At 37.4% G+C, this 72,089-nt stretch overlaps 1 protein-coding gene across 4 annotated transcripts; it reads left to right on the forward strand.

Annotated features, from left to right (window-relative positions):
• Window positions 1–3,828: 3,828 nt before the first annotated feature.
• Window positions 3,829–41,392, forward strand: LOC103177736 (ribosomal protein S6 kinase alpha-6). Of its 4 annotated transcripts, none has more exons than XM_007892051.2 (21): window positions 3,829–4,046; window positions 22,632–22,748; window positions 24,309–24,390; window positions 25,309–25,389; window positions 26,653–26,732; window positions 27,090–27,196; window positions 27,553–27,590; window positions 28,555–28,697; window positions 28,879–28,949; window positions 29,243–29,331; window positions 29,714–29,778; window positions 30,285–30,387; window positions 32,257–32,381; window positions 32,575–32,697; window positions 34,025–34,114; window positions 35,151–35,309; window positions 35,947–36,108; window positions 36,717–36,793; window positions 38,084–38,201; window positions 39,239–39,379; window positions 40,206–41,392. In XM_007892051.2, exons 1-21 carry the CDS (start codon window positions 3,987–3,989, stop codon window positions 40,329–40,331), a joined length of 2,157 nt encoding a protein of 718 aa, XP_007890242.1. In that variant the 5' UTR covers window positions 3,829–3,986; the 3' UTR covers window positions 40,332–41,392. The 4 variants fall into 4 exon arrangements, with proteins under 4 accessions (XP_007890242.1, XP_007890250.1, XP_007890255.1 ...); XM_007892059.2 differs by lacking the exon at window positions 40,206–41,392 and adding an exon at window positions 39,543–39,830; XM_007892064.2 differs by lacking the exon at window positions 32,575–32,697.
• The last annotated feature ends 30,697 nt before the right edge of the window (window positions 41,393–72,089 follow it).

The raw sequence follows: 72,089 nt of genomic DNA on the forward strand, positions 1-72,089 counted from the left end.
AAGTTTCCTTACTCCACACGTCTAATAATAATCCCTCCAAAACAAAACAATAATAAATTGGTCATTTTCAATCCACGACTGTTTGTGGGACATTGCTGTGCGCAATTGGCTGCCGCGTTTCGCCCACAAATATATGGTCAATTCACTTTACAGTCTATTCTGTGAAGCGCTTTGAGACGTCGAGAAGACATGAAAAGCTCTGTATCAAATGCAAGGATTATTATTATTGTTATAACACTTTTTCTCCATGTAAAATCTAGTCTATTGTAAACGACCTTATGTAAAACATAACTCAACGAACTCAAGAAAAATTCACCAGAAATACTTTCTAACCTGCAAATCCAATCAAATGAAACTGCAGAAATCCTCATTATCCCCACAACTTTGTTATTGAATTTAGAAAGATGACATTCTTCGATCCAAGCAGCACATAACAATTGTATTTCCTGTACTATTCATTTATCTGTTTTTATCCCAAAATATTCAATCCCATTCTTAACTGGAGATACAAGCTGTTTAGTTTCTTTTGAACGGGTAAATGGACACGTTCCATAGCTGCTTCTGAGGGGAATTGATTATGTGCCTACATTCTCCAATTCAGTTCATAATAATAATAATATTCTTGCATTTGATATAGCGCTTTTCATGTCTTCTAGACGTCTCATAGACCAAAACATACCTCAAGACTAATGATCTCTGGGCTTATCAATAACTTTTTTCCACTTATATTAAATATCATCAAGATATATACTTTACTAATAATGTTGAAGACATGACACATTCAATGAATGGCTATTTTTTAAAAATATATAGTTAAACCATTTCTAATGAGTACTTAGTTTGCACATAAGGTTTCATACATACTGGGATATTGTTTTATATATACTTTACACCCACTCACATCAACATTCACCTGCTTTTTCTGAGACCATTCAATTGATTTAAATGCTTTTGAAGGCTTTAATTTTAATGTGAGCAGAATCTGAATTTTTGTTGTTGAAAAAATATTTTGGAAACGGATCAAGACATCACATTCCGTTTGCTGATTGTTCATAATAGAATATATATTCTTGTACAATTGCATTTATTGTGCTTCATTCACTTCTGTAACCTTATGCTCTGCAAGTATAAAGAACATTTGGATGTTACTCTGTGTGGCTATAAGGTAAGATCATTTTGACTGTGTAATTATGAATAAGTCTCAAAAAATCGTGAACAACTTCCACTTAAATGGTACCTTTCTACACGGGGTAATGTCTTGAAGCACTTTACAAAGAATGGTGAAGTGAGAAATACAGTATATCATCAAAATGTCCTAAATTACTGCCGTATCGAGCATTCTCCCTCATTCTCTTTCAATGGAGACGGATGTTTATATAAACTGCTATATTTACATTAGATTACTATTTAGCTAATTACATTTAACTAGTCATGCAAAGATCCTTTGCTTATTTTCCACATAGCTTGGACAAATTATATCTTGTAATTTGGAAGATTAAATTGATCCTTATCAATTTAAGAAAGTTTTTAATTATATTAATCATCCGTTTGATAGAACACATAATAACAAAGTGTTTCATAACTAATTGCTGTCAAGTCCATTGATTGTGTTTGTTGGTAATGTTGATGGAAGTGTGGAAAGATCACTAGCAAAAGATGGTCAGACTATTCAACTCCCTATTTATGGTTATTAATTTTATGTTAAGGTGCAGATCTATAGTATTTTATTAAAAGCAAAGTACTGTTAAGTATTGTTCAGTCAGAAAAATGAGACAGTCTTAATTAACATTGGATTGTCCAGTGATACACACCCCATTGGGTGGAATTTGTTCTATATTTTGTATGTAGTTCAATTTAAACAAATGCTTTTCCGACATTCTTCATTCCTTTAGATTTGGACACAATTTGTTTTTCATTTTTAGACTGATTCTACGGCATCTCTTTGTCTTTCTGGACTGTAATTAGAAAAAGCTATTCAGCACTACATTCAAGATATTTTTTACATACATATATATTTTTAAACCCAGATTGTAAATATTACTGCATTGTGTAAGTAAAAGACAAGACTTATTTGAAGAGCTAAAATTAACATTGTGCATTTTTTTTTACTGTTTATTGTAGCTTTTTTTAAAATAAAACTTTTTTTTTGTCTTTTCTACATAACAAAAATGCAGAAGAAAGTTTGGGTCACAATCCCTTTAAAAATATAGCATCTGTTTTGGTCAATTGTCATATGTTCTCTCACAGAGAAGCTGCACATGTATATATTATTCAACAATGTTCAATTTAGAAAGAGATTCTAATTCCAAGGCATGGGGAAGCAATTAATAGTATGCAGGGTTAGATGTTGTTCCCTTAGGAAAAAAACAGGAACTCAATGTGGTTAATTTCTAAGAAAACAACCCTGAGATTGACAATAATAAAAGCATATTCAGATCGAGCAAACACAGTTTGTAATTCAATAATGTTTTTTTAGTTGTTTAGGGAACAACTATGTTGTAAGTATGTGAAAATCAATATTTACAGAAAAGTAATTATTCAATAGTTTGGGACAAACAAAAAAGTTGTAAATTAAAGAATAAAACAAAGCATATTGGTCTAAATATTGTTTGCTGCATTCATAATATAATTTATTTTAAACATTTTGCTCAAAATAGCAACAATCGTCGTCAATATATTTTTTGAGAATGGAGAGTGGGTAGACACATGCCCCAATATCAACACCTTAAGACTCTCTCATGATGGACCTCCATCTGATGCCATATCTCATATTCTCTGATGTTGTATCGAACTCTCTCATGTTTTCTCTCTTTCGGATGCTGTCTGTATCTCTCACTCTTTGATTCTGTCTGTACCTCTCCTTCTCTGATGCTGTCCGTATCCCTCACTCTCTGAGGCTGGTATACCCTCACCCTCTGAGGCTGGTATACCCCTCACCCTCTGAGGCTGGTATATCCTCACCCTCTGAGGCTGGTATACCCCTCACCCTCTGAGGCTGGTATCCCTCACCCTCTGAGGCTGGTATCCCTCACCCTCTGAGGCTGGTATCCCTCACCCTCTGAGGCTGGTATCCCTCACCCTCTGAGGCTGGTATCCCTCACCCTCTGAGGCTGGTACCCCTCACCCTCTGAGGCTGGTATCCCTCACCCTCTGAGGCTGTATACCCCTCACCCTCTGAGGCTGGTATATCCCTCACCCTCTGAGGCTGGTATCCCTCACTCTCTGAGGCTGGTATCCCTCACCCTCTGAGGCTGGTATCCCTCACCCTCTGAGGCTGGTACCCCTCACCCTCTGAGGCTGTATACCCCTCACCCTCTGAGGCTGGTATCCCTCACTCTCTGAGGCTGGAATACCCCTCACCCTCTGAGGCTGGTATATCCCTCACTCTCTGAGGCTGGTATATCCCTCACCCTCTGAGGCTGGAATACCCCTCACCCTCTGAGGCTGTATACCCCTCACCCTCTGAGGCTGGTATCCCTCACCCTCTGAGGCTGGTATCCTTCACCCTCTGAAGCTGGTACCCCTCACCCTCTGAGGCTGGTACCTCTGAGGCTGGTACCTCTCAACCTCTGAGGCTGGTATCCCTCACTCTCTGAGGCTGGTATATCCCTCACCCTCTGAGGCTGGAATACCCCTCACCCTCTGAGGCTGGTACCCCTCACCCTCTGAGGCTGGTATCCCTCACTCTCTGAGGCTGGTATCCCTCACCCTCTGATGTCAGTGGGTGGGCGGGGCGTGTGGTGACGTCAGCCGCCGGCCCAGCCTGGCTGCGGGTGGCGGCCGCCATGTTGCGCGGGGGCGGGCGGAGCGCGGGGCCGGCGCGGCCTGTGAGCGAGGGAGGGAGGGAGTGAGTGAAGGGGGAGTGAGGGAGGAGGCGGAGGCAGGTCTCACGAGCAGCAGTTCCCCGCGCTACGTCGGACCGAAAGCAAAACGCCGCCGCCGCCGCCATCACACCATGAGGGGCAGCCGAGGAGCCGGAGCCTGAGATGCCATTTGTGCAGCTCCGTGACCCTGGGCAGAAAATGGAGGTGCGGAGTGTGAGCGAGGTGAGCAGCCGAGCCCCTGAGCGGCCGCGTCCTCGTCCGGCCCCGGCTGACACACCCTCGGGAAAGGAATAGGAGGAGGAGGAGGGGGGGGGGGCGCGTCCAGCCTCGGCTGCTCTCCTCTTCACTCCCCTCCTTCCCCCCTCTCTCTCTCTTTCTCTCCCTCTCCTCTCTCTCTCTCTCTGTCTCTCTCTCTCTGTCTCTGTCCCCACTTTGGGAGAAGCTTTTCCACGCGATTCCCACAGACACGTTAATCCAACAACAACAACAACAACATGAACGTGAGGAGGAGGAGGATGATGGTGATGGAGGAGGACGAGGAAGAGGAAGAGGATGAGCCAAGCCAAACACCGGCTCAACTTGCAACTCACACTTTACAGCCCTTTAAATACTCTTGTGTATCGTGGGTGGAAGCTTTTTCTTTCTTCCTCTCCTCCCTCCCTCGCCTTTTTTTCCCCCTCTCTCAATGTGGGCAGTTTGATGCCGATTAGACGTTGAGGGAGGAGGAAGAGGAAGAGTGGTGATGATGATGGTGGTGTCTGATCTCAGCCTTTGGTTTCACCCACTGGGACGTTATTCTCTTGTCTGTTGACATGGTGATTCGGTGGGGGTTTGCTTCGCTGTCGATGGTCTTGTCTGCCCGGCTGCGAAAATGGTATCTTTCACTTCCTGGTTTAAGCGGCCACTGCTTTTCTTTCGTGTGTGTGTGTGTGTGCAGTGTTAGAAACGACCAGACGCAGGTTAACTGGAGCTTTAAATGGCTCAGTTTCAATGCAACTCCCCACCAGTCTTGAGAGGTACCTGTAAAGCTACCCCGATGTTTGGCAGAAGGACAGGACAACACGTACCTTTTTTTTTAAAAAAAAAAGAAAAAAAAGTGGGAACGCTGAATAACAAGGGGTGAGACTTGTTGCAGCACTTGTTACCGTATTCCTTCTTATTAGTATCACTCATCTCATTCCCGTTCTGTGCAACTGCTGGATAAGCAGGAAGCCGAACATAATCTTTTAAAATTGTTCGATTCGTGAGCTGAACGCTAATGAATAGCCAGCTGGCAATAAGCTGCAGGCTGTAACTGCTACAAGGGAGTTTGCTCATATTGATCAACTGCTCTGATAGGTTTTGTGTTTTTTTTGCAATAATTTGCATCGTACAGTCAAATTGATGTAACTAATGCCGATTATCTTGTGCTATTGTACACACACACACACATATATATGTATGTATATATAATCTCCCATTATTGTAGTTTCTTTGATTCTCCGGCATATACTTAGCCCATAGATTTCTTTGGTTCTCTGGCCACATTTGTACGAGGGTGGGCAGCATAAATGTACTGCAGTGCTGACATCCAGGCCATACGCCGTTCAGTGTTCAAACATTCTTGACGTGCTCAGTCGGTTCTGCTGTTCAGCTGTCAAGAGCTCTGTGGCTTTGCAGACCTGCTCTCTTGAGTCCTATCGTACGTTTGGTAGCGAATCGTTGCGATTTTAACAGGAATTCACACCGTATATGCAGAATAAACGGTTTCTCGGGACCCAGAAGTGTTTCAGGTGTGATGCGATCTGGTAGATTTGCAGAGTATAAACATGATTTCAGATTGCACAGTTTTATCCAAACTCCGAGAAGAGTCTTTTGACTGGAGCAATTTTAAAATGAATGCTGGCTTTGCCTGTGTGCAAATCCACAGCCTGCCAACCTGTACGTTTATAAAAAATTGGTCCTTCTTTGTGCCGCGCCACTTCGATTGTATGATAATTCAGTGTTTCGACTGGAATACTTTCCTTTAAAAAGGAGAAATACCTACAGTTTATCTGGCTTTCAAATTGTTAAAACTAATCTGAGGACAGATTGTTCAGGTACACTGTTAGGCGGATTACATGGAGTGCTTTTGGAGTGTGCTCCGATCTGAAGCCAGAAAGAGATCAGAGAGAGAGAGAAAAAAAATCCAGTGCCTTTTGGAACAGTGTGTCCTGGACTTTCTTAGCTGCAGGAGAACAATGTGGCTACTGGAAGGTTAGAAGGTGATTCAGATTGACGATTTAATTTTAGTTTTTTTTCTTTGTTGGTAATAGGTGCTGTGCTGGTCATTTTCACTGTTTTTTTTACTTGTGCCAATTCTTTAGTTCAAATACTCCTTGGGTTCCCTGAGCGTATTCTTTTCCCTTTATGGCAGTTCACTGGCTGTATTGCAATACAGTACTTACAAGTTCAGTGTGTTTGCCAACCCTTTCTTTGTTTCAAAACACCAGCAGTGTTTTGTTTTCCTCCAAAATACCAATCAGTCAACTCAACTCTTTTTTCTTTGGTTTTCAAATTTTACACCAGATTTAATTTGATATTCATATATTAGAAATGTGGCAATTTCAATATGTCGTTAATAGTATACCGGGATTGGGCTAGATAGTGCGTTCTGCATATGGATATATAATTTGGCTTCCAGCTTTTCAGTTGTAGTTTAGTATTTTTGATAACCTGCAACAAAACAAACTGCATTGTAAACGTTTAAGTGAATCAGCAGCAGCTCATTTTCAGGATAGCTTAATAAAAAATACACTTCTGCATAGCAGGTGAATAAACTTTTGAAACAGAAGGAGTAACAATGTTTTTTATACCCATCTTCTCTTTCCGATGTGGGCTGACCTCCTTTATATTTCCAGTGTTTGTTTTTTATTGCTAGGTTTGTTTGAATTTAACTTTGGAAGTTTAAGTAAACCATATCATTGAAGTGATCAGCTGTACGCTGACTGGGTCTCTACAGGTATATTAAGTACAGAAAAACATATTGTTTATACCTGACTATTGATTCTGTCAGGCTGCAGTCCTATTATATGTTTTAACTTGTGATATGATTCTCCCCACAGTGTGCTACTTCAGCTGTTTGTTAGTACCTCACATACCACATGTGGAGCCGCACAGTTCCCATGGTGAGCTGTTTGCTTTGGGCATTTACGTAACTGCTGTTCACTGGCAACAGTATGCGTATGTATAAAGTCCCACAGGTCTACTCAGCTCCAGTTTGTTGACATTTTAATTTGTTTTCATTGAGCATTAATTTCTTGCTGTCAGTGTAGGTAACTTGACAGTTTTTGTTTTTTCTCCACTTTTACTCGCACTGATTCCATTCTCTCAGCTTATCTTCAGTAATGCCCTCTTTTTCACCTTACTGTTTTTTTGGCCATCTTGACTGTCTGTAATTACTCCCCTTATAAGAAAACGAGAGCAGTGGGTTGATTGTTCTCTAGGGTTAGGTGTTAGCCATGGTATGGTGGAGAGGTGTGAGCAGAGGCTGAATTTTCTGACATGAAGATTGTCACCTCATTCTCCACCACTACCAAATGTTTGGGATCAGAGTGGCAATGAGTGGTAAATGCTTGGGAATAAGTTATGTTTGTGTTGCACATTGTATTTTCTAAAAACAAACTATTGACACATACATAATGATGGAGGCACTCATCGTTGCTGCATGTTAGAAGTTGGGAAGCTGAAACATATTGTTTCTTTACTTATTAGCCTGCATTTCTAGTATCCCTGCAATTTATGTCTTTGGTACAGTAGTACGGGTATTGATAACTGAGGCTAAGTGAAGAAACGTCTTGTGAATATCTAGCTCCAGGAATCGCCATAATTGTCAAAATTCATTTGGGAAGCCAGAAATCTTGCCCTGCATTTGAAATAAAAAAATTCTTGTAGAATTATTTTCAAAAATAATGTTATTTTGATGAGTTTGCTATGTCTTTTGTCACTGTCAATATTTCAAAAGCCCTGGGACTTTGGGTAGTCTTAGGTATTCTTTATACTTATACCTTGTTATAAGTGTAATGAATTTTAATAGACTTGACTCAACCAGTTATTTTGGTAACTGTTCACTGTATTCTGTCAATAGAAATACATGAAATAACTACAGGGTCTAGTTAGATAATAATCCTTGCATTTGGTACAGCGCCTCATTATGTTGGAATGACGTCTCAAAGCTCTTCACAGGAATTACTGTAAAGTGGATTTGACAGTATTTTGTGGCCGAAATGTGATAAGTGTTAAAATATTTTGTATATAAACATGTTCTTATCACATCATAGGTACTGGGGTTGTCTCAAATCCTTTTTTTAAGTGGCTCATCTTCCATCTGTTTGAATAGTCAAGCAGTTATTTCATGAATAAATAAAGGATAAAGGAATGGGCGTAATGCACTGATTATTAGAGGAAAGAAGCAGGATTAACTGATGTGTGAATGATGTAGTTTTGCCTCAGAAGCATGGTGTATTAACTCCTGATTACATCAAGAATGCTGTTTTACTACTGGTGTTTGGTAAAGTGTGTTTCAAAAAGGTGAATTGTGTGTGTGCTGAGTCTTGCATAGAATTGTGGGGGAGTGACGAATCAGGAGTGACGAATTGAGGCTATGGCTATTGGATTATATTGCTAAGGGCACTGAAGAGGTCTAATGCAAGGTTGTAAAAGAATGTGTGGGTGAGGTAAGAAAGACAGTTTATTGTTAAGGTCTTGGAATACATTTCGAAATAAAAGCTCTATTGCCTTCACATTTTTTTTGAGCAATATCATTTGAACTCTGTGTAGGCTTGGTAAAATAGTTAACCTAGATGTGAAATTTTTGGGTGGGAGGATTTGTACTGGAGCATGGTTTAATCTGCATTATGGGACAATTGAGAGTAGTTGTATTGGAATACCTCTGGCATTTAAAAATCAATTGCCAGATTTTCTGAATGTAAAAGTATTGGTCTCAATGTTATTCTGTGATACATTTCACAGAATTATTTGAAAGCACCATTTGTATAGAGTAGGTACATTTCTGAATGAGGAAGGCCTAATAATCCTATATACAATACACTTGGTAGTCATCTATTTGATATAATGTATTGCTCATATGCAGATATAAATATTTTGTTTGAAATATAATTGTTGATACATTTTTTAAAAAGTTTGTTCTTTTATTGGATGTTGTTTGAAGCAAGAAGAGCCCTTTAATACTCAAATGTGAATGGCTTCTCACTGCTTCTTGGAAACGACTGGCAGCATTTAGAAATTTGCCTTACTAATGCGACTCCTAATTATACAGTTGGAACTACGCTTGATACTGCTTTCACCAGTGTACCAGAATGAAAATATGAATATTTAGCTCAATAAGTGCCATGTGGAAAAAAAAATGTTGGTTATTGAGTGAAACATAACTTTAATCAATGAGAACAGCAGCATAGAAGTATAAATATGGTGTGTATGTATGACGACATTCGGAATTTTTCCTTTTCTTCCTTGTATCAGAATAAGGTAACCAATGCAGGGTGGGAAGTCTCGGGGTTCCATGCAGTTTTGGCTTCCATGTTTGCCTGCAACTACACAGTGGCCACACGAGCGATTACCTGTGAAACCTTTTGAGATGTTTTGATGTTATTGGCACTATATAAAATGCAATATTGGTATATTAATATACTGCACCTGCAAACGTATTGCCCTCCTCTCCTGAAGGGACTAACCAGCTGGTGCTTCGCTCAAGTGGCTGTTCTTCAATTTGAATGCAGCCAGTAAGTATCGGTGGCTTATTTAATCGTGGGGTTACATTCTAAGCACCGCACGTCTATTTTCTAGCACTTGCAATCAAGAAAAGGAACCTTTGCTTTTCTTTTTGCATCCTCAGTGTTGGGGTACCAAAGCTAACAGTATCACCGCAGCTTCTGCCCGGTTGTGATCAACTCAAGAATTGAATCCGGAACCTTCCCAGTCTGTGTTTCTTAGTTTTGTGCTGGGCAGTGAATTTTATAAACTGAGTCATTGGGTGGAGCACTTACTATTCCTTTCCTGTATAACTGCTTGGGTATAGTGGAACAGTGTAATTTATTTCCACACAAATGATATTGCGAGTCAGGTGGCTGACAAAAACAAGATCCTTGAATTTGTATAGTCCCTTTCACGTAAGATGAAGATCTCAAGGAACTTCACAGAAATGATGGGACGTACAGTATTTATTTTCAGATTGTGGATTTAAGAACTCCACATATTTTAACTTGCGAGTGTAGAGGATTCTGTTTAAGATTCTCCAGTATTATTCACTCTTCTGACAGTTTCCAGAATCCATTCGTACATTGTATCAGGGAGAAAAGAAAATTAGTGGGTTCTCTAAATTTGAAACTGTTGCTTACTGTGCATCTAGCAGAGTCTGAAAAGAGAGAGAATGCAATTAAAATGTGCCTTTTGAGGGGAGGAGTTGTACACAACATTTTGTACTGTTGAAAGTAGGAGGGCAATTCTGGTTATTTTTTTTTACCGTTGGCCATTGCATTCTGACTTCAACCATCTTGGATGTAACCTGTTACAGCTGTCACTCTGTCAAGCATACATTGATACAACTATTGTTCACTAGTAATAAATATCACTCCAGTGATTATCATGAGTTCTCAAATGTTGGTATCATTGAGCTTTAGTGTATTTACATTATACTGCTTTATTGCTAAATATTGTGAAATATCCCTCAAGAAAAAATAATCATAAAATTGTTTACTTCAGTCCCATTTGTGGGACACTGCTGTGTGCAATTGGCTGCCTCGTTTCGCCCACAAATATACAGTCAATTCACTTTACAGTATATTCTGTGAAGCGCTTTGAAATGTCTAGAAGATGTGAAAAGTGCAATATCAAATGCAAGGATTTTATTATTTATTATTGTTACATTCTATCAAGCATTCAGCTAGGGGAAAGTACAGTTAGCTTCAAATATCTTTAATGCCCATGGTTTATATGGTGTATTGTGCTTCATTTTCATCTCCCCCTAATAACCATATGGGTATTTTTGCAGTGTTCTTTTGAAACAAGAAAAACAACTCTTTGTCTAACGAAGATTGTGCAGTATTCAATGTCGTCAAGTCACGTCCCTTCCACTGATATTTGAATTGTAAAAATCTGCATTTACTTTTTGAAGACTAAAGAAAGGTTAATAAAGTTAAATGAACATAAAAAGATTTTAGTATTTGGACAAATGCAAAGAAAATTGTTTTTCACATTATTCTGATTCTGCACTTCATAATATTGAATCAAAAATGTTGCTGCTGATTTCCAGATTTTTTCCTAATTTTTAGTACACTTCTGCCCTGCATTCCACACTGTTTTCTGGTTATGAGAGACTAGATTGCTCTTTGACTTCAGATAGTTGAATATCATGAGGGATTTATCAGATAGTTATTGATACATTTTGTGTTTTTAGAAATAATTTTTCAAGCTCCCTTCCCTCAGAGAAAGTGGATAACCTTAGCACTAATGCAATAAACAGCTTTTTATACAAATGTTCTTTATGATTTAAAAAAAATGACAAATTCCAAACAGTCTTTCAAGGACTAACGATGTTATAACCTATCGCAGAATATATTTCAATAAAACATGCAGTAATGACGTCAGTAATTAATCGTCTTCGGTTAACGTCACCCTGCATCAAAGACACGAAGCAGACTGCATCAGTCCTAATAGTTGTCTCTGGCATGAATTGAAAGCAAAATGAGCATTTTAACATAGCGCAATTTCTTTTTTGTACTGACATGGAGGGTCGTGTATATCAGGATTGCAGGGGTTGATGTGTCCTTTGAACCTCTTCTTAGATTTTTGTTTTGTCTATGTTCTGAAGTCTAATTTATTTACAAAGATGGAAGAGTTTAATCAACATGCTTGGTTGCTTTTATAAGTTTGAGCATAGCCTAGTAATGCTAATATTTTCTCTGTAGACTTTTACCCTCTCTTTTTACCTGCATCCAGAAATTTTCCAACTACTCCTTTTTCCATCGTTTCTCTCCCGTTCATCATGATCCAGTGATTTTAAACAACATTTTTTACTCTTCTTCCTTGCAATGTAAAATTTAGAAAAGCTACTGTTTTTTTCATCCTTTCTGCATTTTTCACACTTGTACATCTTCAGAGTAGAAACTATGCAGAAAACGTGGAATGTACGTTGAGTTCCTTTTCTGCCAGGACAAAAAGAAAATGCTGTGCACCGTGAATATGAGAACTGCAAAGTGCTACCTTTTGATTGTGCACTATTTGGGAGGTGCAGAATTCAATGTACCTGTGGTGCAAAATTAATTTTGGTAAGCAAGAAATAGGATATTTATGGGACCTGTTAAAATGACTGATAAACGCTATTCAGTTAAATTTGAACATCCAGCCAAGATTATAACTTTAACAAAAAAAATATAGTTGTAGTTTGTGTTCTTTGCAAAAATCACAATGTTACAAATTTCTGAAATGCACGATTGTTATTGTCTGATATTTTGAGTCTTCCATTGCTACATATCCCTATACTTTCTCAAACGCTCAACTATTTGGAAAAAAATATGGTTCACCCAGTTCAATTTAGAGAGAATAATGTGTTACTTGCAGTATTTTTTAAGCCTTTAGAATAGCCAGCCATTCATTAATTTCTGACAGAGCCCTATTATCCAGGCATGACCGCACGGTTGACTGATTAATGCCAAAAGTTAAATGGAATTGAGTAATCCTGACATTGTTGTGCAATCTCTCTCTCTCTATATATGCTAAGGTTGGTTGAGTTCTTTCCCAAACTAAATTTAATTTCAAGAGTATGCTAGGATTTAAATTGTATTGTCCGTTGTTCATTCCTTCTGTGTTTGTCGCGTCCCAGCTCCGCTCCTTTCTCCCTTTTTGAACCCCTCCAATCCAGCTTCCGCGCTGTGCACAGCATCGAAACAGCCCCCGTCAAAGTCACTAATGACATTCTGAACATCTGTGATTAGGGCTCCCTCTGCCTCCTTGTCCTCCTCGACCTCTCTTCCGCCTTCGACACTGTCGACCACTCCATCCTCATACATTGCCTCTCTGCTTTACTCATTCTTCACGGATCTGCCCTTGCCTGGTTCGATTCCTATCTCTCTCACCGTCTCCGCTTCGTTGCCTCTAATGGTTTCTCCTCCAGCCCCCGCACTGTCCCATCTGGTGTCCCCCAGGGCTCTGTCCTTGGCCCTCTCCTCTTTAATATCTACATGCTCCCTCTTGGTGACATGATCCACAGACATGAAATTTCCTACAGTTGAATGTGAACAAGACTGAGGCCCTCCTGATTGGCTCTCGCCAGCGCCTCAGCACCTCAGGCTCCGGCAACATCAACTTCCATGGTTGTACACTACAACTCACCAGCCAGTCAGGAGCCTGGGTGTCTTGTTTGACCCTCAACTGTCTTTTCTCCCCCACATTCAAGCCATGACGCGCTCTGCCTTCCCTCACCTCTGTAACATCGCCCGACTCCGCCACTACTCACCTTTCAGGCCACTGAAACTCGTGTTCACGCCTTCATCACCTCCAGGCTCGACTATGCAAACTAGTTGGCCTTCCCAACTCCTCCCTCCACAGACTGCAGATAATCCAGAACTCTGCAGCCCGTGTCCTCTCCCGCACCAAACTCCGTGACCCCATCTCCCCCATTCTCACCCGACTCCATTGGCTCCCTATCCTTCAGAGGATCCAGTTCAAGATCCTGGTCCTCACATACAAAGCCCTCCATGGCCTCGCCCCAGCCTACCTCTGTGACCTCTTAACCCCCCACCAACCCGCCTGCTTCCTCCGCTCAACCAGCTCTGGCCTGCTCCACGTCCCCGACCCACCCGCCCCACCATTGGCGGGAGAGCCTTCAGCCACTCTGTCCCCAACCTCTGGAATTCCAACCCCAGCTCGGGTCTGAAATGCTGTACTCTGTCCAGCGCCTTGGGACGTCCTCCCGACGTGAAAGGCGCTATACAAGGTAATTGTTGTTACAATGTTGTTGTTGTTTGTTCAGTTAAGGAAGACCGTGAGCTTCTAAAAAGCTACGAGAACAACTTGCATTTATTTAACTTTATCACATAAGGAACATTTCAAAACTCTTGACTTACATAGTGCTGCACATCAAAATGAGAGATTTTAAAAATGTTGACCAAATGCACAGATTTCTTTTCAGAAGGATTTTGGAAAGTTAGGAAAGACAAGGTAAAATGGTTTTGGAAGTGAATTGCAGAAAACAAAGACTTGGTGACTGAAAACACTCTTTCATATTCACATAAACTTCCATCAAAATATTTTAATATATATTTGTATGTATTAATGTTCAATCTCTGAATTAGCTTCGTACAGTATCATGCTCTATCCAAAGTGGACAAATTGTAGTGTATAAGGCTTAATACAGCATAATGAATTGAGGTGAGGGGTATTTTGCAAATCAGATGTCTGCATTTTTATCATTGACTGAATTGAGATTCCAGTTTAAAACCACAGGCTTTATTAGAAAGATGTTCCTTAATTGGTGGTGTTGGCAGCAGAATTGCTAATATTGCGAATCGGCCTCCAGGAGCCTACTGATTAAAATTAATTACAAGTGGAGTAACACTCCTCCTCTGTCAGCACTGATACGTAAATTGTGCATAGACTGAGATGTCTGTTAGTTGTTTGTTTGTGTAAACCTGTAGTCTCTAGTATTGTAAGTTCACTATACCAAATGATTATTGAAATCCCCTTTTCTATTCCTGTAAATATAACTGGGGGGATGATGCTGTATTATTCCATAATGAAAGATCTGCCATACTGGAGCTTTAAAGGCTCAGAAAATATTGGATTACAAATCAATGTCTTAGCATGTTTGCAAACTTGCACACTTTCATTAGTTTGCAAAGAGTGTTGGAATTTGCTGCCAATAGCCATGTTGTGTGAGTACTTGTCTCATTTGGGGATCTTTCTGGAAGCTATATCAACTATGGGATTTATGAATGAGAAGGGGAATGGATCGTGCATACATTATTTCTACTCGGTTGCATCACTGTGCAGTTTGCAATGGGCATATATTTATAGGATTTGTGAATGGGTTTGAAATCCTCTTTCAAACCAGTCCAGTACATACATAGAATGAATTTGTGATTCCTAAGGCATTATTTCTTCAGGGGCATCTTTATACCCAGGCAAGGAGTATAGAAGAATTTGAGTTAGCTTGCTCAAATATTTTCAGATTTTTTTTTAAAACTGCTATAGGTCCATTAATTCATGTCCCTCCAAATCGGCTGGGGTGCCAGAACTGATAATTAGCTTACCATCTCTTGCCATTCTCCCACATGCTGTCTACAGTTTGCGTGCACATGGAAGGGAATGTGAGGCTGTAATCTGCCCAACCCACCCACATTAAAAATGACAGATTAGGTAAGATTGTAAGCTAGATCTTTTATAAAAAACTAGAATATTTCAAAATAAGCTATAATTGCCGATTGTTAAAACCATCATGAAAAGCTGTGGAGTCCTGTAGCTTAGTGGTTAGAGCACTCACCTCCCAAGCAAGAGGGCCTGAGTTCGGTTTCCAGCAGAGCAAAACTTTGGGCAAGTTTCCTTACTCCATACCTAACAGTAAGTAGGTTGTCAGTTAATTGGCGGATGCTTTTCCAGGGTGTAACCCATACATTGGTGGGTGATTTTACTGCATTACTCCACTTTATCTTGAAGCATAAGTTGAGGTAAAGCCTGGCAAATGTTTTCAAAAATTGAATTAGCTAGTTAGTTCATATCATTGTGTTCAAATAAACTCTCATAAATTCAGCCCTTTCATAGAAAAAAACGCTTTATATACTTTCACATTTCATTCCTTGCCCTGCTGTTACCAGTTTTCATAAAGAAGATGCTTTGAATAGTTGGATAGCAGAAAGAAGTGGCCAACAATAATGTAGTGAGTGCCCTAAAGATAGTGAAGTAGATTATTTAAGACTTACCCAAAAGCCTTTCTTAAACTACCTTTCACTATTCACTACTTTCCAATTGTGTGCCATTACTTTCATGAACTTTATGTAAATGTAATGTACTTTCTTGAACACATTGTAATGTCACAAAACTGATGACGATTTGCTTATGACATGGCTCTGGTCCCTCACCAGGACCTTGCTTCTGTTTAACTTCCTGCCACCAGCACAAACTCAGTCCACCATGTCGTGGTAAAGTGAACCAGTAGCATGTACGCTGCTCTGACTCAAAGCCAAGAGTGCTACCGACTAAACCAGGCTAATACCTTATCTCCTTTTCTTATATTAATAAATGCAGTGGAAATAAACTACCAGTCTTTTAGCTTAGAATACAGAATCCTGTATTTCTGTGCCAGTTATCCATCTTGTATGGGTGGAGGCATAGAGGAGAATATTTGCAGCACTCATAAGCCTAATGGTATGTTATAGTGCAAAATTGCTGCTGGCTTCAGCAGTTGTCGACAGGAAATGTGTACTTTAAATGAGGTTTTACTTTGCCAGAAGCGAACACTGGCAGATCGCCATTGCTGACTTCAGCTGGAGGAAGTTACAATAAAATTTTGAAGTGATTGGCATTCCCAAAAATTGTTGGTATGTAGCTGCGGATTTCAGTGGCTTAGCCTCCAAAAAACAAATCTTCAAAGGACAATGAGTTTAACTAATAGTGTGACTCCTATTGTAGGAATTGACATGTAGTACAGGGAGGTAGAATAGCTAACATTATGGCAAAATTCAGTAAATATGGATCAATTGTCGAATAATTGCGATGGAAAAGGGTTGAATATTTTGCATCTTCAAGGTTTTCATCCTTTCCTGTTGGTGTGAGCTGGATTTGAGCCCAGATCCCAGATATGAAAAGTCCAGTTTGTCACTAAGTCCCATAATCTGACGCTTTAAATACATATTGTTGAAACAAAGCCATTTTACAATCATTGTATTTGATATAGAGACTTATCATCTTGTTGTGATGCTTCACAGAAATTACTATAAAATGTAGTGACTATGTAGGCGGAGGTGGCAGCCAATTTATCACAGAAACTGCCATAACATGGCTCATGCTATATATTAATAATAATCCTTGCATTTGATATAGCGCTTTTGACGTCTTTTAGATGCCTCAAAGCGCTTCACAGAATAGACTGTAAAGTGAATTGACTGTATATTTGTGGGCGAAATGAGGCAGCCAATTGCGCACAGTAGTGTCCCACAAACAGTCGATTGAAATGACCAATTTTTTTTTGAGAGATTATTATCAGGCGTGTGGAGTAAGGAAACTTGCCCAAGGTTTCACCCTGCCGGGAATTGAATCCAGGTCTCTCGCATGCAAAGCGAGTGCTCTAACCACTGAGCTATAGGACTCCTGGTGCTCCCTCACTAGGAGCTTGCTTGTTGGCCAGGACACTGGAAGAAACTCCCTGCTTTTTTCAAATAATGCCATAGGAACTTTAATGTCCACCTGAATGTACCAACGTAGGCTCCTTTTAATCTCTAATTTGTGGGAAGGTACCTCTGCTAATGCAGAACTCCTCCAGTGCTGCATTGAAGTGTCAATCTAGACTATGAGCATGAGTCATGGGGTTTGAATGCACATCCTTCTGACTCAAAGCTTAGAGTGCTACCAACTAAACCAGACTAATACCTTATCTTGTTATGCTTTCTCCTTTTCTTGTTTTAATAAATGTAGTGGAAATAAAATACTAGTCTTTTAACTTGAAATACAGAATCCTGTATTTCTGTGCCAGTTTTCCATCTTCTTTGGGTAGAAGCCAAGAGGCGAATATTTTCCAAGTCATTCTGGATTTATAATTGTATTGGCTAAATTTCTGCTGAATTACAATAGAAATCCTTGTACAGGCAAACAGGTTTACAATTTAAACATTGTGATTAATCGTGGGAATTTGGCAATTACTAGTTGCTAAGATTGTGTTAACTCTCAGTACTATGGGTTAAAGAGTATTTCAAATTATCTTATTTTCAGGTAAATGGCCATTCAGGTAAATAGTAAAAGGCCAAATAGTGGTTGAACCTTATGTTGGAAGATCATACCTGTTCTCACTGTGTAAGTAATGTGGCAAAAGAATCTGTAATTAACTTCCAGTGCCATGTAATGAAGGCTTATCTGATTACATTAAATATGTATCATAATTAATGATTTTGTGTTTGCTGCTTTAATTTATAATTCATGAGATAGAAGAAACAGAACTGTGCACAATGAAAATTGTCACAAGCTATTCAATTTGCAGTGCTTTATTCACATTTTTTAAATCTATAGATGAGAAGAATTCATAGCTAAACTTTCCCTGTGATTTTTTTTAATAATCAGAGTTTTTAAAAAATAATATAATAATATGAGCTATGTGAAATTTATGAATAATAGGAAATTCAATGAGACTTGGGCAGCTGTAAGACTTAGGCGATAGTACGATTTATACAGATCAGACTTATGCAAGTTTTACTTTATTTCTGGTTCGACTCGATCTAGGAGTAAACATTTTATGAGGAGCTCACCCAGTGTAATTACAAGTTCTATTTAGTAACAACTTGAATGAAGAGTGTTAGTACTATCTCCAATAATGATGACATTAATAACTGTCTCAGATCACAACATGTAGAGCTCAACAAATTATCTTTCAGGGTGACAATGAAGCTTTGACTAACGAAAAAATATGACTTTTGGTAAGTAGTTAGCAAATGGGAATGTAATTGCTCAGACACTACCACTACCCCGCGCTATATAAATACAAGTTGTTGTTGCCATTTGGGTAGCTCCTTTGTACAGCACCATAACTGTTGTAGAATGTGGAGGTAACGTCATAGTCTGCAGTACACGATTAGATTAACATCTCTGTTACCTTTTGATAGGATATATTGTGTCTCGATTAATGATAAAGCTACTTCTATACTGGCAATAAAGAGAAAGCAAATGCTTTGTAGGCGGTTTCTCAGAGAAACAAGTTTGACAAGTGCCAGACTGTAATGAAGTGCTGAGTGGGTGCCACCAATTTACTCTTATGGAGTACTTTCAGCATTTTTTCTCTGATCCTGTGCATTTCTCATCTTCCCACTCTAAACCTGTTCTAGGCTGGTCGTATTCTTGTGTCTCATATTTACAAAGAATGTACAGCACTAAAACAGGCCACTCGGCCCAACCAGTCCATGCTAGTGAGTTCCCTTCCATAACCTTCTGCTCCCATATCACACATATGAAAGTGCTTCCTCTTACTTAGTTCAGAGTTTATTGGGACTTCTCAATTCAATCAGCACTGATCAATCGCTGTAGTTTCCCCAAAAATCATAATGCCACATTACTGTTTTTTTCAAATTTTTGGAAGATTTTCTTTCAAGTTTAAATATGGTTTGAACAACATAAGCCAATGAATTGTGCTGGTTTCAAATGTTTACTCACTATATGACTGAAGTATGCATTTGTTTTAGTGTAAGAAATCTGGATTAAAAATTAGTCGTTAAATTGTCAAATTCATATTTGTACCTTTAAAGAAATATACTACTTTTCTAATAATGGAAAGAAAATGAGTAAAACTCCATACAAATATCTTCCTCAGCTCCACTTAATGTATCAAATTGCCTGAAAAAAGTAATAGGTTCTGAGTCAAATAAAATTATAATTGATGTATTAATAAGTTGGGTGATCAGAGCATTCCATGTTTTACACAAGGAATGTTTTACAAATAATCTTAATTTCCAGAGTCTAATTATGGTATTCTCTTTTAGAACATTCATGTTGGTATAAACAACCAAACTAATAATTTATGTAGGGTTATGTTGAACATTGTGATTAGATTAATATACAGCTGTCTTGATTGGATGTTTGAAATGCCCAATTTCCTGTTGATACTTGCAGTGATTCCATTGATGTTTGCAGCTTCATCTCATAAATTATTAAGGGTGATTCCTGCTTGATTTTTATCAGCATTAACGTCACTTTGCTTGTCACGGTTTATCTCAAGCATTTAACTTTAACTCTCATTGTGAGAGGAAATGTTCTATGCTTTTCCTTGGTTGCATATGAATGATGGACAAACATGTTGAGAAAGCAACTGGGCAAGTAATGTATTAGATAGCATAGCTCTACAAAGTGGAAATGGCAGCATTCCTGCATTTCGCTCAAACTTTGCGTTCTTATGTTCTTTGTGTTGCATGACAGCTCTTTTCATGATGATTTGTTGTATGTCAGCAATATTTATTCCAACAGCAACTCTCCAAACACTGTTTTAATATTTTGCGTACTGGACACTTTGATTGGAATACTCAGTCAATAAAAGTATACAATAAATGTAGTGCAGTTGCAGTTGTCTAAAATAGGTGCTATTTGGCATGTTTATTGGAATGGTATGATTTGTTTCCACATTGTAATCATGAACCCTTGTGTTTTGGATGCACTCGTGATCTCTTTTACTTAACATGTTTTACATAAGTCATTTTATAAGCTTAATACAACAGGATTATGTTGGTGCATTTCCACATGCACAACTGCAATTTCTTCAGTAAGAAAGGAATTTAGAAGTCTACTGTGGCTTATTTCCTGGGATATTCTTCTTTACTCTATAGTTCATCCTTGCTCAGCCTCTACTAGTCATGCCTCCTGGGTAAAAGAAAAAGGTATAGAACCCGAAACAAGATAAATAGCAGCATAAACTGGTTAACAATAAATATGTCTTTGTGTACATGAGATAGTGAGGTTGGAGTACAGGAGAAGGAGATAATTAATGGGAGAGAGGATTCAGTCAGGAAGAGAGCAGTCAATGGCAGTCAAATGTAGATTGTTTTTGGCAATGTGAAATAATGGCAGAACAGTGGTGGGGCATGTCACGCTGTACAATTTCCATTCTGATGCAACAACTTTATGGTGTGGAATCAAGTAGTCTTAGTGTGAGTTATTTCATGCTATTGTTTTTCATTAGAGCAGAATAATGTACTATGAAATATCCATTGGCAACGATGACTGCTATTTTGACTTAATGTGCTCAGAAAACATTCAGGCTTCACTGTCAGATGGCACAGTCCAATTTATTTCTCACCTTCTCATCACTTCCTCTTTCTTTTTATCCCACCACCACACACACACACATACATTACTAACATGCAACTGTTTGTATTTTGTTTTGAGACTCATACACTCACTGCTTGCTTCATCACATTTTCTACAGTGAAACATTGCAACTCAATAGCAAGCTATTAATTTCACAGTTTAGAGAAGTACTGTTACCCCAAGGGCAGTGTTTGTAAGAAAATTAGTTTTCTTGGTCTACATTCTTTGTTATGGTTTCTTATTCTGCAATAACACATCGGTATTTTTGAATCTCATATAAAATTTAACAGTATTTTTTACAGACTGCTATTGACTATGATCATTGCCTTTGAATTTCTTGATAGGTACTTCTAGTCAAGAGGAAAGCTTGGATTGGGGCCCATTTGCAATTTGTAGAAGATATAGAGCTTATCTAGGATAAAACTGGGTTTATGTAAGGCATTTATGCTCACAGTAAATGCCTTACATAAACTGGGCTTATTACTAGTTTTAACTTAAATTAGTAAACCTTTTCCTTAAGAGGATAAATGTCTTACAAAATATTGGACTCTTCCTTATGCATCTTTGACCAATTATTTTCCTTAACATGCCTTTGGCGAACATTTGTACCTGTAGAAAGATATTGTTAAGACGGGCATAATGCAGCACCCACAGCTCTGTCAAACATTGCTTGTCTTTTCCTTTCATGGATTGATTTCCAGTGATTCTGACTCACAGTCCCCATCTGCATGAGTTGTTTTTTAAACACTAACCCTTTAACTGACAGTTTCAAATCTGCTCCATTGAAAAGCTTTGTTTGCAAACTGCCATTCCTAAATTGCTCTGTACTCAAATCTGGCACTTAAAAATGCAGATAATATAACGCCTTATTTTGCAGCATGGTTTTAAATTGACGAAGAAAATGTAAAAATAATGATTTTTATGATGTTTTGATTTTATTTTCCCCCCAAAATATTCAAATTGCTGTAACCTCACTCTCCTATTGATAGCACTTGAACAAAGTTTATTGCTTTGTATATTGCATGGTTTATAGTGATTTGCTGAAAATCCTAAACTTCTGAGCTGAAATGGAGCAATAAGTGGTTTTCTTGTTCCATGCATCAAATGATTTGCCTTTCTGTTTACTTAAGTGGGAAATGATTTGCTGTTTGTGTGATCGCTATGTTTGCACAAATTATAGTACTTTTACATAATTTATTTCTTCCTCCCATAGGTAATGAATCTGGTATTAGTCTTAAGAATTATCCTGTTGTAGTGAAGTGTTTGTTACGTGTCAAGGCCCCCTACCTACCTGCCCGTACCCTCCGTTCCTCTGGCTCCGGTCTGCTCCACGTCCCCCGCCCCAACCGCCCTACTATCGGTGGTCGGGCCTTCAGCCTCTCAGCCCCGAGGCTCTGGAACTCCATCCCCCAGTGCCTTCGCCTTGCTTCCTCCCTTTCCTCCTTCAAGGCCGGTCTCAAAACCTTTCTCTTTGACCGAGCCTTCAGCTCCCCTCTCGACTCTCTTCCTCCTCCTCGCTCCCTCCCTTCCCTCCCCTCACCCTGACCATTTCCCCCCTCCTCTCTCCCTCCCTTCCCTCCCCTCACCCTGACCATTTCCCCCCTGCTCGGGTCATGACCCAACTGTGCAGCGCCTTGGGACGTCCTCCTGACGTGAAAGGCGCTCTATAAATGGAATCTTGTTGTTGTTGTTGTTGTTGTTGTTGTTGCGATTATCTATGTTGAAATACGGTTAAGATTTATTTTATGGAGTAAATGGTTATCATTTGTATCTCCTCAGGATGAAGGAAGATTCAAGGAGATTGCAATCACACACCATGTAAAAGAAGGCTGTGAGAAGGCTGATCCAACACAATTTGAACTGCTTAAAGTGCTTGGTCAGGGATCTTTTGGAAAAGTGAGTGTTTTTGTTGACTTTGTTGATATATTATGTTGTTGAATTAAACTTGAAAATGAAAATTGTTTGTTTGCAATTTTTTAATCAGAAAACTTGATATAAATGGTCCACTAGGAAGTTTAATATAACGGGCAGTAAGATCTTTCCAGATGCAATGAAGTTACCCAAGTTGATATGAACTTGATAAATTCTATTGCATTATAGGCTCCCTGCATATGTCCAGAGACTTAGGGGCATCACAATCAAAAAGAATATCTCAACCTTGTACTCTCAGGTTAAATCCCTAATGTTGATCAGAAATGTATATTTGTGTTCTTTGTTGTGTTAAAAATTTTACATCTGTAGAAAATCCTCGTTTTAAAATATTAGCTCAGTTTTGATAATATTGGATCTTAATGTAAAGTTTTGAATAGGTTAGCAATCCTGTTACAGACGCCCCCACAGACACTAATGAACAGTTGATAGAATTTGATTAGCAGTTTTTCAAAGATGAATTAGCTAGGTGGTGTTCCATTGCATGTAAATTACTCCGAACAACGACATGATAAGGCACTATATTAAATGCAAGAATTATTATTATTATTAATTGTAAATTGCATTTCATTGCAGACTTGTGGACAAGTAAAATATGTAACTAAGTTTATTCATAAATAATTTTCACCCTGAGTGAATATTAGCAGGGATTAATATTCAGAGGTGAAAAATATATCGCGTGCAGTGACAAATTGTATGAAATAACAAGTATTATCGAGCCTGAGAATGCGGATCTTTATATAAAATGTCTGAAAATTAAAAGCAAGTTTAAAATTATTTGTCAATTACAAATGTCAGTTAAATGGTCATGTAAATGTGTAAACTGCATTTTCCGATGTTATGTTTGCTAAACACTTGACATCACAAAACATACTGACACTTACATAAAGCTTGCAGGTCACAGCTGAGTAACCACATTGTTGAAAAATAGCTGACAGATCTGTTTTTCTGTAGACATCTATTTAAAAAATGTGAATTATATTTTAAATGCTTTGTTGCTTCTGTGTATGTATATCAGATCTGAAAATTGATTTATTGTGTTCACAATTCTGAGGCAAAAAGCCATTCAGAGCTCAGTGTAAATTGGTAATGACTACTTTATGCACATTGCAGTTAAAGTTTGTGTTCTCTTGTATTCAAAGACAGAGGCTTTTGTGTTTTATTAAACTGTTTCCATTTCTGACTATCTAATAATTTATACGTGTTACCCATTAGTTTCATAGTCCTTGCAATTTATTATTTCATACTAATGAACACAAGCAGCAATACAGTGATATTGTAAAGCAAGAATTGCTTGTTCAGATACACAAATTCCACAAATCTGATTCTGGCCAGGTGATGGATGACTGATGACTTCAATGTATTGACTTTTTATATCAAATTATGTGGAACTCTCTTCAAGAAAAGGGTTTGGTATGGTTATGATTTATCAGTTGTTCTGGAATATACAGGAAGTACTATCATGTAATTTCTGTGTCCATTTACCCGACAGCAACTCAATACATTTTTTTGTTTTTTTACATTCAGGTCTTTCTGGTTAGAAAAATAATAGGGCCTGATGCTGGACAGTTATATGCAATGAAAGTGCTAAGGAAAGCAACTCTGAAAGGTAAGTCAGACTCCCATTTCTTCTGCTTTTTGTTGCTCTTTGTGCTGAAAGATCTTGAGAATAAAATAGCAGAGTGACTAAATAAATATTTAGATCTATACTTTTCCTTCACTTTGACTGCCAGCAGGTGGAAAATAAATACCGTGCCAAGCAGTTCTGTACAATCAGTAGTATTGACAAAGCAGTAATATTACAGTAATAAAACTATTCAAGCATAGGCACTATTTTTTTGCTGTAATGTTATAGTTCTAACAAAAATGCATTTGAAGGTTAGGTTGCTAGTCTCTAATGATTCACACGATCACACCATATTTGTGTAAAACCCAAACAGCTACTGACCAGTATATTCAGTGTGGCCATCAGAAACTGATCTATTGGTGGTACTTAGAGTTCAATATTTATATCAAACCACAAACATTTCTGTGACATTCTTTTGCTAATATTCTTTGATCAACAAAGTGAATATTTTGAAATATCTAAAAGTCATTGAATCTTGAGAAGGATAAATTGGTTAGCTATTCATTGTGGAATAGAAATTCATGAAAGCTAGTACATTTTGCATCTAATCCCTAAGACTCCTGAGTAAAATGAATTGTGACAGATGGCAATTGTTTGATTGGATAATTCAGTTGTTGCTAATAGACTTTGGACTCTATGTTGACATTGTTTCACTTTTCACTGTAAATATAATGTATTAAATAAGACACTTGGATGTGGGAGTTTGTACTGGTAATGCATGCAAATAGTTCTTCAAGTAATGCTAGAATCTGTGTGAAACCAAATGCTTGCTTAGGTTATCTTATGGGTTTAACCCTTGACCATTAGGTTAAAAGCCTACCTATATTTGAAAAATCTCTTAATGATATTAATTTTGTATTGACACTCTTCTTTGTTGACGGCTTTTGTTTTCATTTTCAGTTCGGGATCGTGTTCGAACAAAAATGGAACGAGATATTTTAGTAGAAGTAAACCATCCATTTATAGTTAAATTACACTATGGTAAGTTCTCAACTCTTTATATGATAGATTTAGATTTTGGATGACATATTTAATAAATAATCTTTCCAAGTCCATGATCAAAACATTTCTCATGAAGTCTGGGTGTATGAAATGATAGTGACAGGTCCAGATATCAGCTTGTCCCTATTATATTTTAGGCTGAAGTCTTAATTATTAGGAATGATAGCATCGCTCACTTTTGTTTAAAATGTAATGTATTAAATGAATGCCACTCTTAAGAATACATACTCTCTCTAAACCCACCTTAAATGGGGTTGCAGTCAATTAACTCTTATTTAATTTTATATATTATAGATATATATACATAGTCTTCCCAGTCAATGACTGGTTTACTCTGGTTCAACTGGTGAGTAAAATGTCCCATTAGTAAAATGCTTCCATATGGCAGACAATAAGGCCTTAAGAGGAATCCTGCTGTGTCCTACTGTCAAATCCACCAGGTCAAAATCGTTTGGCTTCTGCTCAACAGCATACACAGACTTCAATCATAGTCCAAAGGTAATTGCACTGAGATATTAGTCCAGCAAGTCAAAAGAACCAATATTTTTCATTTTCTGTAATTATTCAGTGCTTATACTGATTTAATAATTGTACAGGATTAATACAAATGCTAGGAAACAATAGAAATGGAAAATAAAATTAACAAATAAAGTAAAATAAAAATAACAGGCAAAATAGTTTAAACATAAATAAATGAGATCATAGGGGGAAAAAAAGACAAAATGGAACCAAGTGATGACAAAGGCTACGATGAACGAACAAAATCAGATTTTGATTTAAACTCTGTCCTTCCTTATATTTTCACCCACCAAATCTTCTCACACATCATAAAGCACCATCTGGTGCAAGTACAAAGAAGGCGATTAAAATTTAGTGAGTGAATTTCCATGAAGGATTTTCAGATTAAATGTTTGGGCAAACCCACGTATCTTGGTTAGTGGCCGAATAGATGGATTTTTGGTAGTTGTATTTCAGTGGGAGAGAGCAATGTGCAATAAAGCATGTGCCACTCAATTATTAGGTTTTTAAGAATTCTCTACTCTAAAATTATTTTATAAGAATTCTAAAGTATTTGCATTCTCCTAAAGATGTAGACATTTCAAAATGTTCATGGAATTGCTAATTTTAAATTGATTTTGGATCTGTTGCTGGTGTAACGTGAACAACCAAAATTGTCAAATATATGCATGCATTCACTTCTCATAACTTTGAATGCTAATATTCTATAAAATTTTACTTTAGCCTTTCAGACAGAAGGGAAACTTTATCTAATTTTGGATTTCCTCAGGGGAGGAGATGTATTTACACGCTTATCCAAAGAGGTAAGATAGAACTTCAGTAAAAACCTTTAATTTTATACAATTCATTTCCTGCAAGAATATTACATTTTACATTCTTCTTTTTGCTCTCACTTTCCATGTCTTCTTTCAGTTGTTAGTAAGTTTAGGCTCCACAACTTCCTGCGCTTGCAACACAAATAATAATAGCATGCAATGCCCAGAAGATGTTGTGCATAGTGAGAAACACATTAACTTTTTTTCTTCTGATTGAAATGGTGTTGTGAATTTCAGAATTGTACACATGAAATGTTGCATTGTTAATAAAAGTAACCACCTGTACAAAGTCACTGTCTTCTTATTGCCATAGAAACTGGTAAATCAATATAGTTCCTCATTTAGGTCATGTTTACTGAGGAAGATGTCAAGTTCTACCTCGCAGAATTGGCCCTTGCTTTGGATCACCTACACAGCTTGGGAATTGTATACAGGGATCTGAAGCCAGAAAAGTAAATCTGTTATTTATTTTTGTTAGCATTTTCTTATTATTTATAATTTTCACCATGTACTATTAAAATGATAATGTAGCATTATATCTATTTTAGTAATTACTTTAAATGGCTAACTTAACTTATTTTTACATGAATTACCTATTGTATATTAAGTAGAATTTTAAGACAGTTTAAAGTCTGTTTTTAAATTTTATAATGAATATCTTCTAAACAATGCAAAATGTAGTTTGCGACACTGTCGCTTTAGTTGGTAATGAGTAATTACAAATAACAAAATGCTGAATGTGCTCAATTTTTCTAGCATTCATTCAAACTTGTGTACATATATTGGAGAATGTGAATTTTAATTTCAGCATTTTACTTGATGAAGGAGGACATATCAAGTTAACAGGTAGGTACATTCAACACCTAGTGCACCAGCTATATATAATAAGAAAGATTAAAAAGTTGACTTGTTATTTTATTGAGCTTTATATAATAAATATCGGACTCTTAGAAGTTGTGTAGATGACTGATAAGTGTGAGAATGCGCACTGTTGATATTTGTATTAATGTTTTGTAGTCTAGGAGTGATTATAATCCTATATTAAAATACCTTCAGAAAAGATTGCATTTATTTTTTTCATATTTCTTAATGTTTCCTACTTTGTGTGTGACAATTCCATTCTCTTTAATTGTCTCAAATGCTGCTAATTTGTGGATTAATAAGAATTTTTTAATAGAATAAATATAAAATGAGACTATTGGTTCCCATAGACTTCTACCAGCATAGTTTTAAAAAAAACGAATGTTGCTAATTTTATTAGCATTATAGATCATTGCTGTGTTGTAGCACTGCAATACTTTTCCAGCAAATTGCCCTGTATGAACTTTTTGATAAAACTGATGCACATCCTAACCTGGGACATGTATTTGGAAGAATTCTGTTTTTCAAATGGCAGTCCAGCCTTGTGTTTTGCAGCAGTTCATATTGAAGCTGTGCTGCTAAAAAGAAAACCAATGGTTGTGAATCAGGTGTAATGGAGTTTAAGTATCTGGCTGGTTGATGCTTTATCCGGTTGTACAATCGGCCTTTGTTTTAAGTTTCATTCAAAGCACATTAGAAGTTGATGGATCTAATTTTAAAATAGCTAAATCCGGTTTGCAGTTCCTAGTGTTACATAGATTTGGCAGAGAAACATAAAGTATCTAGATTTATTTTTCTAACCATTGTTAATCAGTTACAGACGGTCATTGCAGTTAATCAGTCCTTATGTGCCTTTACTGAAATTATAACTTTATCAGTTATACACTTTAAGAGGCACGACTTGCACTTTTATAAGGTCATTATGTTTTTGAAATTATTTTGTTTACAGATTTTGGACTAAGTAAAGAGTCAGTTGATCAAGAAAAGAAAGCGTATTCGTTTTGTGGTACTGTGGAATACATGGCACCAGAGGTAGTGAACCGGAGAGGTCACACACAGAGCGCTGACTGGTGGTCATTTGGCGTTCTTATGGTATGTGTGAGATTTATTCTCTGTGCTCATTTTGTCCCAAAACAACCAAGGGATTAAAGGGGTGAGCAGGAGCATCTTTGGATGGATTTAAGCAAACTGATTAGTTATAGTACATAAATTATTATTATTATTATAAATAAACTAATACTAGTTAAAGTCTTTAATTTGCCTCTCCATTTAGTTCGAGATGCTTACTGGTACATTACCTTTCCAAGGAAAAGACCGTAACGAAACAATGAACATGATACTCAAGTAAGTTTTTGGCCATACTTTTGTGTAAAGCAAATAGTGTTTATCTGCATGAAACAACCGGCATCACATTAGCCTAAAGGAAAATGTCCAGGACTACCTTCCCAAAGTTAGTTTCCTGACCATTTTTTGTGGCAACAAAGAAAATCCATCATTGGTATTGAAATAGCCAAGAATGTTCTCAGATTGTGAAGAAAATACTAAAAAAAAGCTTCCATTCAATTTACATAAAAGACTGCAGTACAATATTTTATATATTTTTGTACATGTTAAATTCCTTTTCTTTATTTTTCAAGAGCTAAACTAGGAATGCCTCAGTTTCTTAGTCCAGAAGCTCAAAGTCTTCTCCGAATGTTATTCAAGAGAAATCCTACAAACAGACTAGGTATTCTTTCAAATTATATCACTATCTATTTGCTTATTACATATTTTCCTGTTATTTTCAGGCATTTAATGTAGAACTATGTTGTTTATGGGACATTTTGTTGTAATTGAGGGGAAGTTATGACTTTCTTTGCCTGCTTGAATTGTTAGTTTTGTCCGCTGAAGAAACACTTTAAAGTTAGTCATTTCTACAAGTTTTATGTTAACATTTTGGAATCTGTACTCCTTAAAAACGGAGAGTGAAATGATGTCCTTTTATTGAGCTTTGTTCATTCTCTGTAACCAGTGTACCTATAACGCTGAGCTGGATATTGGAAGATTAATTTATATGTTCCTACAACTGAAGTAGCAAATATACATCTTGTCATTCTCAATTCTTATAGGAGCTGGCCCAGATGGAGTTGAAGAGATCAAAAGGCATCCATTCTTTTCTACCATTGACTGGAATGTAGGTGTTTCCCATTCCAACAAGCAAGATCAAGGTCACAAAGCTGTTAAATGTAATGGTTTTTACTTCTGAAAACCCCAAAGCTAAAATGTAAATTTCTTAGCTTTTAATTCATTGTTTACACAAAATTATTCTTCCTCCAAAATTGCTGATGTATTTAATCTATATCATGCTCGCAGCAGGAGTTATTCTTGACGATATGGGTATCCTGTTTATTCTAGAGTTGCAGCTTGAGCATAGTTCAATATTAATAGATTTTACATTTATCAAGGAGAGGAAAAAATTGTACGGCAAAGCTGAGTTAGAACATTTCATCTTTGGATGTTGAGGAAGATGTGTTAGAATTGTATAAAGCCAAGCTGAAAGTATATTTCACTTTAGGAAAGTAAATCACAGGTAGAAAATAGAATTGCATACCTGACTATTTATAGTTCTACACTAGAATAACTTCCAGTCATTAATCTGCCTGCAACATATAAAAGCTGAGCATTTTCTTGTTTTCTCAGAAACTGGTCAGAAAGGAAATTCAGCCTCCATTTAAACCTGCTTCTGGTAAACCAGAAGATACTTTCTGTTTTGATCCAGAATTTACAGCTAAAACACCAAAAGGTAAACTTAATTGTGCCCGTGTGTAAATTAATTGAAATATATTGATTTGTTTTGCTTCTTGTGCTATGAATAAACATGAGTTTTGATACATCCCCACGTGAAAAGTGGTATATCTAATGTAAGGATTCTCAGTGTAGGATTGCTTAATCTCAAGACACAATATCTTCAGGTAGGTCCTCCAATTCAACGGGGAGGCAAAAAAAACTGTTCAGTACCCAGTCTTCTAACTCAATATATTGAAGTTCTTTAAAGTTCTATTTATTTCGAATTGAGCTATATATATATTATATATACCTTGAATTGCAAGGAATTACAAGAATATGTGTTCCCCTAGCATTGTACTGCTGGAAACCAAAAAGGTTTCAAAGTCCCTACATGGTCTGTTAGAGAAATAGACTTTTTGTCAGGATGTTTACTGAATTGTTAGGAAAATTTATTGTCCTTCATTCCTGGAAACCAAAATGGTTTCATAGGGTTATGGCTGAAATCATTTATGTAATTCAACATGCCAGACCTCTGTTAAATATGCATGGCCACTATATTAGTGTAGAAATTATTGTGGTGGACAAGGAAGCAAAGCCTTCAAATCAGTTACAACAGTTGTTAATTTCATAAACGTGTTTATCACAGTAGTTTAATGGTGGTTGCAGTGATAAAAGTAAATATTTTAGCTCCATTTGACTTATTCCATCTTTTTGCCTTTCTCCACAAACTTGCATAATGTTGGGTCTGCGCAAGACTTTTGGAAAGGCAGTGTATTGCACTCAGTTGGCAAAAATCAAGAATAATATAAAGGGATCTAGTTTGTGTCTGTGCTCCTTGCACTTGTGTTTTATGCTTTTGAATTGGTGGTCAGCTGCAGTCTGGGAGCAGAATTTAACAAACTTTTGAGATGTCTCAAAGCACTTCACAGAATATACTATAAAGTGAATTGACTGTATTTTGTGGGTGTATACAGCGTGCATTCATAGCAGCAGTGAGAGTAGCTTCATGATGTTGAACAGTGCTTTTCACCTGCAATAAGTGCTCTTAGGCTGCCTCTTATTGGCTGTTTGAAGCACGGTGCACAAAAACAAGAGAGTACTGAGAATTACAGTCAAGTACTCACTAATGAAATTTCAGATTGTGTGATATTTCAGTAAAATATCTTTCTCTTTCATTAAATACATAAAATAAAGTATTAAGAATTTTTTTTTTTGTCTAATCTGCCATACTGTTGCTCTCATTCTTTGTGTTAACCTGTCTGGATGCTTTCTAACCATACACAGAATGTTTTTTTAAATGATTGAACGATGGTTTCCCAACTTTGTAGCCCTAAATTATCAAATGTATGAGGCTGCTTCTACAGGGACTACTAAAAATGAAAACATTTCTACACATACTCTTTGTTAAAACATATAAATTTTTCCATTTTCAAACACGTTTGAAAATGGAAAAAAAGTAAATTTTTTCTCTTTGACAAATATATCTGAAATTGTGTTTTTGGAGGCAATTCATATGGCATGGGAAAGGGTAAGATTGCAAACCGATCTGACGTAAAGAGCTTTTAAAAGGATTTATCTTCTGATGCCAAGACTGGCTTTTCGCAACATGTATATATTTTATGGAGGGGTTTATGTTGTATGGCAGCCCACTACTCATTTGTCAGTTGATGATTGTTTTTCACATGAATAATGTAAACAATACATAATCACATTTTAACCAAACTTTCAAAGTCAACGTTCTTTGCTGGGAATTGTGCCTGTGTTACAATACTGACTTTTCCACTTCAGTGGTATATCAACCAATATTGAATTTTTAATCAAATTTGTACAAAGAATCTTAACTTAATGTTATCAGTGAAGTAAATGACAAACTATTATTATTTAGATTCACCTGGCATTCCACCAAGTGCTAATGCACACCAGCTGTTCAGAGGATTCAGTTTTGTGGCACCTAATCCAGTAGAAGAAAGCCAAAGCACTCCTCTCACAACTGTGCACCCTATTGTACAGGTATAACCAATCTCTGGTACAATTTAAAGTTTCTCTGCTCTTGAAATCAAACAATAACAATATAAGATATAACTAATGCTGGGTAATTGCTGTTTAATTTTTAAACTAATCTTGTTGGTATGCAAGAATGTGTGATCAGATCAGATTCACAAAGGTGTAACTTCAACATATTTTTTGTTGTGTGATGAAACAGCTACATGGCAACAGCATGCAGTTTAGTGATGGATACGAGTTAAAAGAAGACATAGGTGTTGGCTCCTACTCGGTCTGCAAGCGTTGCATTCACAGAGCTACAAGCATGGAGTTTGCAGTCAAGGTAGTTTAGGAATGTTTGCTATTCTGACCCAACTGTACAGCGCTTTGGGACGTCCTCCCGACGTGAAAGGCGCTCTATAAATGGAATCTTGTTGTTGTTGTATTCATCGAATTATATTTATTGAGCATTACACTTTATTGGGATGTTTATAGTATAACGTTTGGGTTTGGGGCTTTTGTAGAGTTTTGTCCTCTTAGCATTGAAGCTTTGCTTTTTTTGTATGTAGTGTTCATACCTGCACTCCATTCAATGGAGGTCAAGTAAAGCTCCCAAGGTAGTGCCTCTACCCTCTACTGTTCCTATATGCAGTATAGGACTTCCACTATACTATGGCACGATGTGGAGTCCTATAGCTCAGTGGTTAGAGCACTCGCTTTGCAAGCAAGAGACCTGAGTTCAATTCCAGGCAGGGCGAAACCTTGGGCAAGTTTCCTTACTCCACACGCCTAATAATAATCCCTCCAAAACCAAAGACAATAATAAATTGGTCATTTTCAATCTACGACAGTTTGTGGGACATTGCTGTGCGCAATTGGCTGCCGCGTTCGCCCACAAATATACAGTCAATTTACTTTACAGTATGTTCTGTGAAGCGCTTTGGGACGTCCTACCGACGTGAAAAGCGCTATATCAAATGCAAGGATTATTATTATTTATTATTGAAGGTGATCAAGTAAATAGCAATAAAACGCATTTAGTATAGTATAGTGGAGTAAGGAAACTTGCCCAAGGTTTCGCCCTGCCTGGAATTGAACTCCGGTCTCTCGCTTGTAAAGCGAGTGCTCTAACCACTGAGCGACAGGACTCCATTTGCTTTGAGGTTCAAAGTGAGAATCCCCCCAAAAAAGTTTCCCTACCTAGTATGTGAAGAAGTCTATAATTAGGTAGACTTTTTTTAAGTGATCCTCGGGAAGAGCAACCTTAATGTTTCAAATGCTTTCTTATGATCTTATATCTCACTCCCTACAGTTGCCTTGTTTACTGGTCAGAATCTACTTTTTCTTGTGAGGCAAATTTAATAGAAAATTGAAAAGAAAGAATATATAAAGGCACAATCACTAGAAAGTATTAGACTTGGTAAAGATTTGCTTTTGAATATATCTATCCATATCCACTGCAATTAAAATGCTATTAACTTTTAAGATAGTGTTTTTGAGCTGCTACTGCATTTGGCAGTAACAGACACAAGAGGGCAGTAAAGGTACAGTATTGTGTAAGTGTAGTGAGTGAACTTAAACTAATCTACAGTTATGATCATTAAGGGCTAACAATTATTTTAGTTGTTTCTGCTTGCCCTGGTTAACCATTGCTTATTTTAAATCTGCAGATAATTGATAAGAGTAAACGAGATCCTTCAGAAGAAACCGAGATACTAATGCGTTATGGACAACATCCAAATATCATTACTTTGAAAGATGTAAGTTGGCTTCATTTTATTTGAATACTGCATATTTGTTTTCTGAAAGATTAATAGACATTTTATTTAGCAGGCCATATTGGCAGCTGTTTATTTTTGCATTGTAGAATCTTCATTTCAACAAACCCCTGGCAATATGGGATATAATGTTTTACACTTAATGACAAGTCATGATAGCACCTAGAAATGGTATATTTGTCAGTTGTAAGAAGTAAATTATAGCTTGAAGGTTGGTAATTTTGGAAAATTAAAAACATCTGTGTGTTTTGGGAAAAAAAGGTGTTATTTTCTAGGCACAAAAAGAGTAGGGAAAAGGTGAGTTGGTATTCAATCTTTCTCAAATTAGGTGATGTAAAATGAGATTGAATTTGCTCTCCCTCTTTCCTCCTAACCTTGTGATTAAGATGTATTGCAAGAAAGTGTGAAGGTGTAATGCTACAATTGGGCAAATATTGAACACGAAGCAGAAAAAGATATTATTCACAATATTCCCTAATTTTCCCTTATTTTATCACCTTGTTTCAGTCGTTTCCCTCATTTTAATCAGTTCACACAAATAAAAGAATGTTGAAAGCGCAATTGCTATCCAGGTGTAATACAGATCAGGTGCTAACTAATCGGTTTCCTAGAAGAAAGGAGAGAAGATTTAAGAGCAAGTCTCTCTTGTGAATCCTTGCAGCTGTTGGAATTGTTGGGGAATAGCTCAGCTTCTTGCCTTCTTAGCTGAGGGATAGTGTGTGGCTAAATTGAAAACCAAACATGGAGAAAATAACTAATATATATATAATATATGATAAATAATGACCTTTGCATGAGAAAATAGTGATCTTTGTCTTCTATTGCCAAAATTATATTAACAAACACTTTCCATGTTTCTCTCAAATTTATATTTCTATCAAAATGTTAATCCTGTAATTCTTTTGCTTGAGCATTTACCTTTTTTTGCACATATGTTACTGAGAATTTGAGTTGATGCTCTATTTTCATTTTAATATGAAGTATTTATAAATAAACAGTGACTTGTCTGTAATCATAGGTGTATGATGACGGACGTTATGTTTATTTAGTCACTGAATTACTCAAAGGTGGTGAGCTGCTCGACAGAATCCTCAGACAAAAGTACTTTTCAGAACGAGAAGCCAGTGCTGTATTATTCACAATAACAAAAACTGTGGACTATCTGCATTGTCAAGGGGTAAGCGCCTGTTGGAGATTATAACTGTGAACATTTGCCACTCGTGCTCATAACCATCTGGCTTTAAACTATTTTTGTGTCACTTTGCAATGCTGATGTGCACGTTCCATCTTTCCACATCAGAAGATTTTGCTTTGTGTTTTTTAACCACCTGGAATGTCGCCAAGCAGTACTTAAATCATTTGTATTTATTTGGACCTTATCGTTGCATTTGTTTAAAACCTATATTTACAGAGACTTATAAAAAATGGTTGGTAATTTGCGATTTGAAGAAAGGTTTAAGCCGGTTGAACTCCCTACAGTATCCCAACACGCACTCTGGGCTCCACAAACCTTGGTTTTTGTCAACCTAATACTTCCAAATACTTTCAAAAATTAGATGGACAGGGGTCTCCAGGGAGAAATTGCACATTGCCTTGCAGAAATGGGAAGATTTGAATGTTTAACTCGTATGCATCAGTATATTCTGTGAAGCACTTTGCGACGTCTCAAAGATGTGATAAGGGACTATGTCAAATGCAAGTAAATTATTATATGTGCAGTCTGATTTGCGTACGCTTAAGCATGATGATGTGTTGAGTCAGATCTGGCTGATCAAAAAAGAATGTGTAAGCTGTTAAAATCTTTGTCTTCATAGGTTGTGCACAGAGATTTAAAGCCAAGTAATATTTTGTATATGAACGAATCTGGTGATCCTGAATCCATCCGGATATGTGACTTTGGGTTTGCAAAACAGCTGCGTGGTGAAAATGGACTCCTCATGACTCCGTGTTACACAGCTAACTTTGTAGCTCCCGAGGTACAGTTACATTCCAACTTTGCTACCTTTTGATGATGTGTATTTGTTTTAATTACGAGATGAGGCTCTCAGATGTAACATAGCATCCTGGCAGTGCTTGAGAAAATGGGTTATTTGTAACTACCAGTCACTGAATATAATCAAAGATGTTCCAAAAGTGTAGGACCGTCACAACTGTTTTTAATGCAAATTGGTAGTTTCCCTTGAGGTACTTTCTTGGAGCAAATACGGGGATGGAACAGTAAGATCTAAAAGGAAGATAAAATCGACAGTTACCATACTTTATATTTTTATTTGCCTTCATTTGTTAACAGCGTGCCTCCATCATGCCCGTGAGAAACTTAGAAATTAATTGTTTAATGTACTTTTATGTGTTCAATTGCACAACATTTTTTTTAATGAGAGAAAATCAGACTGGAAATGAATTTACAAATAATATTTGGGTTCAGGGACTCATGAAGAATAAGGAGCATATATAGATATATAAACTATCATTCAGATTTCGCTCTTGTATTCTGTGAAGCTCTTGGAGAAATCTCGAAGACGTGATATCAAATGCATGGGTTATTATTGTACGGAATCTTATAGTCGGTGATCTTTGTTTTTAGGTTCTTATGCGACAGGGTTATGACGCTGCCTGTGATATCTGGAGTCTCGGCGTGCTCCTGTACACAATGCTAGCTGGGTGAGTAGGACTCAAAATACAAGAGCTGCATTTATGGGGGAAGAAAGAAGAATGTTGGAAATCTGAAATACAACCAGAAAATAGTGTAAATATACAGAAAGTTGATCATAATCGGAAAGAGGTGGATTAATTACGGTTTTTGAAATTACTTCATCAAAACATTTAATAGAGGCTGATAGGCTTCTTCACTTTAACAAGGCACCTAGTCCTGCTTCCTCTTGCGTTAGACCACTTAGTGACGTGTGTTATTAGTGGACTGAGCTCAGTGGGTCAGGGGACTTTTGATTGGCCTCATAGTAGAGTATATATGGATTTCTTACAGTTTTATTTTCTCTGTTTCTTGTTGGTAATAATTTGAACAAAAAGTATTCCCTCCAGACCTTCTAATTCGCAGTAAATAGAACATTATATGTGTGGTGGACGAAAGCCTGTCAGTTACTAGTTTTTCCCCATTAAGTAAAGTGAATTATGGATATGTAGGGCTCCCGTACTAACTATTAATTCTATTTGTTTTCATTAAATTTAACTGGATAGGAAGCCAGGTTTATGATTCAACTGAGCAATAATGTCTTCACACAATACACAGTGAAAGATTGGACACAAGGCCATAGAGTGCAATGCAATGATCAGGGCCATTAAAAAATTGCGGGGAAATTTGCTAAATTTCCACACTCACCTACACAAAATCTCAACAACGCTGCCTCAGGGTGAGCGAAGCCCATTTCCCGCTCGCGCCGCAACATCCGGCAGCAGTGATCAGAGGTCTGGGGCCCTGAGCACACTTGTGTTTTTACAGGTTTGTAGTATATCGAGGTTTGTAGCAGAAGGGGTGAGAGTTAAGGTGTGTGAAGCGGAGGGGGGGCTGTGTCTAGCAGAGGGGGATGTGTGTGCGTGTAGGAGGGCGGGCAGTAGCGGAGTGGGGGCCGGCAGTAGCGGAGTGGGAGCGGGGGTGTAGCAGATTCCGCTGAAAAATTGCGGCTGCACTTTTATGTTGGCCCAGGCAATGACTAATGCTGTCACAGGACAGTTGCACCACTCTTAAGAAGTGAATGAAGAGATGTTCAGAATGATCTTGCCACTGATATATTAAGCAAATTATCAATAGAGACATAAAATATTGATTTATTATAACACAACTAACATTGAATTTATCAGCTTTCCTGGCTATTTTCCAAGCTTTTAACATGTATTGGGAAGTTGGTGTATAAATGTATATGACCAGCAGTCCAGTTAGTTTTTTTAAATTGGTGATTCATACTGAAATATTTTTTCCCATTATTTTTGCAATAGCTATACTCCTTTTGCCAATGGACCCAATGATACCCCAGAAGAAATTTTATTACGAATAGGAAGTGGCAACTTTTCATTGAGTGGAGGTAACTGGGATACCGTCTCAGATGCAGCAAAGGTAAGACTTTTTAGGACTAAATAGATATATTACAGTAACACTTAAATTGTTGTGTACAAGTATGATGACTGACACACCAAAAAAAAGCTTAATCATTAGCCAGTTAAATGAACATGTTCCAAGTTCATTTTTCTTACAGTTTTGTGTGGGGTGTAACTTATGTGAATGTAAGGTGCCTGTCAGAACTGTTCTAGTAAGGCTAAGGTGAGCAAAAACAGTTCTATGGAATGAAGTAATGTCCTCTTTGCAGCTATTATGCAGTTGCAAGTCTAATCTGGTGCAGTTCAGATCAGAAGCACAATTTTTCTATGCTGCAACAGCATTCCACAAACCCAGTCTTGGAGTAACTGCTTTTGCCTCATTACTATGAGTGAGATTGCCTGGTTAATGCTGAATTATTGATAGTTTAGTGTTATCTCAAATCCACTGAGACTTGGGATGAAATTATCCAGACCTGACTCACTAAGGGCACTTGGAATGATGAGGAGGGAAGCCTTTCACAATATTCACATAATGTTTATTAAGCACCAAACATTTCCTACCCTGTGATGTTTCACAGTTTATCAGAACTGGCATAAAATGCTTCTTTATTCATAATTTACCAGGAGCTCCTTTGAAAATGTAATTGATGGGTCCATCAAAGTCCAGACTTCTGGAAATTTATGCTTAGGTGGATATTGATCTTGAGATCCTGAAGATAGGTGACTCCAGTTACAGGTGAAATGTCATTTGGAGAAGGCGTTTAGTTTTGAAAGTTCTCAGGTTCTTGTTCACTGAAAGTTCATCAGTAAGGTTCCAGGTTTGATCTCTTCTGAACTGAGTCAATCTCAGCCGAGGTGCCACTCAAACTACTAATGGCTCAGCACATTGGGTTAAATCAATTAGGGTTCCCACTCACAGTGGCAACTGCTGGAGGGGCCTGTATTGGAAAGAGTTCATCTTTAGGTTTTAGTGTTCCACTTACATTGGGTATATTATTTTGTTTCCACTTTTCTTTAATTTGCTCTTCTTTCAATTCCATTTGTTCAAAAATACAGGATTTGTTGTCGCACATGCTTCATGTAGATCCCCATCAGAGGTTTACAGCTGAGCAGGTTCTCAAACATCCCTGGATTGCTTGCCGGGATCAGCTACCACATTTCCAACTAAATCGACAGGATGCACCTCATCTGGTAAAGGTAGGTTCAAATAATGGTGGCAGATGGAATGGTGTTACATTCACACTAATTCCCAAATTTAATAGCTTTTATTACCCATATATATTGCCACGAGATTAAAAGGTAATATCTTCCAAATGTTGAAGATAAATAAATTCAGGAATCCATGTTTTCTTTTTCTCAGAAAGATTGCATCCTATTGGAAATGTACGCGAATAAAATCAAGTTAAAGGTAGCATGAGTTTGCAAATGCTGAGTTATGATATGTTTGTTAGCAGTGCTTCACGTTTTGTAGCAATCAAGTGATTTGAAAAAAGAAGGTGCTGGTGCCTTGGCTTTTGAAAAACTTTAAAGAAAAGAACCAATATCACTAATTTCTCTTCATGGTGCTTTTTTTTCTAACATAAGTTGAAAGCCAATGACTTGGGAAATATATATTTGAAGCTTTCTTCTGTATGTAGCAGACATGTTTTATTCTAGTTATATAAATTATAACCAGCAATTCTAACATCACATATGTCTGGAAAGTTTGCAAACTTTCAAAAGATTAATATTTCAGTTAACAGTATGGTTTCAATGACAGTTCACCCCCTTTCTGCCTTTACTTTCCCTCCTGATATAATTGTCTGTCCCTAAAATAATTTGGAAAATGTCTTAAGCTTCATGAATGCAAAGTCTTAGTTCATGAGTAATTACGCCATTTAAATGCAACAGACCAAAAAAAATCAGCAGTCTTGATGTTCTTATGCTCATGTTACGCCATTGTCAAGCGCTCTGGGAGGAGCGCTATATAAATGCAAGTTGTTGTTGTTGTGATTCCTAATGAAGATTTGTACTCCCAACTCAGGGCGCTATGGCCGCTACATATTCTGCCCTCAACCACAAGACATTTCGTCCAGTGTTAGAACCAGTTGCAGCTTCAAGTTTAGCCCAACGGAGAGTTATGAAAAAGCTTACCTCAACAGACTTATGAAATGATATGAACTGGCAATATGTGACTTTTTCAATCGACTTGAATGCGGCAAGATCCCAGTGGTTGTATAAACATTTTTGCTTTTATTTTTTTTTTACTTTTGATTATTGGGAAATTGAATATCAAGTTACCACATCTGGATTTGAAGGATTTGGATGACCAGAGAATGAAATGAGATTTATATCAATTATCCTGGGAGTGTTGCAGTGGACATTCATCACACTTAAAAATGTAAAGTTAAAGTTTCACACAGGTTTATATCCTGATAAACCATTACTCATATATGTACTGTGTTCAAAAGGGCATAACGGTTCTATTCAGGGCATCATCGTGAACAGCGAAGAAAGTGGTTTTGCTTTATGCGATCTTGTTCTGAGACGTTGTCTAATTAAACTTTGTATTTTATTTATTTACTTTCATTTTCAAGAAATACAGTACTTTTAGATAAAGTTTATTTTGAGGTCAATTTATATATTATCATTAAAATGTCATATTGCACATCACTTGAGTTGTCTGACAGCCTTAAATATTGCTTCGACACAAATGTCCTTTATTTGGTTTTCCATTTTTCCAGAAATTGCTATATATACATAATATATAGTCGTCGAATTTCTGCATTATTGTAAATATGTATAGAATATCTGAGGGATACATTTTGGGGAAATAAATCATCTTTACTGTTTAGGTCTCACTGTGAAATCTAAAAAAATGGTAACACTTATGAGAGATACATGTTAACCAATGGAAAAGCTAACTCAAGGCACAAGTATTGCAAGATTATTTCTGAACAGACACATGGAAACATTAACATTACACAAGAATTCTGATGTACGTCATCTTCATGTTCAACATAATACCATTTTAATCTTAATTTTTGTGATTTATGAGAATGGAGGTAGCTAATGATGGAATTTGGTATGGCCAAATTAAAGCTGCATTATTTTTTTCAATAATCTCGTCACTGTCTTTTTTAAAATCAACCAAGAATCATCTGTGTATTTGATTTAGAACTCCGCCATAAGTAAATGGAAAACTACAATAAAGCTAAGACATTTCAACTATCCTTATTCACTTTTATCTATTCTGTTCTTGTTAAGATGTGATTGTACATTGTTTCAATAAGGATTTTTTTTTAGAAAAGTTAATACTATTCATATACCTGCATGTCTTAAATTCAGATGGATTTGATGCTAAGTGGAACATGCTAAGGTCTGAAACCAAATATCACTGTAAATGGCAGACTACAAATAACGTTGCACTTTTTAATTCATTGCCAAGATTAGGGTTAAAAAAGACCTGAAGATCGACTCCAAAAGATGTTTATCGATTTGGATAAATCTCTTTCCACTTCCCTAGGGTTAAACTTGTGTTTGAGACAAATGTATTTTTTTTTAATTTATAGTGACCAAACTCACTAATATGGATAATATAAACAAATCTCTCAACTTAATTATAATCTTATTTATCAATTCCCTCTATATTGTTGGCTAAATTAGACAAACATCTTTTAACGAGTCATCCCAGCCTTTTTTTAAACAAAATTCTATTTTGCCCAAGTATCATCCCTGAATATTACAAAACTACAGTAAATAAATTATGAAAGCAAGGAACTTCTTCATTTATGAGAAATGCTTTCAGAAGAAAGGCTCAAATGGTTTCCAACCCTTTATGTTGACACCAAGAGAATCCGTAGGTGAAGAAAGATAAAGAGCAAGGGCATCAAAGGTAAGAGGCAGAGTATCTATTGGTTAATTTTTGAGAAATGTAAAGAAACTTACTTTGAAGAATTGAAATGAAGAACAATTTTACTGCTCCATCAGAGGATGTGAAGGCAGTCAAATTACTGATCCAGTCACTGCACTGAGAGAACAATGAGGCATGCATTGTGAAAAGTGGAAAGAATTGGATAATGTTGTTTGTTGAATTTATTGATGTCGATAAGAAACCAAGTGGAAGAGAGAAGATGGCCTAAGAACTTCTAAATTGCTGGCGAAAGAGTCGGAGGATGGGACCATCCGATATCAACTATATGGGTGGTGATTTGAGTGAAAACCATATATACTGTGCATTTTCTAATAATATGCTAAAGTTTTAAAGGATCTTAAATATAGAGGAAAACTGAAACAGATCATCTATCACAGCAAAATACCAATGTTGATATTTTCAGGCACTGCAAACAAAATGTGTTGATGTAGCTGTGGTAAAGGAGGAACTACAACAGCCATCCTGAGAAAGTAACAGCTTGTTAATGAGCAAAGATCTGTTCCCAACACTGATTGACTAATGAAAACATTGTTCCTATAAATATGAATCTATCTAAATAGAAGCCTGACCTCACAATTATTGGAAGTATCCCCAAAATTCGATTATATTTGAGTGAATGTCACTGAATGTGAATATCCTGCCACAGTAAATGTTATCAGCTCTATTCATGTTTGTGTTTAATCCTTTGATGTTCATCTGTTAACTATTAATAGTCCATAAAGACCCACTTCTTGTTGTGATTGTCCGATTGCTGCCATGGTTTCCTACAAAAGCCATCACTTGACAACCACTGACCTCCTCTATTGCTCACTAGGAATGAATGAAATATACCTATTACCCGAACAAGGAAAACTATTGTATTGAACATTTTATTTTAATTTTATCTGAAAATATGAGTTAATAATCTCACAGAAACTGGAAAGTGCTGATTGCAGCAACAAATTTATACTGTGCAATACACGGAAAGGAAACGACTCCGCACAAGTTATTTTTCGGCTCAATTGATCATTTATTTTCCTCAGACCAGAACATTGGTCCTGGGACAGGCACTGGAAGGACTCTCATTCCACCAATTTTTAAATATTGATATCCAGGTTCTGTTGGTTTAAACTTGTTTTCAATCACGAATGGTTTGTAATTTCCAGGCTTCAAGACCTCTGCCTTGTCTTGTGTGGATTTTTCTGGTAAAAATTCCTTCAAATTTATGCAAAAGAGATGCTTTATTATTAAGAAAATAAGAAGCTTTGCTTCACAAAGTGCATTTATATGAATTATTTATATAAAATTTAATCTCAATCCTGTATATTCAATAGGCTAGAGCAGATTAGAAAGTTGCTTGTTGTGGGAAAGAGCTATATCAGTACTGAAGTCAGCAACAAATTGAGTTTTAGTAACAAATCCATCAATAAAAAAAATGCTTTTGTCAGTATTTTATAGAATAAAGAGAAATATTCTTCTCAATTCATATTCTTCTCAAAAGACTTCTTAAAATGAAACTAATTGCTATTCTCTGAGAGTAAAACTTACTTGTGTTTTGTGCAAGTGTAAGGGCTGCTTTGATGGCAGCCTTTTATTTGGGCATCTAGGCTTTTCAAACAGGGGTGTGGGATAAATTTGTAATTGTGGTTGTTCCAAGTTGAAAATAGCATCCAAATCTGCAAAAGAAAATAGCAATGTAAGCAGTACATTATTAACAACAAACAAACAAAGCATTTCTTTATTGCATTTTGTTTTCAACTTTTGGTGCCAAATAATAGATCCTTATGTCTTAATGTACTTTTTCTGAGTTTTGAATTTTAAAAACACAAAGAGATTTAGAAACTTCCATCCTATATCGATTCGAGTACTTTATACTTTCGAGATACTGTACTTTGGGTGACGGGTTATGAGAGTTTCACTGTATACCAAATCAAGGATGGTGCAGAAAAAGACAACGGTAATAAAATAGTATTTTCAATTTCAAACGAAGGAAAACAAAAGCATCCAAATAGATGAAGGAAAATGGGAGAGATAGGAAGTTTGAGAAAATGCCGTTTGAGAAATGTTTGCATAAAAAATAGTTACCAAATCCCTTTGTGCCCTTGCACCTCCCTACCTATCTGATTTGCTTACCCCCCACTCCACCACCCTCTGCCTCCGCTCGGCTGGCTCTGGCCTTCTGTTTGTCCCTAGCCCTCTCTTCTACTATCGGCAGCCGTGCTTTCCGTCACTACGTCCCGAAGCTCTGGAACTCCCTCCCCCAATCCCTCCGCCTTGCACCCTCCCTCCTCACTTTCAAATCCCGCCTAAAGACTTTCTTTTTTGATCGTGCTTACGGTCACCTCCCCCTGCCCTCTTCCCCTGGCTCGGGGTCAGACTCTGTCACCACTGTCAAGTGCTTTGGGACGCTGCCCCTGTGAAGGGCACTATACAAATGCAAATTGTTATTATCAGAACAAATACTGTGAAACAGAAAAGGAGTGCATGAAGAAATTGAGTTAGTTGACGAGTTACTTGAGATTGACGATTTATACCAGGGCCGAGTTATCCGAGTTCCACTACATTGTGAAGGCAATATTCAAATAGTTCCTAATTTTTTTTTACCCTAGTCCTCTATCCTTTGTCACCCTTGAATAAATGAGAGTTAACACGTTATCCTTGAAATCTAAAATTGCAGTAGCCTATTCCAATAAATCAAAACTGGATAATGAGAGCAGAATGTAACACTTGAAATGTTTAATCTTAATTAAAGTGATCTTATTGGGGATTTTCATTTAAAAAATTCTCCACTGCCATCTGTACAAACCTACTGGTCCTTTGTGAGTATGTGTTTCTTCACACTTTGTTTGTACTGGATCAGAATAAACTTGTTTTTCAAAACTAACACCTGCAGCATGGTCTCCATCCACATTCGAGGCATTTGTACAATTAAAGTCATGTTGCTTTATGGCTTCAGTTATCTTACTCATGGAGATTGCTATCGCTTCCTCTTTCCTGCAAAATATATGTTCATAATTTTCAATTCATTGATTTATCCCTTCAAATTAGATCTCGACTGTTTTTGAAAAGTGATTCAATTTGTTTGTTAAAGTATTATAAAGGGATCACTTTTAGAATTGTTGTGAATCAAATACTATTTTCAACATTTCTAAAATTGAGCCATTTTTCAAAAGTGTACAACTAATTCATGTTAAATATTTTCATAAGCATTTCATTGTCTAGTTTTAACAAAGTGAAACCATATAAGCGGTTTGTAAAAGCGCTGTGAAGCAGACACTTGCGAAAATCTACAAATGTACTTGTCATAATGGTACATGTTACAAATAATTGGTTTTACTTACATGCTTATTTCACTCATATTTAAAACATTTATTTCTCGTCGAAGACTGAACTATATTCAATCCCAGATCTTAAATTGATGATGCTACACCCAATGTTTTCCTTGTTATGAAATAGAATTTCTGGGCTAGGGGCAAAATTGTGACATCATAAAAAAGTAACCATGAAATCACAAAAGCCCTGAAAACCCCAACTTTCTCGAGACTCTGGTGACGTTTTTAATGCAATAGAAAATCTATCCCCTAGTAATAATGCATTTCTGACTTTATTTTGCTATAGATCGTATAAATTGAAGGGAAATATTTGCTCTCTGTAAAAAAAAAAAAGATTGGAAGTGCCCACTTTTACTGCCTGTATTTTAAAATCTCCAAGTTGGTAAGAAATGTTCTTGCAATGTCTAATGAATAAATTTGTTCAAGATTCTTATTGTTTGCTGTTTACACTCCAAAAACCTGAACTTTGTAAAAACAAAAGCATCTACACTCCAACTATAAAGACGTTGTCTTCACTATTGCTATCTTTTTAAGAATTGCAGAAAATTTAGAAGTAGTGATTCATGTCATTTTTTTTACTCTTGAGGACCCCATTAGAAGTGATGAGGGATGTTCAAGAAATTGTGATGTTTGCTGGAATGAAGAACAGAAGAGAAGAACAGAAAATCTGGACGACTCCCAACAGTGTAACTGTTGTGAGATCTTGTTATGACGCAAATTGTCTGCCACGTTTGCATGTAAATAGTCAGTACGCTTGGAAACAAATGCTTGTGAAGTACTTTGAGATATTGGTGTTTTGACGTCACAGGCAATAGAGCAAATGCAAGGATTAATATTAAAAGTAATACAAGCTGAAATGTATTTAGGAGGATTTTCTTGTTTAGGCCACAAGGTGGAGCATTCAATTCACCCTTTGGTTTTGCACTCCTACTTTAGAAAACAACAACAGCAAATTACATTTGTTTGGCACCTTTCACCTTCGGAGGACGTCCCAGACAGAGTTACAAGCCTGAGCTGAGGGTCGGGGTGGGGGGGGAGGGCAGGGGGGGAAGCAGAGAGATTGAAAGTATAGTCGAAGAGGGGGGTCTTGAGGTGGGGTTTTGAAGGTGGCGAGGGAGGGGGTGAGATGGAGGGACTGCGGGATGGAGTTCCAGAGGGTGGGTGCAGAGTGGCAGAAGGCCCACCCGCCGATAGTGGGACGAGCAAGGCGGGGGACGTGAAACAGCCTGGAGTTCGCTGAGCGGAGGAAGTGAACAGAGTGGTAGGGAGTTAGGAGGTAGGGGGAGCAAAACCGTGGAGGGTTTTGAAGGTGAGGACCAGGATCTTGAACTGTATCCTCTGTCTGATGGGAAGCCAGTGAAGTCGGGCAAAGATGGGGGTGATAGGGTCGTGGAGCCTAGTGCAGGAGAGGGCACAGGCTACAGAGTTCTGGATGATCTGCAGCCTGTGGAGGGAGGAGTTGGGGAGGCCGACAAGCAGTGAGTTTGTGTAGTCGAGGTTCGATGTAATGAAGGAGTGTATGAGGGTTTCGGTGGCCTGCGGTGTGAGACTGTCAGAGCTGGGTGACGTTGCAGAGGTAGGGGAAGGCAGAGCGGGTAATGGCGCAGATGTGGGTTAGAAAGGATAGTTGAGGGTCAAACAAGACTCCAAGGTTCCGGACTGGCTTAGCAAGGTGAAACTCCAATTGGGAGAGGTTCTGCAAAACATTAGGCTCATAAGTGTTTCATCCGTTACAAATAATAATGATTACTTTTTATTTTTGAAAATTAAAGACTCCTGTGTCATGATAAAAATGCTTAGCTATTATTCATTTGTGATATGTAAATTGTATTGAAAGACATTGTTGCACTGCTGGCTTGTGACATTTGTGCTGAAGCTGACACTGTTTTTCTCCCCAATGAAATTTTCGCCAAATATTTTGTTTTTGTTGAAAGTAATAGCTGACGCTACCATTTTAATTACACAGGTATTCATAAATCTGATTTGATTACGGAATATTTCTAGTAAATATTTTGTTACACGTTGAACAAAAGTCATAATATCTTGATTTAAAAAAAAACTAATATTTAGATAAACAAAAAACTCAATCAACTTCTTTTAGAAATAATTCCATTTGATTTATATTTTTTTCTATGAGCTGCAGATTTGTTACCAAAAAATGTTTCAGGATTTTTCAAATGCAAATATCCAACGTTTGATGGTTTAGATTTTTCCTGATAATGTCTCGTATAAAAGGAATTTGTAGTTTAATATTAGAATAGTTCATGCAAAATGCAATGGTAACAAACTAAACAAATAAGTTACGAGAATCACAAGAATATCAAAGGGCAGGAATCTTAGATTTCATTGGCTTGTGCCCAGTTAGTGAAAATGGATTACACGATAGGAAGTCGTAAATAAAAAGCTGGTGATTATTAACTAAATACATTCGAATCTATTGTGATTGCAAAGCAAATTTATTGTAACACTGGCATCCATTTTGGACAGTATCCAATTGCATCTAAATTTCAAAGAAAGTGAGATTCTGATGGTAGCAAGTCCCAAATAAGATTTAGTAATGACCAACTAGCTTTAAAATTGTTGTTGCAAGAAATTAGTAATGCTGCTGGCAGCTGTTTTGAATTTTTGTCTGCTGTGCTTGGCTTGAAAAGAAATTAAGATTTTCATGGTAAGAAATCACATACCACATTTAATGATTGCTTGTGTGGTTTGAACAATTTTGTAGTCACAAGAAAATAGAAATGTTGTTGGCCACTAGACGGCACTCTTTAGTTCAGCAAGTATACTCAGTCGTGGTTTAACTGTACAGCCATTAACACCAACAAAATTACATTTGTATAGCGCCTTTCAACCTGAACTTCAGATCTAATAGACAAGAAAATATTGTCATACAAAATTGCAAGATATGCATATAATTTATATTGTGTGGATCTATATGGGTTTAGATTGTGAATGATTCTTAAAAAGAAAATAATCCTATTTCGGTAATTTAAGTAACGTTAAAAATGCAGTAAGTAATCGAGACTGGCTTAAGAGATGAACACAGTTTAAATACATTCAGAAAAAAATAAGTGGAGGTAATAATTTGTAATGGAATTATAGAGAATTATTTCACCGTCTGGATTTAGTTTATTCTAAAGAATGTTTTATAAAGCAATAACATAGTTCAAACCTAGTGTAGAATTCAGAATTCAAAGAATGGTACAATCTGTGTTGTGTATTTTCTTCTATATTTCATACAGAAATATCACTATCATCTTCAGAGTTTCATAAAGCCTCTGTTAAAGGCACCGGCTAAATACTAATAGAATTACAAGATGTAATGCCTTTTATCTGGAAGGTAAAATGTTTTTCATTTTTTATTAAATTGGCTGTCTCGTTCTCCCCAAAAAATATATTCAATACTTTACAGTAAATAATTACAATCTCAACGTGAAGGGTGCTTTATTGACTGCAAGGATTTTTATTTTTAAGATAATTTTTGTATACAAGTACAAAATGAGAATGTTCACTCTTAAAGCACCTTGAGAAGAGTTTCACATGGTTATACACAAACATTAAAAAGCAGGTGAGGACTGTATGTTAACATTGTTTTTGAGGTATTCTCATTGTACATTTTCGACAGATCACTTTTGAAGAGTTTTGTTTAAAAAAAGATAATTTGTGCCCCAAAATTTAAAAATACACACACACACAAATATATTTTAATTGTAACGAGACAAAATATTTGCTTACATATTTCAATTGCCCCAAATCATCTAGTTAAATTCGGATTAACATGACTAGGAAAGAGAATAGATGATAAAGCAGAATAAGTTTTCGCTCAATTTAGAACATGACAGCATTCTTACAGAGATGTCTTGAACCTACTGTTTTCAGTAAGGACTGAATCTATGCTCCAGGTGGCAGTGGAGAATCATTCATATCAACTCAGATTTTTAAACACGAGAAAGTGTTTCTAAAAATTGGTATTAATAAGTGAACTTGTCTCTAAAAAAAACTGCGACAGCAGCCGAAACTGACTCATTCTTTGATTTTCTCAAACTCATTTTTGCACCTCATGCAGTGGTTGAACTCTCGCCTCTGAGTCAGAAGGTTGTGGACATCTAGACTTGGAATCGCTTAGTCTAAGCTGACACTCCATTGCAGTGCTGTGGGTGTGTCGCATTGTCGCAGGTGCCACCATACTTTGGATGAGACGTTAAACTGAGGTCCTGTCAGCTTGTTCGTGTGAATTTTAAAAGATCCTGTTGATACTATTCGAAAAGACAGGGGAGTTTCTCTCGGTGTCCCAGTGTTTTGATGTCCTGGGATAGAACTGACTAGAGTAGAAGATAATCCAAACAAAGTGAAGATGTAGCAAAGAGGAAGAGCATATTTGGAGTTGGTGAGCCATAAGAAAGGAACATGAGATGGTGCAATGACATTGACCTTAGTTGATAAACTTGAGAAAAAAGAAAGCCCAAGGAGAGATTAAAAGCCAAAGGTGTGAGTAAACATAACCTATGCGTGTATTCTATCCAAGAGTTTGAGCAGTGTCCTAGATATGGTCTCATCTAGCAAAATAGCAAAATAATTTATTTGAAAAATTACCAATGATTTCTGTGGCAAATCCAGTGTTGCAGTCGAATATTGCATTTGTAGTTGTTGATTACATTTGTCACAGTCAATGGTTTAAGCAATTTTATTTGTTAGTCATTGAAACCTTAATTTTTTAAAAAAATTCTAAAAAAGATACATTGGAAATAACTGCCAAATGAAATAGTACTGTAAGACAGCTTTACGTGAGGATGAACAAAAGGATTGCCCCGGCACTGTCTTGTACTTGAAGGTTTTTAAAATATTTACTTCGTGCCATGTTGCAGAAAATATTGTAAGTAGTTTTTTCCACGATAGGAAAACATGCCAAATACTACACCCCAAAGAAAACTATTGGCCAAAAATAATTGTAAACTCTTGCACTATAAATCAGGATTATAAACTCTGCTTTGCTTAGCAAATTCCTCCACACACCATGTGATTGGTGGGTAGCCCAGCATACAAATTAGAAATAAAAGGCAACTGCTTTCTGCCAATATTTTTCTGCAAAACTCCTCCCTGTATTCTTTGCGCTGTCTGATCACTTCTTCCCTGCAGTGCATAAATAAAGACCTGACCCTTCGCTGGCCTCTATTTCTTTTCAGCACATCATCTACATCATATTCAGTCCTATCATTGCTCCTGTTTTTTTGTGTGTGATTCTGTGTGAAAAAGGTTATGGGAAAATTATTCATTCACCATATAATTATTTGTTTGCATCTTACCTTTTATTCAGATTCTAGGACAGATCAGAAATCACCAAAGGAAGAGTAAATCTGAGAAGCATCAGTCCTGTACCAAAAAGCATCCTAATTCGAATTTGTCTAATAAAAGAAAGAGGAGCAAGTCTCATTCTCCTTCCAGTAGTACATGGATTGATTGTAGCATATATATATATAGATAATATATATATAATAGTTTTGGCATTTACAGTAATTATTTATGCCATCTACTATGAGTCTTTGAAGGTTTATGCCAGGTTTGGGATCGATAGCATTCATGTCAGTATTGCTGGCAGGTAGACAGCCCAAATCTATGCAAAATTCATTTTCACATGATTTGAAGCCATTATCAAAATGTAAATGTCAAACCTTCAAACTCAACTCTGTCCCGAAGATAGTATGTGTGCCTTTTGGAATAAGGTATAATTATTATAGAAAGGATGCATACTCATGATGCTTAAGATTTCCTTTTCTAAGAATACTATGTGGGTGTTGTTGATGATCATGTTGGTGATCCTTTCAGCATGATAGAAAAGAAAATGTTGCCAATCCTTCAACAAGTCAGAATTAAGAATAAAATAGTTCCAGGTTGATCAGTATGCAGAAAGCCTAATTCCAAAGATCATTCCTTAAGTCATCTTGAAAGATCATATGCAAAACAAAATTCAGTAGTTACCAGTGATTAGTGTACTGTATGAACGAGCCAAAATCTGTCAAGTTAGACATGTGCTGGATAGAAGACAGATAAATTATACATTCTCTTGCAAAATTGTTTTCCAAGTCTTTGTAGTCCAGCAGTTTTTAAGTTGGCTCTAGTTCTGCTTGCCTGGAATTGTATACACAGATATATTCCAGAGACCTCTTCCATAGTTCTTGGTCAGTCCATTGGCTCTCTTTCCAGGATGTGCATGGTGTGGGAGAGCTGGCCACACACTGCTAGAAGTCTCAGAAGCTTGGATCTGAATCACATCAATACCTTATAAGATGATTTATGCTACCCCTTTGGTGTTGCACTGAAGTACAGTGTGCATTACATCAACACAAATGCAGCAAAATAGGGCGATTCTGCTTACCTAAATTGAGTGGTTTTCATCAGTTCTCTCTGACTGTTAAGTGAGATGACCCTCCTCCAACTGCATTTCTTACCAGCTGATCAGGCAATGAGTGGCAATACAGAAATCTTGGCTATCAAACCCTCCCAGCTGGAGGAAGATATACTTTGGAAAATGCCCAGAAAGAGAAAATGACACAAAACAGTAAAGCAGAGCTTTAAAAAATATGAATTGCAGTGCGTAAGTTAAACAATGTAAAACTGATTCCTAATACCCATCACACGTACTTACTATAGTTCTAATGGAATGCGCTCAATGCCTTACAAAGAGACATCTGATACAACAATTTTATCAACCAAGAAACCTGCTGCCAAACCTTATTTAGGCAGTCAGATCTAAACCAGCTCATTGAATGTATGTATATTCTCTTTTGTTTTCAGATATGATGTCTTGTTTCTTTTTTATGTAATGTTTCCAAAGCTCTAATGATTGGTATAACCATTTACAATAACTAAAGTTCCTCTCCTTTTATTCAAGCAGCTTTTGCTATGACTGGTTCCCTGAAAAAATAAACATACAATTTTCAAGATATCTGTCTAAGTCACTCTTAGAATTTATGTAAATTTTATTTGCCAACATCCCTGTTACTACAGATGTCTTGTGACAATAATGTAAAGTGCTTTTTCTCCAGAAAAGATAAGACTGTATGTACAATCTCATTTCCACATTGAGAAGTGTAGTCACTGTGTTCTGCTGCCCACTCTTTATTCCTGTTATTCACTACAAATGTGTGAGCTATTTAAATTCCAATTGGGTTCAAGACTGCTGCTGCATACCACTTATGGGACTTTGGACATTAGAGAATTTTTTGGTTTGCTTTTGATGATATGTAAAAAAATGATTTTGGGGGCCCATAGACAGGACACAAGAGAGTTAAGGTGCAACCGGTAAATGGAATTATTTGGAAACTACATTAGTAACTAAATTAATAAGGCTTCCTAAAAGCTGTTTCAGCCAAGCCATGAACTTTATGGTGTGTTTATGTTTCGTTGTTTGAACATAACCTTTCTTTAGATTAACTGCTCTGTTGGGATTTCATGTGGAAAGAATAAACTCAATGACAGGCAGGGTGTGGGGAGGAAAATAAATTAATTTTACTGCAAAAGTGTTGAGACTTTGAAAATAAGTGTAATTTGTGGGCTGCACTAACCATGTTTAAAGGACGCTTACAGAAAGAATAAGAAATGGTGTTAATTATGTAAATAACAAGCAATGTAAAGGATTACAGAATCCCCTGTTAAATAGTTTGCTTACATATACATTATCCAAACCTCTCACTATTTCAAAGATCTGGATCAGAGCCAGGGGACACTCTAGCTATAGGCAAATTTGGCAGTTGCCTAGAGCAGCAGATTTCTAGGAGAAGCAATTTTGTTTTGATGCAGTCTTTCTTTAGAGCAAAGTACGTCTGGTTCCTGAATAACTTTACAGAGAAAGCTATCCTGTGGATTCCAACTCTAAAAGGAACATTACATGGCTAAGCATCTAGTACATGAGTTTGTGAGCGGTTTCAAACCCCAAAACGTCTGTCACCAACAGTCTCAGACCATTAGCTCTGTAAGTGAATTACTCTTATTCTGGTGTGAGAGGCAATTTAACTGGAGACTGAAGTATTTAAAGCTCCAACATTGTAAAACCCAAGCTCTCACCCACATGGTGTACCCTCAGCGAGTTCTTGTCTGGCGCAGAACCAATTCTCCCTCGCCCTTTCTGCAAAACTCTGGATTTTAACCTGCAACTTCCCAGAATGTGCCATTCCCGCAAAACTGCAAGGAGGCGATGGAGGGGTGAGGATGGAGAGAGGGTGGGGGGAGGGAGGCAGGCGCACCACACTGAAGTTTTGCCTAAGGCGGCAGATTGTCTTGAGCATACTCAGATCATGGCCTTCTCTTCTTCCCTTGCACTATCTTCTATTTCCAACAGGCAAACTAGTTCAGTTCTTCTTCAGAAATTAAGACGCTATGTCCCAGCATCAACTTTGTTGCTCAACTCTTGTATATTGATAGTTGGCAACAGGATGTCAGAATCGAGCCAGCCCTTCGTGGCGGTCTCGGTGGTCCTGAGCCAGATGGGTCTGCAGTATTCCAGGGCACTGCTGATGACAGCACGGCCAGAACTAGCTTTTCGGCAAGACTTGGAGGGGAAGACCAGTCACCGGAGGCATAGAATCCTCCCATTCAGCTCTTGTTAATCTTGCTAGCCAAAGCCCTGATGGGTATGGGTGGTCCTAGCTGGATAAGCAATGGGAAAGCTTGCCAGACTGCTCTATCAATGGCAAGCTATGTGGTCTTAGCTGGTTGGACTCCAGCAGTACGCCAACGCACACTCTGGGGTCATCAAACCTTGGCTCTTGTCAACCTGTGCCTAATGCTTTCCAGAATTAGGTAAGCAGGATGTGTCCCTCCAGGGAGAGAGTGCGCATTCCAATAGTTTGGATACTCTTAAACATGGTGAAGGCTTTATGCATGTGTCAGATACCCAGCTGACCAAAAAAAAAGATATAGAATCATATCTCCAAAACGTTAATCTTATTTTCAAGGTAGAGTACTCCAAACTCAGCATGTTATTCCAGGGTGGTCTCATCAATGATTTTTATAAGGTACATGAACTTCTTTTGACTTGCAGTCAAATGTTTTTGGGATGCAACCTTACCTTTGATGAGCTTCGCATTGACCGGAACCCATCAGTGAATGATCAATAACAAGATGATTTTTCTCCTCCATTTCTGTTAATGAACTCTTTCATTGTGCAAACACGTTTGCTGTTTCTGGTTCCAGGGGTATTAACTTACATTTACCTATATTAAGATTGATCTGTCACTCCTTGGCCCAACTATTTAAAAGAACAACAACTTCTGAATGTAATTTATTGCGCTAATATTCATCACTTGTCCACTGCAATGATCAAAAAATCTACTATTACAAGAATTGCTCTCCGGGTTATTTATGAATGCCACGTACTACAAGCAACCCAGAAAAGAGATTCTGCATTTGGGACTCCTGGAGTTGCGGAATCAAGCCTTGATGATCCACCTACACATTACATAACAAAAGGTTAACTTTTCTGGAGGACAATGTACAGAAGCTGACCGAGCACTTTGATGTAGCTTTCAAGAAGGTGGATTCAGTCTCTGATACCTCCCTGGACTTTGCCACAACAAAGGACCTTGGACCTTGGTATTCCCTCTTAAAGAAACTTACTCCTGATTTGGAGCAATTTTGGTGAGATTTCACTCTAGTCCAAAAACATTCACAGCTGCATTCCAGAAAGCTGTGTTACACTGGAGAAGATAATCTTCTCTCTTGAACAAAATGCGTAAAACCAATGAACCGTGCGTTCAACTCGATGGCATTCATGGAGTCAGTAGCAGTTCTCCTGGGACACGACATGTGGCTTTGTAACCTGGCACAAGTTTTATGAAACTAATCAAACTTAGTCCATTTGTCACTGGTACATTCTTCTGTTGTGAAACCGCAGTCTTTGAAGGTATCACCCACAATGTTTCGCCCACAAAATATGCAGTCAATTCACTTTACAGTATATTCTGTGAACTCTTTGAGATGTCTTGAAGATGCTATAAGGTGCTATATCAAATGCAAGGATTATTATTATTATCAGTGAATTATACAAATAGCACATTTTTAAAAAAATATATTGCCTCCATTGTATTCTTAATAAAATAGATTGACAGTTTATTATTTCAGAACTAAACATCTATTTAGCATAAATGTGCAGGATTCAGTGAGTCGGACATGCCTTCAGATTGCCAGTTTATGAGTTTCCAATGATAGGTGAGGAGAGCACGCAGGGATTCCTTTTAATGAAGTCAGGAAATGCAACAAAAAAAAATGATTAGCATTTACAATTATTTTGATATTTTCTTCTATTCATACTGTTCCATATTTCTACCTTCAACAGATTTTAGTTGCAAGCAAAGTCTTAAACACATACTGTGCTCCTGATTTTTCTCTTCGGAAATGTCAAACGTAATTCCACACAGCCTTTCATGATCAAAAGACCCAATATCACTCAAATTAAGAGATACTCTGCTTAAGGAAGTGGCATATTTTGTATCCATAGCTCTATCATTTCCCCCAGTATAAATCTGGAGTCCATCCAGGGCTAGTGACATTGGTAGTTCCTCGACATTTCCTAGGCGTCACTGAACATCACCCATGCTCGAGGAATTGTTTAACTGATGGTCCCTTTCTTTAGCACTTTAGTTAGGTTATTCCTTGTAACCTTCAGGCTCTGGAAAAAAAAAGTTCAGTATTAAAGATTCTGCCTTAAACCAGTAATAAAATTGAATAATTTTATCTTGTACTTCCAATTGATAGAAATCTTAAAGAGGGTGCACAAGCCTTGAAGAACATCCAATGTCAATTCACCACATTTATACCAGAGCTGAAGAGTTTAGCCGTGATGAGAGGCTTAACAAACTGGGATTATAATCCTTAGAATTTATGAGGTTAAAGCTTAATTTAATTCAAGTACTATAAAATAATGAAAGTTAGATAGTGGATGACTCTTCCTTCTAGTCTGAGGGAACTATTATGGGGTGGGGGTGAGCGTTAAAATTAGAACAAAGACACATAGAACAGAGGTCAGGAAGCATTTCTTCACACACAAGATTGTGAAGATTGGAATAATTCAAAAATCAATTGGGTCATTTAAAAGAGAGATAGGCAGATACCGGGTTGTGGAGTATTAAAGGGTATGACAAAAGACTGAGGCATTGGGATTAAAAGATTTTCCAAGATCTGATAAACTGGTGGAACAGGCATGAAGAGCTGAATGATGATAAAAGGTTAATGTTTATTTTAATTTTGTTTTTAAAAAGAACAGTACAGCGCTTCTGCTTCACACTGGACAATAATCAGCATAGAAATATTTACTTTGTCCTAATAGTTGTACACTTAGCCCATGAGATGTGATTTTATTGAAACTATTTCTACACCTAGTTAAGGGCAGAATACAATGTACTGTTTCTATGATTCTAACAGTAGTTCTCTTTATCTGCACCTTACAGAAAATCCACTGTTAAAATAACAAGTGTCAATGAACAGCAGAACTAAACTAATCATTTGAAATTTGAGTTGTCCGTCAACTCTCAACTATGATCCCGATGACAGAACCAATGTGTTTTGTGCTCGTTTTAGAAGATGCCTCCTATGATGGTTGTGATGCTGTTGTCTGCTATATAGTATTTTTACCTCCAGATAATGCGTAATGGGTTGGAGCAGAGGTAAATTTCCATTCAATCGAATTGCTTTGCATTTTAGATGTAGGCATTAAACCTGCATATTCCTGGCCTACTTATCTGCCTTTCATAATAACTCAAGTTTTGAATGTTCAGAGTTCTGACAATTCTCAATTTATTGTATAATTGCACCAAAAGATATACTGTAAGTACTTTGAAAAAACGTTACTTAATAAAATGTGGCTTAAAGGAAGGACAACTAATTAGATCAGTACACATCACATGATTCACTTGAATCAATCTGAATGGTTGATCTTCATGCAAGGCAGAAATAAACATCAGGCAGCACAACATTTTCACAATTGTAAAAATATGTTTAAGTCATTTTTTTCAATCAGATATCAGCAGATGCTGGATTAGAGAGCTGCGTGGGAGCAGAGTCTAGGAGGGACACTCTGATTACATTAGTGAATGCTAACACCAGTGTAAATAAAGGAAAAAATTGTTCCGTCAAGTACATGCTTTATGCTTTTTAACAAATGGGTTAAGGTCCATTTTATCCCAGTATTTCAATAAAGTACACTTATTAAAACTATGCAACTCTAAGTTTGGAATGTAGAAATTCTGATCCGTGCAATAGTGTCGTTTGCAAACCAATTTGTACAGTTGGGTTAGATAGAGTGATTCGTAGAGTCATTATTTTTGACGGACCGATATTCTGCAATTATTTGAAAAATTAAATCTAGAGCTACATTAAATTGGAGAAATGATAGATGCTCCTTATAAATGTGAATCAAGAGATCTGCATGGTTATGTGTTAAGCTTATGCTCTCTGAACTGATTCAATGTTTGGGTGAGAAATTTCTCTTTTGCTGTAGACCAGCTGTTAAATACTGTTCCCATACGATTTTAATGATTAATCCAATGTGCATATAGTATTGTAAGAAACCCATATGGTCTGGCACAATGACAAGTTAACGAGTTGACTAAATATTTTACAAATTAAATAATCAATTCTAAATGATTAATTGATACAGTTCCAATGTGTGTCAAAACTCCATGATTATTGAAATAGCTTATCTTTTTGCTCCTCTTGTGTGTAGGCAGCCCGCTGAGCTCTCCTTCATTCCTGTAAGTCCTTGCCCTTCTAAAGAGTGAGCTTTTGAAAAATTCAGCGCACCACAAAATGTCCATTCGTTGGAATCTGCAGGCCTCCTTGAGTGACCAAGGTAATGGACATTAGGGAACAGAAGCTGTGTCCCCCACTATACTGAAAGGATAAACAGATGCTTACTCATCTTTGGAACTAGCGAAAATCACAATCAGCCCACATATGCTTCTGGGGAGAACAGATAGATTCTCACCACACAATTCCAAGCATTGGAATGACTGCCCCATTAGACTGCACATACTACAGTACCAAGAGGGAATGGATATCTCCTTTGAGACAAAAGACCTAGACAGCAAAACAAAAGATTTATTTTACAAAACACACAACTTTGTTTCTGTTCTTCTCCTCACTGTGGCAGCTTCTTATCTGCGAGGTACCAAAAGTAATGGGAAGCCATTACAAAATGGTAGGATATGCACCAACAGGATATGTTGTTGAACAAGTAGAGGAGGATTTGTTTTCTCTCTCTACAAATTCGTGCTGGCACATTTGTAAAATTGGCGGAAGTGCCAAATCTGAAATTATAAGTGGATAAATTAAGCTGCTTGTCAAATAAAAACAAACCAGTTCAAACTATTCCGTAGCCTAATGTCACTTTACATAAGCTCATGGCACAAAATGTTCAACTTCATATCCTCTGTTGTGCAGTTTTAGAAGTCAATTGACACCTTTTCATTCATATTTGATCCTGATCTCATTCAGCTATCAATTACTTTAAATGTAATATATCAAATTAAAATAAGATAGAATTTAGAAACAAAAATGGAATTTTATCCTAATTTGACAAATAGTTCCCTTTTAGTTCTCCTATTTAGGTTGCATTTTAATTGCTCATTTTGTTGGTTTAAATCCTATATATTTCTGCTTGCAGCTAAAACTGGAGCAACCTGCATTATTGATTTAAATGGGTGGCTAGGGTTATTAATGCTCAGGTGCTAATTTATTTACACCAATTACTTGCAAGCCCCTGATGTAAACCAATTAGTATCCAGCACTTAATGAAGTCATTAGCTGTCAGATTAGCTTTCGAAATGCTTGTCACAGCTCTAGAAATGTGCATCAACACTTTGGTAATAACACTAGCAGAATTAATGGAGTGAGCAGCATAGATAATGAATTAATGTGGAACATATAGAGAGAAGACCGAGACGCTGACATTCAAAAATAAAGATGTCATTGCATTACTGTTATAGGCAAAATATGGTACTTACATCAGCCTAATCTTGAGTGGCTCTCAGATATATGTCAGGTTTACCTGGTGACTATTCCAAACAACCAGTCACTTGTGCTGGTGAATTGAACAAATCACTCTTTTCATTTTTTTGTTAATACTTGTTGTAAAATTACTGGGACCAAAAANTATTATTCACTGTTAATTATTTTGCATAAAACCAGAATAATTTAATATTAATAATGCTAATCCTTGCATTTGATATAGCGCCTTATCACGTCTTTGAGACGTCTCAAAGCGCTTCACAGAATATACTGTAAAGTGAATTGACTGTATATTTTGTTGGACAAAACGCGGCAGCCAATTGTGCACTATCCTCCCCATCCTCGTCCAACTCCACTGGCTTTCCATCATACAGAGGATATAGTTCAATAATAATAATCTTTGCATTTGATATAGCGCTTTTCACGTCAGGAGGACGTCCCAAAGCGCTTCACAGAACACACTGTAAAGTGAATTGACTGTATATTTGTGGGCGAACGCGGCAGTCAATTGCGCACAGCAATGTCCCACAAACCAATGAAAATGACCAATTTTATTGTTTTTTGTTTTGGAGGGATTATTATTAGGCGTGTGGAGTAAGGAAACCTGCCCAAGGTTTCGCCCTGCCTGGAATTGAACTCAGGTCTCTCACTTGCAAAGCGAGTGCTCTAACCACTGAGCTACAGGACTCCACAAGATCCAGGTCCTCACTTTCAAAGCCCCCTCTGGCCTTGGAACGTCCTCCCAACGTGAAAGGCGCTATACAAATATAATCTTGTTGTTGTTGTTGCTCCCCCCCTAACTCTGCAACCTTCTAACCCCCTAGCAACCTGCCTGCTCCCTCCACTCACTCGTCCCAAATCTTCCTGAATACTATTTATCCTGCTCACATTTTACACTTACCCCCATAGCTTAGTATTAGCAGTGAAGACTATATTTTCAGAAGTGCTCTCCTCCAAGACATTTCTCAATGGTTTAAACACCAGATGACCCACAACATACCCTTATATGTTATGGGGATTTGATGAATTCATTTCCCCAGGATAATGCTTTTCTAATTGATCATCACCTTCTGCTTTATTTTCCTAAGCCAGTTTTCAGTGCAACTAGTCATATGCTGCTAATTAAATGTGCTTTAGCCTGTGGAACTTTATCAAACGATTTCTTTATCCAGAATACATTAATAAGTTAAACATATTCATTTTGCATAAGTAAATATTGGTGGCACTGTTTCTGCCCTACATATATACACTGATGTGGTGAACCATTGGGTTACTCAAGTGAAATGTTCACATGTAATGAATCAAGGGACTTCAAATCTCTAGCAAAGATCTGATGAAACTTCCAATTTCCGAAACCTTCACGACTATACTGTGATCAATATTAGAACCTATCTTAGTGGAGCACCTATTATAATGAGCTGTTACACATGAGAATCAGTGCATTTTACCAAGAAGAACCTAATTGTTGGTTTGGTGGCATTTTGGAAGGGGAGGGGGAGGGAAGTCCTGTGGACATTTTGTTTTTGTGATATGATCATAATTAGTAACTTCTAAGATTCACATCACACCAATTATTTTCAGGCCTTCTTTGCAATTCACCTTTTGACGAGGTAGATATTGTGTTCACGCTGGATTTATGTCATTTGCGTAATTAACATATAATCTTAGTGTTAATTAGTCACAAAGGTAAAACTGTCCCAACGTTGTCACAAATTCATTGAAAGTAATGGAATTACAAAAAAAATTGTAATTTCAACTCTGTCATATCACAACAGGAGATGTGACAAACTTGAGACTCATTTGCAAATATTTTGAAAATCAGGCTCCAGTGTGTGGAAGGAAATTTAAATGTATAAAGCTAAGATAGTAGAGCTGTCAGCACAGATGGTATCCCTTCTGAATTTAAGAAGTGGGAGTAAACTTGGAAAGGATTTTGAGATATTTAATGAGATACTGTAATTAGTATGGAGGCAATCTCAGTGGAATAACAGGAATATTGCTACATATATTAAAAATCATAAAATTACTGAACCGTATACATATTGCAATTGCAATTTTAAGAAAAGTTCAGCAGAAAAAAAGCCTAAGAGAATATTAATTTCATAAATCACAGACCAAAGAAAACTCCTTCTTCATGGTAGGAAGTTTCCTGGTGAACAGAGGGAGAATTGTGTATATTCTAAGCAAAGGTTGTATTTCAGAACATGAAAGAAAACCTGTATCCACAAGGTTCCACTTATTTTTACTTTTTTAAAAAAAATTATGATCTTCAATCATAGGAGATTTTAGCAATACTATCAAAATAAGTAAAGGGCTTGACAATGTACCTGGATGTTGGATTTGAGAACATATCTTAATTTAAATGTAATACTTCTACCATTAAACAGTGAGTTTAGGGATTCTAGATTGAATCAAATGAAGTAACAGCAACAGATTTATGTAGTTGACAGGCTAACTAAACACCAGCTGTTCAGTTCTATTTGAATCCAAATATGTTATAATCATAGTAAAGTGAAACCCTTTTATTTTAAATTGTGCACTTTTTATCCCTATTCTGGTGCATTTTCATGTCACGAAAGACCACTGTCTTTAAAAGTGAGGACTGGATTGTTTTCACATGCGCCACGTATATTTTAATTGTGTGCTTAGAGATAATTGAGCTGATTAACAGGTGAGGCTGTGTTATAAAAGCCAGTTCTGTTCACAGGACTGTTATACAAGACATTGTGGGTGTTGTGTGCAACCGGAATATTCTAAGCATTATGTGAGGTTAATGCTGCTTCTGCTGCAAATCTGTGAAGTATAACCCCTTAATGATCTGCTCTGTAGATGTGCATATTTAGCCATGTACTTTTCTATGACTGAGAAACTTCAAGGAGTGGGGTGCAGTGGTGAGGAACCTCTCTTAAAATTGGACAGAAATCAAGACCTGGACAAAATTGGGTTTTGTCGTGAATTGGTTGGAACAAAAGTGTCCTTTAAAACAGCATTGATGGCTGAGGCTCAAATGCATCTTACTGAAAAAAGCAAACCAAATCTGACCTCATATTTAGATAAACCAAGTACACACAGTATATTCTTTGAAGCTCTTTGAGACAACAACAACAAGATTACATTTGTATAGCGCCTTTCACGTTGGGAGGACGTCCCACGGCGCTGGACAGCGTACCGCATTTCAGACCCGAGCTGGGGTTGGGGATGGAGGGGAGAGGAAGGGGGTGGCCGATGGTATGGTCGAAGAGGAAGGTCTTGAAGTGGGACTTGAAGGAGGCTAAGGAGGGGGCGAGCCGGAGTGACCGGGGGATGGAATTCCAGAGGTTGGGGGTATAGTGGCTGAAGGCTCTCTCGCCGAAGGTGGGGCTGGTGGGTCGGGGGACGTGGAGCAGGCCAGAGCCGGCTGAGCAGAAGGAACAGGCGGGTTGGTAAGGGGTTAATGGGTCACAGAGGTAGGGTGGAGCGAGGCCATGGAGGGCCTTGTATGTGAGGACCAGGATCTTGAACTGGTCCTCTGAAGGATAGGGAGCCAGTGGAGTCGGGTGAGAGTGGGGGAGATGGGGTCACGGAGTTTGGTGCGGGAGAGGACACGGGCTGCAGAGTTCTGAATTATCTGCAGCCTGTGGACGGAGGAGTTGGGAAGGCCGACAAGCAGGGCGTTTGCATAGTCGAGCGATGAGATGATGAAGGCATGAACAAGAGTTTCAGCGGCTTGAGGGGTGAGTTAGTGGCAGAGTCGGGCAATGTTACGGAAGTGAGGGAAGGCAGAGCGCGTCATGGCTTGAATGTGGGGGAGAAAAGACAGTTGAGGGTCGAACAAGACACCCAGGCTCCTGACTGGCTGCTGAGTTGTAGTGTGCAACCATGGAGGTTGATGTTGCCAGAGCCTGAGGCGCTGACGCGAGCCAATTAGGAGAGCCTCAGTCTTGTTCACATTCAACTGTAGGAAATTTGCCCTCATCCAGGATTCGAAGATGTGATAAGGTGCTATATCAAATGCAAGGATTATTATTGTTATTATTAGATTATTCTGGTTGTATACCTGTGCTGATTCCTCAGGAAGATGTGTAGGTGAAATATTACATAGAATCAATTGCTTATTTCTTGGTGCTTTTTTTGAATGGTTCCAAGCCTTTACTTACCTGAATTTGAATTCAATAGAGAACAGTCTCTTTTTTCTGTCTATAAAAGTCCTAGCGAAATTATTTGAGCATTCTTCAACTCAATTACTGGTCAATGAAAGCCCGTAGCATAATGATGTTCACCACTTGACACTAAATTAGGAGTTTTACTCAGGCTGGGTGATGTGGTAGTGGAAACAATTACCCTGATGTATTTACGCTTATGAGGTGAATGGAAAGGCAGGTTGTTGGGGCTGGGAAAAGAGACTTAATCCTGCAAAATTTCTAAAGTGCCTCATGCTGATTCTGGAATACTCACATTGCAGAGTTGCTCTATTTGTTGGTAGAGACCATTCCTCAACTTAAGCATAAAATGCGATTAGAAGTCATGAACATTACCAAACTACTTGTCTGCTTGGATTTGTAGCTTTCACCTGACAGCTGCCTTGAATTCTTACGGATGATCCTCATGCTATTTCTCTTCTAGGTTACTTCTACACTAAACATCAATGTGAAAACATCTGGGTAAGGTCCATGCACAATTTCTGCTGGCTGGCTGGCTGCAATGTTTCTAATTTTTTTTCATCATGCATGAAAAGCAGCTTAAAATGAACTAAATTTTTATCTTCACTATCCTTCACTTCTCTGGTGATAGTGAATGAACCTGAAAGTTTGTGAATTATGGACACCCAGAATTTGCTGTCAATGAGAATGGCTACTTTTTCTTAATGGTTTGAGCAACCGTATTAAATGGCTAATGTCCTATGTTTTTCATTGACAGATAAACTGAGAAAGAACACTTCTGACCACTCCTGGATATTTTCTTTGTAATGGCAAATCTACTTTTGGCCATAAATACTGCTTGTTATGGTTCTGAGAGGTATTTTAATACAACAAACAGCTGACAAATCCAACTCCTGTGGCTCAGTTGGTACAAACCAACCTGGGGGCAAAACTAAAATTAATCAAATCTTTTTAGTCTTGCCAGATGTCAATTTGAAGGAAACAAAAGTGTTTCCAGGGAATAATTCATGTAAAACGCATCTAAACCACAAATTTAAATGACTACTAACCATATATGAGGTTATTAGAGAGAAGTTAGCCATCTTTTCTCATTTACCTCCCCAACCATTTACAACTATTTATTCTAATAGTTTTGATCATTATACCATGTACAGGCCTCGTGGGTCACAAAGAGAGGAATTGGATTAATGATTGAGGATTCAACATGAGACTGCAGAGACATACAAATCCTACTCCTGAGGTTCAGTTGGTACAATCAACCATAGCCACCAAGAAATAGTAGGAGACACAGCGAGAACGAGAGACAGATAAACTGTGAAAGATGCAGTGAGTGAGAGGCAAACACACTGACACAGGCAGCCCCAGGCCAAAGAGAAATGCATGGATCGAGATACTGAAAGTTTAATTCTCTAAGCTGCCTGTTCAGTCCACCAAAGAGTTCTAGCTACATACTAGCAGAAAGATTCTGACTGGAGGCAAGAAAGAACTGAGATGAAGATTACAATTTGACTAGAGGCCATAAGAAAGCCACTGAGGTAATTCATACAGTGATCCCGTAGAAAGCATACATCCCAGGACAACACATTTACTGCTTTCCTTACCCATGGCAAGGATAAGATTTAAATTATTTAAATTATTTTACTTTTTTCACATTTATTATTTGCTTCATTTTGAAAAAAAATGACACAAATGAAGATTCAAGGACCATTATTCTTGTTTAATTGCTACACAAAAAACACCAAGTAAATGGACTGTGGTTCCTGCTGCGAATGTGCAATCTGCTGGGGCTCATAAATGTAATAATAACCACTTGGATGAGATACTGGAGGAAGCATGGTACACATGAAAATATACTCCATGTTTTAGCAAACTAAAAAAGTAACAGGTGATCTGAATTAATTTACAGATCTGTAAATGGTCAGAAAATATAAGAGTTAAAATCATGCAATGATCCATAAACTATGAATCCTTGCACATTACTAACCTCTATCTGTTGAAGCCATTCATGTGAAACTCAGTTGATATTGGCTGGTCATAATTTAGCAAGACACAGTGGAGGAATAACGATTTGACCTCTTAATGTTGGACATTTTAAAAACAGTTAACACTGTGTGTCCCTGAAGGCTATTATGTAAGCTTTATATTTATGGTATTGGAGGGTGACTGAGAATCTGGATGACAAGTTAGACATAAAATGTTGGTGATCATAAGAGAGTCCCAAGAAGAATACATCGGAATTCTGAAGTGTTATGAAGCACAGTGTTTGACCCTTTTCTGCTTTTGCAATATTTAAATGGCAATGGAGATACAATTGCTTCCTTAATCCAATTGCTTGCTAGTGTTTATCATTTGTATAAAAACATTGAAAATCTACATGAGTCTAAAGCCTCCATCATAAATTCTATGTTGAATGGCTGTATGATTGGAAAATTAGACCACTGCATCCACGTAAGAAACATGCCACATAATATAAGTTTTAAAATGTACAAATTCAATTATATCTGATCATCAATAAATAATGCCAAATTGGGATGCCATCCATATTGCATATTGAGTGTGACGCCCCCATCTTAACAGTCAGACTGTTAATAAGGCAGTTGGGGAATATATGAAGAAATCTTTCTTATAAAAGAGCATTAAATTAAAGTGAATTTGTATAGCGACAATCTCATTTACAAAAAGAAAATGGAGTAGCTTTCCTTCAAAATTGGCTATCCAGCCAAAGTACACCAGCGAATATAAAAGCATAAGTTATGAGTCACAAAACACATGTGAGCCCTCCTACAGGGCAAGTTGAAACTGCACTCTCATGTACTTCCTCCAACTTATTTAATCTGCTGAGGGGGGTAAATAACTGCAAGTCAAAATTCCCAAAGAAAAGGTTATAAGTTATCCCTGACCGAACCCGAAGTGTGAGCCCCATGATATCAATCTGATATTTCAATGTACATTATTCAACCTTGACAAGATGACATTTTCTTTGACCCAAGAGGACTGGACCAATGCTTTTTGAATGTCATTGGATGCGAGAATGATTCTGAATGCAGATTATCCAAAAGAAAACAAAATGCTTGTGTATATATCTCAGCTACCTTTTCCAGGGCTTCTAGAATTGAAGAGCATATATATGTGTCTGACATACTTGTGAAAGGATTCGTTTTTGGGAAACAATTGGAATTCAATCCAGGATCATATTTTTGATAAATTCCCTGGGGTGTAGGTTTTCTTTTTTCTTTCCTGTGATACTTTGAGTTTTTAAACTTCGCCCTCCCCATCCTGAGATTCACAAAGCTGCTAAACGTTGAAGTATACCTCGATCTGTCAGTCAGGGTGAACTGAAACCAAACGAATGTTGTATGACTAAGACTTCAATGGAACAGTGAGATTTTCCTTCTGTAAAACCTTAGGTTTATTCAGTGACTACCTACTTTGATGATACCATCACGGTGAACAATTTGAATAATAATAAAAGTAATAATCCTTACATTTGATATGGTGCTTTTCATGTCTTCTAGACATCTCAAAGTGCTTCACAGAATACACTGTAAAATGAATTGACTTTGTGGGTGAAACACAATAGCCAATTGCACACAGCAGTGTCCCACAAACAGTCGTGGATTGAGTAACCAAATTATTATTGTTTTCATTTGAGGGATTATTATCCCCAGAAAAGCAATCCGCCAATCGACTAACAACCAGTTCCTGCTTACTGCTAGGTAAACAGAGGCGTGTGGAGTAAGGAAACTTGTCCAACGTTTTATCCTGCTGGGAATAAAACCCAGGTCTCTCGCTTGTGAGGTGAGTGCTCTCACCACTGAGCTACAGGTCTCCAATAATAAATCAATGGTGTAACTGGTACTGTTAACAATTCAGAAATGGCTTGACAAAATACCCGGTGCATAAAATGTCCACCTCCTGCAAAAAGTAGTTATTTGGGGGAGTTCAAATGTACTAAGAAAAATAACATCAATTTAAATGTAAGTGACAGTGCTATTGGTCTGGCTGTACTATCACTGAGAATCACTTAGAAACTACCTCTACAGTATGATCTAAACTGCAATAACATAATAATAATCTTTGCATTTGCCCATCCATGTCAGAAGGACATCTCACAATGCTTCATAGGATTTATTATAAAATGCAGTGATTGTAGTTTTTGTAGGCGAACACAGCCAATTAAAGCATAGCAATGTCTCACAAACAGCCCCGAAGTGAAGCTATCAGAAGGGAACACCAGGAGGGTTGGGCTGGCACAGTTGACCAACACATTGCCTTTTCAGATATAGGACACTATTTATTGTTAGGTTGTACAGCAGAAAAAATATTTTATAACTTTTGCAGAACTCACTCTTGAGTTTGAACATCGTTTTAGATACTAATAAGCATGGATGTAAATTAATTTTCAAACTAGCATCATGTATATTGGATCATATAGATACTATTCCCAGGGTTTTGGGGCAACAATCGCATTGGATTATAATCAACTCTGACAGATGAGTCATATGTCTACTTCTCTGAGGAGAGGAACACTGCCCATCTGTTGTTAATGCAATCCAATTCAAAACTTTAAATAGATTTCATGCACCAAACAAACTCAATGGAATAAGATTTTTGGTTCCATTGCTTTGCTGGCGTTGTGAGATGACAACATGTTTTATTTTAAGTGTTGTGGAATGCCCAGAGCTCAGCCTATTTTGAGAAGAAGTCATATCACCTGTCAAAAATGCACTTAATTTTAGTTACTCTGTATCTGGCAATTTGTGCTATAGAGACCCATTATATACTGGCTGCTTCAATAAATAGGGTTGGCATTTTTACAATGAGTGGACGAGCAAGTGAATCATCTGGTTCTGGAAAGAAACTGTCCCTATCAAAATTCAAGCTTGGTTAAATATGGCATTGACTATTGCTGAATTCAGAATGTTGATTTTTAAAGTCTACATAGGTTTGCGAACAACACCATGAAGGGTGGGTGTGGATGTACTTTTGATGTATAATTATAACAGGAATCCTCACTGTCCACATGAGTCAACAAAGTGGGCAGTGAGCTAAAATGACTATTAAGTGCCCGAAACGTTATCCTACGTGAACAACAACAAGATTACACTTGTATAGCGCCTTTCACGTCAGGAGGATGTTCAAAGGCGCTGGACAGAGTACAGCATTTCAGATCCGAGCTGGGGTCAGGGGACGGGAAAGGAGGGGAGGGGAAGGGGGCTGGCCGATGGCATGGTCGAAGAGGAGGGTCTTGAGGCGGGGCTTGAAGGAGGCTAAGGAGGGGGCGAGGCGGAGTGACTGGGGTATGGAATTCCAGAGGTTGGGGGCAGAGTGGCTGAAGGCTCTCCCGCCAATGGTGGGGCGGGCGGGTGGGTCGGGGGACGTGGAGCAAGTCAGAGCCGGCTGAGCGGAGGGAACGGGCGGGTTGATAGGGTACTATATAAATTCAAGTTGTTGTTGTTGGTAGTGGTGAGGGTGGCGGAGGTGGTGGTAGTGTCATAAAGTATTGCCCTCTAAATATAGATGTTTGCCTGATTTTAACACATATTGAAATACAGTGAAACCTATTAAAGCAACCACCTGCTGTCAACAGCCACCAGGGAACAGTTTGGACCAATTTTCCACAATAAACCCACCGCAATTCAGCACCCACCTGTCTAACGCAACCAGTAGCCACTTTATTTTAGCCCTGTCGGTGCACAGACATCCTTTTCAGTGGCTATTTTGAAGTGAATTTAAGTGTACTTACTGGTAATGCATTACCAACTTCCGCAGATCCATGTGTAGACTCCTGCTAGACTCTTAACACATTTACCAATGCTGTGCATGGTGAGGTAGATTTAGTAAATACGCTAGGAGACTAATGGGAGTTTACATGGATGCCCACGAAAATTTTTGGCGTTTGGAATTTTTTAAAAAAAATTTCAGTCCTGGTCAACAAACCAATGAGCACTTACTCAGAGGCCACCCTAAATAAAGGGCACTTTAGTACATTAATAATAATAATCCTTGCATTTGATATAGCACTTTACCACTTCTTCGAAATGCCTCAAAGCCCTTCACAGAATATACTGTAAAGTGTAGTAACTGCATATTTTGTGGTTGCTGAAAACGGGTTTGACTGTACTAACATTTAACATCAACAGTTGGTTGAATATAAATATTAAACAGTGGCGCATTTAGTGTTATATCATATCATACTTCACGTCTAAGCACCCTCCATATTATTATGATGTGGCTATTGGGATCCAATCATTTCGGAAAGTATAATGAAGTGCATGATGTAACGTAGCAAATGATCAACAGTAATAGGAGAAATTCAGGATTCAGGGTCTGTTAAACTTATAACACGCAAAAACAATTTGAACTGAGTGCTTCATAATGATGATGGTGTATACATGTCAGAACTGATTGTTCATTTCCTGGAGGGGACTGTATTTGTATTGAATGTGGCACGTCATAAACTAGAAAACTGAACATTGTTTACAAAAATCCCCCTGCAATAGAGTGTTCATCGAGAAACTTGTGGCAAGCATTCAAAATGCACTCCAAGTGTGATGAAAGGCAAAACACACACTGACATGTAAATGTCGCGCCAAATTAAAAATTGGTTAGTGCATTGTTTTCTCAATTTTTCAGTGTGATTAAGCAGTGCTGCAAATGGTATCTGCCTGTGGTTGGATAATACTGCAGTAATAGCAATAGTTGAGAAAAACTCTACAGGTTTTCGTATGATAATAGATTTACTGCTCATTTTATTAAAGTACATTTTGAATTTTGCTAATGCTATGAGTGTGAAATGTTTGTATTAAGCACAGTGTTCCCTTCCTACGCATAACACAGCTTTAACCAGCACTTGCAATCTAATGTTTAATTTGCTAATGTATATTTACTTTGCATCATGGATGCTTAGCATAGGGAGGAAGTGGAGTTCTGGAGACATTTCTTCTGGTATTTGATTATGATAAATGGCGAGCACAGTAAACGGAACACTTGGATTTTCTGGTTAGAGTCTCTTTTGTACGAGTTTTCTTTTCTTAATGGAGAACAGGCTATTTGTGACGTAGAGTGACAACTATGCCAACAACAAAAAAAGCAGGGGAAAATAAACATTTGTGATACCACAAAGTATGTATTTTGGTTTGGCCATGCCAAATTAGTGAATGCACTGTACGTGAATGCTCTTGCATTTTCCACTCAATCATTAACCAATACTTACTGTTAAGCATCATCTTTATGTTGTCAGTTTTTATTTGTGAGCACAAAAGTACACTTGTTCCACTATATGTATTAGATATCAATTTAGATGAATTGGAAAGTATCAAGTTCACTGTTGGTATTTTCCACAGAGCTTGTCCAGTTATGTCACTATCAGAAAACTGAAAATGCATTTTAGTTCTTTTATGGCTTTTAACCAAACTTTGACAATTGAACCCATATTTTAAAATTCTGTTGCTTTTATCAATAAGTGAGAGTCAGCATCTACTGTTTGGAGAAGGCACAGCAGATACTGAATGTTCAAAGAGTGCACACTTTGAAAGCAGTCTAGTGTCAGCTAAGAGGAAGTTAAGGTAAATTTTCTTAGGGTGTGGAGGTGATGGTGTGTCTGATCAGCATGTACAGTCTGGTTCACTAATTTTGTTATTTTGTTGTTGTTGGCATAGTCACTCTACATCGCTATTAGTTTGTTCTCTATTAAAGAAAACCTATTGGCTTCAGGCCAATGCCACAAAAAATTCTCGGTCTCAAGTAAGATGGGGAAATACAAATATGTTTTCCATGCTGTGTTCTTGCACATGATACTGAAGCCAAAAACCTTTGATTTAGAGCCACATTTAGAACTAAAATAAATAATTCTACTTCAAGATGTCTACCTAACCCAAGAGTTGTTTGGTGATTCAGATTGCACTTGAAGAGCTTCCTCTTTGACCGTGCCTACAGTCACCTCTCCCCTCTCACTGGATCAGCGTCAAGCTCTGCTACTGTTAAGCGCTCCAAGACGCTCCCCTGCATGAAGAGTACTATATAAATCCAAGTGCTGTAAGTTGTTATTTCGAGTAGTTTTACCCTAGTTTACAGACTGATCCCCTTTTCCCAACAATGTTGACTGACCTACTCTAACTATACGGCTCTACACTCATTTTAAACATAATGGGGCACAAAAAGCTTAACAATGTCAATCTGCACATATCTGGACGAATAATGCTACATTGTAAAGTACCACACATTATTTACAGACATAAAGTACACCTACAAACGTGCACATTGGCAGAAACCAAATGTATTTTCATGAAGTGCCCACTTGTTCCAAATGTGGAGGTAATTTTACATTCTGAGTTCATAGCCACTGGAAAAGGTTTGAGACTTATTTGCAATTTCCTTAACAGCCATTTTAGAGACCAATAGAGGACCCCTTTGTTCCATCTGTCCAACCTGATCTCTTGTCTGAATCCAAGAAATAAATGGACTTTTAAAAAGGGAGAATTGTCTTGTGTGCAGTATTAGTGTCTCTGGTTACCACTTATTGTGTTATGGACATTTTGGCAGTA

This window comes from Callorhinchus milii, unplaced genomic scaffold, assembly GCF_018977255.1.
Source record: "Callorhinchus milii isolate IMCB2004 unplaced genomic scaffold, IMCB_Cmil_1.0 Scaffold15, whole genome shotgun sequence".
Classification (NCBI taxonomy): Eukaryota; Metazoa; Chordata; class Chondrichthyes; order Chimaeriformes; family Callorhinchidae; genus Callorhinchus; species Callorhinchus milii.

Coding starts and splice junctions, on each gene's coding strand:
- LOC103177736 (XM_007892051.2), top strand. CDS start 3,987: ATGCCATTTGTGCAGCTCCGTGACCCTGGGCAGAAAATGGAGGTGCGG. Junction 28,698..28,878: donor GGTCATTTGGCGTTCTTATG/GTATGTGTGAGA, acceptor CTCTCCATTTAG/TTCGAGATGCTTACTGGTAC. Junction 39,380..40,205: donor ATGCACCTCATCTGGTAAAG/GTAGGTTCAAAT, acceptor CTCCCAACTCAG/GGCGCTATGGCCGCTACATA.